At 40.1% G+C, this 72,089-nt stretch overlaps 1 pseudogene; it reads right to left on the bottom strand.

The window, feature by feature from the left end:
- Positions 1 to 22,045: 22,045 nt before the first annotated feature.
- Positions 22,046 to 49,022, bottom strand: LOC148518790 (cytochrome P450 2C23-like; annotated as a pseudogene).
- Between the last annotated feature and the right edge of the window lie 23,067 nt (positions 49,023 to 72,089).

Genomic DNA, 72,089 nt, shown 5'->3' with positions numbered 1-72,089 from the left:
AAAATATTCTTCTTTTTTTTTCTGTCTTTGTGAAATGTGTGGGCTGTAGCCGCACCTGCATCCTTAAAGCAGCAGCGACAAGCGTGCGTCTGTCTGTTAAAGGATTACATCGGTGACAGCATCCAAGTAGGCATGTCACACAGTCCGTACCTGTACTGGCAGGAAAAAGAAGCAAATTGGAGGTCCCTGTACAAACTGGCTCTATTTTACCTGAGTTGCCCCCCCTCCAGTGTGTACTCCGAAAGAGTGTTTAGTGCAGCCAGGAACCTTGTCAGCAAAAGGCGTAGGAGGTTGCTTCCACAAAATGTGGAGAAGATGATGTTCATAAAATGAATTATCAACTCTTCCAGGGAGACCAGCCTCCAGAACGTACAGAGGGACCTGTGGTTGTGGATTCCAGCGGGGACGAATTAATACTCTGTGAGGATGAGGATGTACACAACACTGAAGAGGGTGAGGAATCGGAGGATGAGGACGACATCTTGCCTCCGTAGAGCCAGTTTGTGCAGGGACAGATTAATTGCCAGTTTGTTTTGTGGAGGCCCAAACGAACCAATCATTTCAGCCACAGTCGTGTGGCAGACCCTGGCGCTGAAATGTTTGGTTTGTTAAAGTGTGCATGTCCTGTTTATACAACATAAGGGTGGGTGGGAAGACAATTCCATCTTGCACCTCTTTTTTTTCTTGGAATTATGTACTGTTAGGTGCCTAGTTTTTCAAACTGCCATCCTGTCTGCCACTGCAGTGTCACTCCTAGATGGACCACGTGTTTGTGCCGCCCACTCGTATCTCTTAGCATAGTCATCCAGCTACCTCGGTGCAACCTTTTGGATATAAAAACACTATTGTGAGGTGTGAGGTGTTCAGAATAGACTGGAAATGAGTGGAAATTAAGGTTATTGAGGTTAATAATAGCATAGGAGCAGAAAAACACACAAATTCTGTGATTTTAGCTGTTTTTATGCTTTTTTTAAAAAAAATACAGATCCAAAACACAAAACCCAGAACCCAAAACACGGAAGGGTGGTTTTGGCAAAACCAATCCAGATCCAAAACACGAAGAAAATCCAGATCCAAAACCAAAACACAAAACACGAAAAGTGGCCGGTGCACACCCCTAGTAAACACCATTATCATTAAAGCTAGTCAGAACTACAATAAGCAGTATCTAACAATTGACCACCACAGAATTCCACAATAAATAGTATATATATATATATATATATTTTTTTTTTTTAAAACATATTTTTATTGAAGCACAAGCATCACAAGCCCACATCACAATTACGAAAGACGTCACACAAGACATGTTGAGATAAGTACAGATGTGACCTAATAAATCTTTGCTCCGTACGCCATATAGCGCCCCTTGCTATTCACGCTATGCCGTGGCATATTGAGTCACATTGTAAAGTACTGAAGAGCTGGAAAAGTCAGAGAGTGCAATTCAACTTTATTTCCACCAGATGTCGCTTTTCTTAAACTACATTGTGAATGCATTAAAAAAGACAATGTTTGCAGTACCGCCTGCTGATTGGCTGACTGAACCTGTCATTTGGTACGCTATAGTTGTCATGGATTAGGAAAGCTGTAATTGAATGTGTAATATCGAATGTGCGTGAGTCCTGAGTACACTTTTGAAAAACAATTAATAAATGTAGTCTGTCATCATTAATACAGTTTATTATTCTAGATACATGCATCAGCAAAATAACACCTCCTTTTAGAAAGTCAGTGCCAGTCCGTGCGACATGCATCATTGTTCTGCAGTGATGTGCAGAACTCACACAGTTATAATATGCCTTAGAAATGAACAGTTGGGTTTGAAGGGCACTGTATTCAACCATCACTGAACCAGAAGTCTCAACCCAGAAAGAGATGTCTCTGGATTACAAAGTGACTGCGTGTTTTATGCCGCAATTATGCGGCAATGTCGGCACTTCTGTGCGGCTAGAAGTTTGATGCTAATTGTTACACATCAGTAAGTGTCGGTCACTGCAGCATTGTAGAAAGTGGTGTGCAGTGCTCACACAGTGATGGCATGTCTTAGATCTAGTAGTGGGGTCTGAGTAGTGGTGCATAAAACCATCACTGAACTACAAGTCTCAGCCCAGAAAGAGGTGTCTCTGGATTACAAACTGACTGTGTGTTTTATGCTGCACACTTGTCACAATGTTGGCAATACTGTGCGACTAGGAGTTTGTACAACATGTTGCTAATTGGTACACAGCAGTAAGTGCCTTCACTGCATCCTTTATTATGTTAATGAAATACTTTTGCTTGCTTTGGGGGAAGGAACCCAGAGGGCACACCAAGTTTGTAATGTGATCACAGCACCTGCTCCAAAGATTTCAAAGTGCTGCAGGGACCAAAACTTACTGCTGTGTACCAATTAGCGACATGTTGTACAAGCTCCTAGTGGCACAGCAGTGTCAACAATACCATAAATTTGTGGCATAAAATGCACAGTCAGTTTGTAATCCAGAGACACCTCTTTCTCAGCTGAGATTTACAGTTCAGAGATGGTTTTATACAAAGCTGCCCAGACCCCACTACTAATTTCTATGACATGCCACCACTTTCTACATTGTCAAGGTCACCAACGCTTACTGATGTGTAAGGCAGCTTAGGCAGCTGCCTAGGGTGCCAGGATCTTGGGGGGCACCACTGAGTCACAGCTGTACTGAAATCAGATGGCAGCTGTGGAACTTATAAGACTACCTCCCTGAGGAGTTGAGGAGTTGGTATTGGAGGTGGTGGTGGGGGGGGTAGGCTGAAGTTTTGTCTATGGTGCAGAGAATCCTAGCACCGGTCCTGAGTATAAAGTGTAATGTGACTCTAAGCTTAAGCTATAAGATACATTGCATATGACATGTAATGGAAATCCACAATAAAATCGTACTAATGTATAAAGCATGCAATATAATGTGAAATGTAATGCTAAGCTCTTTCCACTAACATTTTCTAATTTTCCCTACTAAGTAAAAAGGGGAAGCCATGGGTTTCATAGCAGACTGCTCCCTAGTGAAATTATACAGTTCACAATACTGTATATTAAAAAGGGTAATAAGTGATCACAACTCAGAGACAAGGGCCTCAGAGACCAAAACCAGGAGGTTGTGAGAGCAAAAAAACAAAGAACAGGGATAGACAGATACACTTATAATTCATTATTTAAATTATCAGTAGGCTCACTTAAGTAACCTAACATAAGAGATGACATTGGAGCCCATGAAGAACACTTACAGTGCACAAAAAAGAAGATCTGGAAAATTGTCTGCTAGCTAATATAAATGGGAGACTACTAAGCATTTAAAAGTCCTCTAAGTGGACTATAGTGATATCAGATTATTTGGAGGGGGGGGGGGCAACTTAACTAGGTGAATACCCAGGGACAAGGTATATAGGGTAATAATAACCAAGAAAGAGTGCAAATAAGCAAAAATGTACCATGAGAAATCATATTATAGAGGAAAAACAATAAAGGTACCCATTAACATTACCTAATCTAAATAACTCGTAAATCATCTTAAAATAAAGTATATATATTCCCAGTAATACTAAATGTTCAGCCAATAGAAATAGATGAACTTTCAATAGAAAATGTACAATAAAGTGCAGGCACATGACACATTAATTGGAGAAGTATATTTAGTAAGCTTCATAAACTAAGTGGCATATATACAAAGAAATAAGTCAGGATTAAAGTAACGGTGTCTTGGTAGTCAAAATAGTGAGCGTATGTCTAATACCAGCCGGACATTAGAGTATAAGCAATGAATAGTTTATTCACTTGACAGCCTCTGGGGGTCCCTGGTCTAAAGATGGAGCATATAGAGTGCTAGTACCTTCAAGGTCAAAAATGGTATAGGAGGCCAGAGTCAATGAGCTAATATGGTCAAAAAATAAGTTGGCCTAAAGCCAGGAGTATGTATAGCTCCCGAGCCATAAAAGCTTATGTTTGTTACAATTTCAAATTGGGAAGCTTCCAGTGCACTAGCCAAATCCATTCCTAACATATGCTTTCACATGCCAAGATATGACAATGTTTCTTGATGAAGCCATTGCCCAGATTCTACTGCTGCAAATTGATAGATGCATAGAGAAAATCATACTGAAACTAGATGCTACTCTCCCTAAGGAAGAGTCACTAGCAAATTGTGCAATTACAGATGCTGATGATGACCTGCATGGACTGGAAGACTGATTCATTTCTCCTCAACACATTTCTACTTAGCAGATCAAGATCCTTTTTCCACAAGTAAGGTTGATAATCTCCGCTACCAACAAAACCAGAGATCTTTTCAACCCCCAGGTTCCCCTGTAGAGTCAGTATTGCCTCAAATGTTAGGAGTAGATTTGGCTAGTGCACTGGAAGCTACCTGATTTAAAATTGTAAATTACATAAGCTTTGAAAGCTCAGGAGCTACAGATACTCCTGGCTTTAGGCCAACTTATTTTTTGATCAATATTAGCCTATTGACACTGGCCTCCCCTAATAAGCTTTGGTTGCAGCCCCGAGAAGCCCTGTAGGGCTGCCTGATAGGCAGAGCAGTGGCTTCCACTGAAAGCCACTCTCTGCTGATCACAGCCTGGACTGGCAGTCCCAGGGGGGGGAGACTCTCCCTGGGGCTGCCTGTCTTCAGCATGACTGGGAGGTGGCACTTCCAATAGGAAGCCACCTCCAGTCACAGTGAAGCCAGTGCAGTCATGGACTGCACTGGCTCACTAAAGTGGCTGATTTTTCGGGGGGGTAAAATCCACCACTGGTTATAATCCACCACTGGTTATAATGTACTATTACAAACATTAGGGCTGCTTTCATATTTTTCCCGGGCTGGTTTTCCATCCCAATCCGCCCCTGCCTGGAAGTCACATTGCAAAGGGCCATTCTTACTGAGAGAGCAGTTCTTTCTGGTGTTCTTCATGCATACCGGCATTGCTAACACAATGTATTGCATGTGAAGGGTGGCAAGATGCATCGCATGCTGAATGTGAGGTGTCATGCATCCCACCTCTTATATTAAATACAATAATGAAATTGCAATTTCAGAGCTTGCTACAAGGTGGCAGTGTAAGATCTCAAATGGAGATATCTTAGTATATCCAAGTTAATGCACACCAGAAATACTGCAGTCTATAAAAACAAAGTAAGACGTGTGCAGTATATTATGATACAAACACCTGATTAGAGGAGATGAAACAAATGACGCTGAAGTCCTGGAGCAGCTGACACAGCTTCCCAGTCCCCTGTATCTCATGTTGCCTCAGCCAGCCCCTGTCAGAAGCAAGCAATAGACAGTCCCAAGTCACTGATGCAAAGATGGTAGAACAACAGGGCAAAGGAGACAATAGCATGTATATAGCAAGAGTCCAGCCGAAGGAAGAACCAGCAAAACACAGAATGCAGAGATCCCACTCAAGGACAACTCTAGCTCAGAATCAGCATCTTTCCAGATCCACCAGGCGAGAGGAGAGGCACCAGCCAGGACTGATCACAGGTGCAAACCCTCTAGAGCAAGGGAGGCGAAGGGATGAATCACAGGGAACACCTCCAGGGATACCCAGTCAGTTGACCGGGCAGGAGCAGGGAGCAGCCAGCACAAGGCAGCTCAGTAGACAGCTGGATTCAGCACCTCCATGGCACTATGATAGTCCAGGAGCTGGAGTACACTGGCCACTTCAGCAGATAAGCAGGGACCCAATTGTTGCTGTAGCAGCAGGTTCTTCTCTGCACTGGGGCAGGTCAGACAGGCAAAGAAGAAATAAGACAGCTGGCCAAGGAAGCCAGGAGCCTGCCTCAACCCTTGTGCCCACTGGAGTAACGTGCTGCAAGGTCAGGCTCAGTCACATACCAGGGGTAGTAAGTCCCACGGCCGACGATCCTCCATAATACAGAGCCTTAGACTCAAGTAAACTTGCATCCTATCCAGTTGCAGCTCTAGAGGTGGGTTTGCAATGCAGTCCAAAATTCAAATAGGGGAGCCACACCAACTGCAATCCCAAACGCTACCAAACATTACTGGCCGGGACTCACTAGCAGTTTAGCAGTTGGTGTGGCTCCCCTATTTGAGTTTTGGATTGCAGCCCCAACTCTGGAGCCGCCACTGGTCCTATCCCAGGAAAAGTTTCAGGCTGAACCAAGCCAGTCCCTATACCGACTTGTGCCAAAAGCTTGGAGGTCATGTAGGCCACAATATTAGATGGCCAGACTCCAGTGTGAAAATAGCTGCCCAAAAAGATAATGGCACTAAACTACTCCTCACATCCAGGGCTTGCAGGGAGGGTGATTAATGGTTTACTAGAGGGGCCCTGTGGTGAGGATTAAGGCAGATGGTGACAGCCACAGTCAGGAGCATAACTAAAAAGTGGCCATGATTGATGCCACATCCACAAGAAGTAAAACAGTATATTTTAAATGCTGTTTATTTACAAACTACCACAGTGCTGTTTCACATACTACAATAAACAGCATATCATGCAGCCTAGATCACACCACAGAACTATTACAGCATCTACTGCACGCTGATACAAATTACTACAGAATTACTATGTACAATCTACCACATAAGCACAATATCCATTAACCATTATCCATGTCAACCATCTATTTCACACATTAAATTCAGAGTTCCATTGTAGTTCATGCTTCCTCTAGGTGTGTAGAGATCCATCCTTGTTGTTTGGGTGTTGCAGAGTAACTGGCCTAGGTTATCTGTGTGAGTTGATAATATTGAGCTACTGCTCCTCTCTGTCTGTATGACCTGCCTAGAGGGCAGACATAACCTTTTGTTTCAGGTATCCTGAGTGTGTGCCTGGCTCTGAGAAACAACAGCCAGGGAACTCATGGCCACATTTTGAGATGTTAATGAACCTGTTCAACTACTCTGTGTACAAACTATGGATCCTGTGACAAAGCAAAGCTCTCATATTATATGTCCATGATTGAATAAGGGAATATAACTAATATTTATATATAATTATTAATAAGTAGACTAAAATGGTGTTAGAAATAATAACACTTTAATGGTTGCTCTGATTAACTTCCGCATTGTAGCAGCTCTGATCATCTTCCCTCCCACAGCAGCCCTAATCAGCTCCTCTTATAACTGCCCTTATGACTACCCCAAGGTTTTTCCTTATTCAACCCCCAGATGCTGCCCCAAGAATTTTACCCCCACTGCTGACCTTTCCAGTTTCCTCAAACTTCAGTTCCAGTCAGCTCCCTGTGCATCTGCTTAAAAACCTCCCACAAGAAAGGCCATAATCACTTTCCCCCATAGCCAGTGGCGTAACTACCATGGGTGCAGGGGGTGCGGCTGCTATGGGGCCGGACCAACCCGGGACCCGGCCCTTCCTCTACACTTATGGTGCCAGGCCTCTGACCACGGCCCTTCCCTCAGTACCCTCCTCACTCTCCTCTACTCCACTTACCTGCTCCATGGTCGTGGCCCCCCTGCTCTGTGGTTGGGTCTTCCTAGTCAGCTCCGCCTCCGGCTATACCCATTGATTGATACTGGGAGAAGGCATTGTTGCCTCCTCCCCGCATCAGTCAGTGAGATGGAGCTGACAGAGAGAAGGTGTGCCTGCCCAACACAGCACGACCATGGATCAGGTAAGTCGGGGAGTGAGGAGGGAGCGGGGGGGCCTCAGGCCAAGAGGGGTCCAGGGCATGAGAGCGGGGGTGGTAGGTTGAGAGGAGGGGGCTGTGGGCTGAGAGAGGACCTGTAACAATTTTTTGCTATGGGGCCCCCGTATATATAGGTAATCCCCTGCCCATAGCTATCCTGATCATCCCCCAGATGCTGCTTTATTAACAGGGGGATTACTCATGGGAACCACTTGTTGCTATCCAAAATAGCAACAACAACAATTTTTTTGAATCTATTAATTTCTTCTGATACACTAACCCTATCTTTATTATTATGTAGGTTTTCACATTTGTTCCATATAGACTCATCCATTAAAATGTGTTTTTGGAGCACAGGCGTAACATCTTGCATAAAAATGTTAGTCATAGTGTCTCTCGAAACTTTAGAGACTGTCACAAAGGAGATCCCAGTGGATTGAAGCTGTGGGGACTGGAACATAGCTAAAATATTTAGAGGGGGAGAGATTTAAGAGACTTTGTATGAGAGAAGCCAACTGGATTCACATTATGGGTTCTCTATATCCGGATGGTTTAAATGAAACAATAGATTTGGAGTTTCTTTAAAACATTATCCTCGAATTCTTAGCTTACCTCTAGTGGGTGGGGTTTAGACATACTTGCCTACTCTCCGGGACTGTCGGGAGCCTCCCGAAAATCAAGTGTGGCTCCTGGCACCCCGAAAGAGAAGGCAAGTCCCCCCGGATTTTTCACCATCCCCCCCCGCAATCCCCTGCGCCTGCACGTGGAAGTGGGCTGCCATAATGTCGTTAAGTATGGTTTTAGATACACCACTTTAATGCTGTTGCTCTTTCGTCTAAAGTTAATATATATATATATATATATATATATATATATATATATACACACACAGTATGTATATTTATTTGTGCAGTTTTGTGATGTTTATTCTATATGGAATTGTCTCTGCAAATGTAGATACAATATACTGAGTGATGATGCTCTCAAACACAGCAGCTCTCATATATACAGTAGATATATTTATTTATTAACAGTTTCTTATACAGCGCAACATATCCTGTCGTGCTTTGTAATTGTAAACATTAATAGATAAAACTATGTAATAGACAGATATATAGGTAGGAAGGCCCTGCTCACAAGCTTTCAACATATATATATATATATATATATATAGTCAAAAATGTATAGGCAGCACTCCACAAAAAAACAACAAAGTTAGCATTAACAGCAATGCTTCAGATGCTTTACTGCATCTTTCATCACGACATCATGCCTTTATGAATGATGCAGTATTCATCTGAAACGTTGCTGTTAATGCTGACTTTGTTGTTTTTTTTTCTGTGGAGTGCTGCCTATACATTATTGACTATTAGTGGAGTTCTTTTACTTCCTAGGACTATTTGCACCCCGAAAGTTGGATTTTTCTATGGAGTGCCGATCAAACAAATCATATATATATATATATATATATATATATATATATAAAATATATATATTACAATTAGATTTTAATGATATAATGTTTATACATAACATTTTTGTAAAGTTTTTCATTATATAAATATATATTTCTAAAAAAGTGTGAGAAATAGGCGCTCTCTGGTGTAGTATTTAAAGATATAGGAATTCCAAAAGTAAGTAATGTGTGTACCTCAATCAGATACTTTGAAAGCACATCAGGGGGGTCTTTCTATGGAGCCAGTATAATGTTCCCTCATGGTTTTAATACCAGTTCTTGCGGGCAACTTTATTAGGGTGCACCTGGAGTTTTGCAATTATCCACTTGGTCCCCAATTCAGATAGGTAGTTCTGGAAGAGAAAAATGCGTGTAACAACAACACAGCACCTCAACGCATTTCGTCACCTACACCCAGTCCACTGGGCTGGACTTCATCAGGAGGATAACATAATGCTCTGTGGGAACCGTTTATATAGCAAGGAACTTAATTGGGTATGCCATCTATGGTGTTTCTGGCAACAAATGCTGGGCATCGCCATTTTGGACAATACTGCGCATGAGCGAGATCTCTAAATCTCTCGATTACATAGTGGACAAACTATTCTGATTCCGTACTGACCCCTGTGTACTCTTACATGCACGGTGAGAGGGCGCTTCCGCTCAGATGGCCAATAGGGCTAGTTAAATCCACCGATAGCATAATAGAGAGTATTGTATGTGTCTGAATTAACAGACATCTCCTTCTGTCGGCAGCCATTTTCTTGAAGCCCTACCAAACAGAATGGGCCGTGCCATCTTGTTGAAGGGCTTGCATTCTATTATTAGTCTTTCCAGTATGAACAATTCATGATAATGACAATAAAATATGAAATTATTTAGATGCAAATATTTAAATGATTGATATAAACAAGCTAATAAGATATAGAGATAAAAACCAGATAAACTGTATATATCGTTGATAAGAACTAGATTTAAACAGGCAGCCACCTGTGACACGGGGAGTGTATTTGAAGATTCTAGAAAATTGACTCAAAAGGACAATAACAAAGATATTTTTGGTGTAGCGCTATAAACAGTACCTTTGCACTGTAACATTGTAATATATATATATATATATATATATATATATTATATCATCTGAAACGTTGCTCTCACTACTTGATCCTATGTCTATTTATTTAAGTCCGTGGAGTGCTGCCTAGTTACTTGTTCTTATCTAAGCCTACACGTCAGTGTGGGTTCTTTTGGATTCTTTGCACCCCGGCTGCTGGAATTCTCAGAGGAGTGCCGATCAACAAAATTGTATGTATTGGAGTGGCTTATATAGCACATATGATAAGGCACCCTCTTTAACAACTATGTTCCTAACGTTCATGAACTTTCTGGCAGAGTTTATACTTGAGGTATTTTAACAACACCTAGCACTTTTTCATAATTTTTTTTTCTTTTTTTTGGTTTTCATATATTTTTGAGACAATGGGCCTGATTCAGAGCCGCTCGTAAGCAGCCGCTCGTTCGTTCCGAGCGATGTTAGCCCAACTGCGCATGCGTACGGATCGTTATACGCATGCGCTAACCAGTCAGTGCGGCCGAAATTCATGTGCTCGCAAAATAGCGAATGCCTGCTATTTTGAGTGACAGAAAGAGGCGTATGTGGGTGGTAACAGGGGAAGGTGCTTGAAAATGGGGAGTGGAAATCAGAACGCAGGCGTGCTTAAAGGTCAAAACGGGCGTTTTATGGGTGTGCATATTTAAAACAGCAGCGTCATTGACCACGTCACTGGGTTATTTTATAGTCAGAACTGCTCGCAAAATTGTGGTAGCAAACACCAACCCCAAGAATAGCGAGCAGTTCATACCCTTGTCGATGTACTCGATTAATCTAATAAATAGCGGACATGACGTAGGATGCGAGCGGCCAGGGGGCGTAGTTTTCTAAAAAACGAACGCATGTTTTGTTCGCTCATTCAGACATAGAGGCGTGAACAGACCGCAAACAGCGAACGGTTCATTTGAATAGCCACCCCTTGTTTTAGAACGAACGACCACAAAAAGCGAGTGGCTCTGAATGAGGGCCAATATTTGCACTGAAGCACTTTATTTGTGATGGACCACATCATTCCTGCACTTTGGATTTACCTATGCTGCTGCTAGAATTAATAATGGATTTCTTGCTTTTTACATAGAACTTTCCACTGCTGCTATATATATATATATATATATATATATATAAATTGTTTTTCGTATGCAAGACTGCTTGTTATATATTATCTTGAGTATCTATACTGCTGCCAGAAACATCACTGCGTTGTTTGCACTGTACAAGGAACCATTTGCTGCTGTGTTTATTTTAAGTATTTCCTGCGTATTCCATCAAGAGAATTCATAGGCGTTTTGATCACAAGGATGAACTTTATACGTTTTTTTATGGATATATAAAAAAATGTTTTTGCACTTTAGCTTTAGCTGCTTGTGGAATATTATTTTGTTGTCCTATATATATATATATATGGGGTATTCCAGACATATCATAGTTTAGAATCCACACCAATAGCATGTCCGATATGATTCCTTTATAGGAAAATTTCATTCATGATAGTTCACTTTTTTTCTTTATTAGACTGGACCAACTTCAACGTGGATGTTAGTAAATTCCATAGGCTGCAAATTAATTTATCTAAAAAAGACCCACTCACTAAAAATATATATATCCTTTGTCCATCAAGGATGGCAGAGTTTAATGATGGAAGTGGCTTTACTCCCATTATATTGCCCAGAGGAGTGATCTTTAGCTACTCTGATTCTGAGTCAGTGTTGGTTAAAAACACCTTTAAAGATACAGTAGGTGTGGATTCAGCAGAGGAGGTTTTCCCCTCTCTCTTGAAATTGACGAAAAGAGAGACTGATTACCTTCTGCATGGCATCACACTTTCCGATTATCACAGAGATCGTAAGATACCGAGGGGCTTTCGCATCGGGAATGTACCAAGGTGCCGTTACTGTATTCGTTGCCAAAAATCCACAAAAGCATGATAGATCCACCTGGTTGGCTGATTATTGCCGCATGTGGCTCTTTGTTTTCGTCTATCTCTAAATACCTTGATTTTTATTTGCAGCCAGTGATTCAGGCTGAATCTACATATTTGCTTGACACTACTGATCTGCTTTTGAAACTTCAGGGTTTGGATAATTTGCCCGTACAATATGTACATTGTAGTATAGATGTTGTTAGCCTTTACACTAACATTCCTCCTAACCTTGTGCTACAGGATATTGGCTTGCTCTTAGATAATAACCCTCTGTATAGAGGTCCAGCTATACGTTTTTTCTTGGATTTACTAGAGAAAACATTAACTAGAAATTATTTCTACTTTGATGGGGGTTATTATTTACAGTGCCAAGGCTGTGCCATGGGGTCGAATGTGGCCCCGGCGTTTGCTAATGCCTATATGTATGACATCGAGCGTAGACTTTTTTTGGCTAATCCATCTTTTGCTGAAAAATTGATCTTCTACACCTGCTACATAGACAACATTCTTGTCTTGTGGGCAGGTGCATGCGCACAGTAATTATCCGGTGGCGTTAAAGAAGGGCCTTCCATTCTCTCAATTTTTGAGGGTATGGCGCATTACAAGTGATGAGGGCAAGGCCAAGCTTGACATACAGGTTATGTTTAACAAATTTTTAAGTAGGGGTTACTCTACTAGAGATCTTGAGGTGGCTAGACAAAAAGTGTTTTTCATCCCTCGTATCTTTACAAAAAAAGCTTAGGTCAGAGACCTCTGTTTTTCCTTTTGTCAGTACTTACTCTACCATTAGTAGGGTGACTAACAAAACCTCGAAGAGATTTTGGCCCCTTATTAATTCAGACAGTAATATACCATCACTTAAAGATTCTCGATTACTTAATTGTTATAAGCGGGGCAGAAACTTGAGGAACTGGCTAGACAAAAATGATGTTACCAGGGAGTATGCTAGAGCAGCCTCAGCATTTTCTTTCACGACCACCGGGGTGTTATAGGTACATCGGCTGTGTGACATGCCGGCACTTGAATGTTGGGGCTTACATTACGCATCCACGTTCTGGTTTAAAGATACTTATTAAACATGCTCTTATGTGTACCAGCAGATACGTTGTATATGTCATCAAATGCCCTTGTGGGCTCGTATATGTGGGTAAGACGGTTTGCACATTTAGGGAGAGGTCTGCCCAGCACAGGTCTGCCATTCGGCTTTTCCTATAGGGTAAAAGTAGTGAACACCCAGTGGCATCATATTTTGTCTCTGCCAGGCACTCACTTGCTACTCTCAGATACAAGCTAGTTGACCATGTGCCACCGTTAACTAAAGGTGGTGAAGGGGTAGAATGCTATTACAACTCGAGGCCTCTTGGATTCACCGTTTGAGTATGGTGGCTCCAATGGGTCTTCATGAGAGTTTAAGCTTGGCCTGTTTCTAGGGCTTATCTTTAGCCCTCTGATAATGTATTTCTTTTATATATTAGTTTTGCTTGACATTGCTTCATTAGTTTTAGGTTTCATATATGTTCCCATATGGTCTCCTTTATTATTTAGCTTTGTCTTTAATAGAGATATTTTTTGTGCTTTGAGCTACCGTTGCCCTCATGGATTATTTATTCCTATTTTCTGAGGTATATTGTGCTTGCTTATGGTAGGATGTTCGGTTTATGCGGCTTATTTCTATGCTGTCCATTTCTGTGTACTGTTCATGTGTTTAAATTCTTTTTTTTTGTATTCCCTATATATATTTTTAAATTACAGTGTTTTGCAATACATTGACCCTATATGTATTGGGTTTTCTTTGTTTATGTCTGGTTGCTATGGTGATGGTTTCCATGGTGTCTGTGTGCACTCTTGTTGTCCGTTTGGGTGTGAGCCCTGGCGTGGGTCATGTGGGCTAACGGGCATCGCCATTTCCTTAGACGCTTCCCAGTTGTTAATTTGCATCGGGCCACCTGAAGGGTGTTTTGCCCTCTCTGACAGCGCTCCACATCACTACGCCAGGTGTGGATACATGAAGCGCGTGCATGTGAGCTGCGTCACCGCGCATGATGCGGACACGTGGTGCATGCACCCGCACTGGGGGACGCCCGGCAGTCTCTGCTTGTTGGTTCATGGATCACGGGGGCTTCTTCTCTCTATATAAGGTAACATTTTCTGTACTTTGTTAAGCCTTGCAGAAAGATGAATTAAAGCATCTGAAACATTGCTCTCACTACTTGATCTTATGTCTATTTATTTAAGTCTGTGGAGTGCTGCCTGGTTACTTGTTCTTATCTAAGCCTACATGTCAGTGTGGTTTCTCTTGGATCCTTTGCACCCTGGCTGCTGGAATTCTCAGAGGAGTGCCGATCAACAAAATTGTATTGGAGTGGCTTATATAACACACAGCGGAAGCTTGACAGTGCTGGAAATACTGATTGTCAATAGGTAAGTATTGACTAACCTAACCTAACTCCCTAACCCTCCTTAGGGGTGCCTAACCCTAACCTCCCCCCCAAGTGCCTAACCCTAATCCCCCCTCTAAGTGCCTAACCCTAACCCCCCCTTCCCCGCTGCCTAAACCAAAGTCCCCCGGGGGGTTGCCTAACCCTAAGTCCCCCCGGGGGAGCATAACCCTAACCCTCCCTCCCCCTAGCCTAACCCTAACCCTCGCGGGGGGGTGCCTAACCCTAAGTCCCCCCTGGGTGCCCTAAACCTCACCCTCCCCCCGGCGCTGTCCGCTCACGGCGCCCGGCATCCCTTCGATTGGGATGCTGGGCGCCGGTCTCTCGGCATCGGGGAAATGTCAGGCATCTAGTCGCCTGGCATTTCACCCTTGCCAGGATATGACAGTCGGGAACAACAAATATACTATGAACAACAAATATACTATGAGGGCACAAATTACATAAGTATAACTAAAACATCAAAAAAATGGGGGATTCCAGACATATCATAGTTTAGAATCCATACCAATAGGATGTCCGATATGATTCCTTTATAGGAAAATTTCATTCATGATAGTTCACTTTTTTTCTTTATTAGACTGGACCAACTTCAACGTGGATGTTAGTAAATTCCATAGGCTGCAAATTAATTTATCTAAAAAAGACCCACTCACTAAAAAGATACCCAAAACAAGATGGCCCACTGGCCCACTGTTAGATCTCATAAAAAATGAATTTATAAAAAGTTCTTGTCAATTGACAATAAAAAGTTTTCCATATATAAAACTGCTTACACAATTTCTTCAATGTTTTTAACAGAAGAAGACAATATATCCTGTTGTTATCCCCTCTGGGCCAGGATCTCAATAGGCAGGTTTCTCTCTTCTGATAATTGAATTAGTTCACAACCCAAGGTGTTTCATCTGTTAGTACTTCATCAGTGGCATATATATCAAATTTAGAAAATGCACAAGATCCAGAAGGAAACTGGCAAGGTAATGTCCTTAAAAATGGACCAAATTTAGAAAATGCACAAGATCCGGAAAGAAGCTGGCAAAGTACTGTTGTTAAGATGGACTGATCAATTGAATAGGCTTCACAGACTGTGATGTGCTCTGATCCCAGGATCAAGCTATAATTATCTTTGAATAATTGAACCCCATTTGCATCTGTTAATGGCGTCTTCCATGTGCACTCTGGCTCTAATACACAGCCAGGAAGGCAGAATCCTGTGCATTATTCACTTGAGACAGAGTGCACAGGATAGAAGCACTGGAGAAGTCTGGGATGGCAAATATGTGTGTCCCAGATTCATATGATATGTGTTTTAAAAACCCCAGGAAAAGTTTGTTATGCCTAACAGACCAGAAGTGTTGGCTTTTGATAAAAGCCGGATAATGGGTCCTAGGGGTCTGGATGTGAGGAGAGAAGGAAGGGCTCCATCCACAGGCCATTTCAGGTGTTTTGGCGTTCAGTCTGGGAGCAGGCTGATTAGTAGTTGCACCTGCAAGTGGTTCATATAGCTGTGTTAAGGTGTTTGTTCAGTGGCTCACATACCATGGAGAGAACAGACACTGAGGTTTGTTCAGAGACACTGTGATATTTGAAAGTGCTGTGTTTGTATTTGTGGTAAGGCAGTAGACCCTGCCACTTGTAGAGAGGAAATAACCTGTCTAGTTAGTGCCCAGACGGGCTAGGACTTATTTTTATGTTTTGTTTATTTTGTTATTTATGTTGCACAATCAAACTGGTTCCGACCAGCTTGCATGAAAACCCTGGACTGGTGTACTATTTCCTGGCTGCTGTGTGTAAGGAGGTGTCCATCTGCCCCAGGAGAGGGACCCCCACCATATCACAAGTGGTGGAGAAGGCGGGCAGACACACGGAAAACTGCAGCAAGAGGAAAAGTTTTGCATTGAATATTTAAAGAGACAGACACCAAATTGTTGTTTGGATGTCAACCTGTGTTATGTGGAATCCATGAAGGTGGCATTAGTAGATGCTTAGAAAAGCAAGATTCAACTTCCAACCTACACCTAAAGACAACATGGAGGACATTGTTAAGGCCTTGCTCCAAACTACGGCAGCTCAGCAGGAAACTAACAAAATTCAGCAGGTCACCATAGAGGAAACCTACCAGGCCTTAAAAGAGCTGGTGCAACAGCTAGTAGTCTGGTCTGGAGATGCTTCCGCTGCTCTTCCAACTAACACTCACACCATGCAGGTCAGTCACTTTCTGCAAAAGATGACCCAGAATGATGATGTGGAAGCGTATCTTATGGCCTTTGAAAGAACCATGGAAAGAGAGAATTGGCCTAATGAGCAGTGGGCAAGTCATGTAGCACCCTTCCTGTCTGGAGAACCACAGAAAGCATACTACGACTTTTGCCTGGCTGATGCGAAAGACGATGTTAAATTGAAAGAGGAAATCTTAACTTGATTGGGAGCCACAGTATGTGTTTGCACCCACTGCTGGGAGTTCCATACAGAAAATCCTCCATGCTCGCAAATGCATGACTTCATCCATCTTACCACAAAATGGCTGCAGGCAGAGACTCTAACAGGACCACAGATCGTGGAAAGGGTCATTATGGATCGATATCTGCGGTCTCTACCTGCAACTCTGTGCAAGTGGGTGAGCCATGCATACCCTAAAACAGCAGACCAATTGGTTGAATTGGTGGAGAGATATGTGGCGGCTGATGAACTGTTGAGTGTGCCCAACCGAGCCCCGATTCTGCAATGGTGATCTCTCGTGATCACTGCTAAGACTGTTCCAGGGGAGAAGGGTGCTTGGCGGTGGAATGTACTTAAGACTGAGGGTTTGGAACCTGGAGATAGGCCAGCCAGGCCAGGAAGGTTCCTACCCCATAATAGACTTCATAATAGTATGATTCAATGTTTCCAATGTGGTGGTTTGGGCCATATTTCTTCTAATTGTTCACTTACCTCTGAACCTATGCAATGTGATACTGCTTATGTCAATCGCAGCATGTCTTTGCACAACCAGCATGTGCTGTTGATGGACAGGCTGGGACAGATAAGCAAATGTGTATAGTTACTGTAGAAGGCAACCGAGTAGAGGTTCTGTTAGATTCTGGTAGCCTGGTTACACTTGTGAAAGCTGAACTGGTGAACCTCTTGAAGCGTAAGGGAAAAACTGTTGGTGTGATCAGCATACATGAGGATACTCGCTATTATGTTACTGCAGAGGTGAACATAGAAGCACAATTTGATTCCGCAATATTCTCTGTGGGTTTGGTGCATGGCTTGATGTATGATGCAATATTGGGGAGAGACTTTGCTCACTTCTGGAAGTTGTGGGATAACCGATTTGTTATAGAAGTAAATTACTCCGACCCATTTGAGAGGGTTACTGATGCAGTAGCAGAGGAAGTTTCTTCAGTGTCTGAGAATTATGGGGGCTCACCAAGTGATGTGCCTCCTACTGAGATGGGAAACGTTATTGACTGAGAATGCCAAAGAAAATACAGCCTTTTCTGTACCAGAAGGGTTGTTCCAATACAAGATGTTGCCCTTTGAGTTACATGGGGCACTGGCTACCTTTCAAAGGGTGATGGACAGAATTCTAAAGCCCCATAGACAGTATGCTGCTGTGGTCATTCATAGTCCTGATTGGCAGTCTCACTTGCCCAGAATGCAAGCAGTGTTGGACTCCATGTATAGGGCAGGATTGACAGCCAACCCAAAAAAATGTTGGCTAGGGATGGAAGAAGTAAAGTATCTTGGATACACCATTGGCAGAGGTTTGATAAAGCCACAGCCTAATAAATTGAGGCAATACAAAACTGGCCACGATCCCTGAATAAGAAGCAGGTGCGAGCCTTCTTAGGGATTACTGGGTATTATAGGAGATTTATACCCAATTTTGCCACCATTTCAGTCCCACTAACTGACCTTACCAAAGGCAAACAGGAAGTCATGGTTAAATAAAATCCTGAAGCAGAGAAGGCTTTTCAGGGGATAAAAATTGCATTGTGTGCCCAAACAGTTCTGATGACCCCTGATTTTGACAGGGAGTTTGTTGTGCAAACTCATGCATCAGATGTAGGTGTAGGAGCAATCCTGTCCCAGAGTAAAGAAGGTGAAGAACACCCTATTTGTTACTTAAGCAGGAAGTTGAATGTACATGAGAGAAACTATGCTACAGTCAAGAAAGAAGCATAGGCCATAAAGTGGGCATCAGAAATTCTCAGGTACTACTTGATGGGAAGAAAGTTCAGGCTGATCACTGACCATGCCCCTTTGGAATGGATGTCAGAGAACAAAGTGAGCAATGGGAGAATAAAAGGTGGTTCTTGGCATTGCAGAACTTTAAGTTTACAGTCGAACACAGGCCAGGAAGCCAGCTGGCCAATGCAGGTGCTTTGTCACATGTTTATTGTTTGGGGGCAGCAGTTGTTCTATCCCACAGCTCGAAACAAAGGGGGGGATATGTGATAGAAACACTGAAGAAGTCTGGGATGGCATATATGTGTGTCCCCAGATTCATATCATATGTGTTTTAAAAACCACAGGAAAAGTCTGATATGTCAAACAGACCAGAAGTGTGGGCTTTTGTTAAAGGCTCGATAATGGGTCCTAGGGGTCTGGATGTGAGAAGAGAAGGGAGGGCTCCATCCATAGGCCATTTCAGGTGTTTTGCCTTTTAGTCTGGGAGCAGGCTTATTAGTAGTTGCACCTGCAAGTGGTTCATATAGCTGTGTTAAGGTTTTTGTTCAGTGGCTCACATACCCTGGGGAGAACAGACACTGAGGTTTGATCAGAGACACTGTGATATTTGAAAGTGCTGTGTTTGTGGTAAGGCAGTAGGCCCTGCCACTTGTAGAGAGGGAATAACCTATCTAGTTAGTGCCCAGATGGGCTAGGAGTTATTTTTATGTTTTGTTTATTTTGTTGTTTATGTTGCACAATAAAACTGGATCCGACCAGCTTGCACAAAAACCCTGGACTGGTGTGCTGTTTCCTGACTGCTGTGTGTAAGGAGGTGTCCATCTACACAAGGAGAGGGACCCCTACCCCAACTATATCACAATATATATATATATATATATATATATATATACAGTCAGGTCCATAAATATTGGGACATTGACAGAATTTTCATATTTTGGCCTCTATTCACCACCACAATGGCTTTGAAATGAAACAAACAAGATGTGATTTAATTGCAGACTTTCAGATTTAATTTGAGGGTAATTACATCCAAATCAGGTGAACGGTGTAGGAATTACATTGGTTTCTATATGTGCCTCCCACTTTTTAAGGGGCCAAAAGTAATGGGACAAACTAAACAATCCTAAATCTAACTTTCACTTTTTAATACTTTGTTGCAAATCCTTTGCAGGCAATTATAGCCTGAAGTCTGGAATGCATAGACATCACCAGACGCTGGGTTTCATCCCTGGTGATGCTCTGCCAGGCCTCTACTGCAAATTTCTTCAGCATGCTCAATCGCATTCAGGTCAGGGGATTGACTTGGATAACATTCCACTTTTTAGCCTTAAAAAACTCTTTGGTTAATTTTGCAGTATGCTTCGGGTCATTGTCCATCTGCACTGTGAAGCGCCGTCCAATGAGTTCTGAAGCATATGACTGAATATGAGCATATAATATTGCCCGAAACACTTCAAAATTCATTCTGCTGCTTTTGTCAGCAGTCACATCATCAATAAATACAAGGGAACCAGTTCCATTGGCAGCCATACATGCCCACGCCATGACAGAACCACCACCATGCTTCACTGATGAGGTGGTATGTTTTGGATCATGAGCAGTTCCTTTCCTTCTCTTCTCTTCCCATCACTCTGGTACAAGTTGATCTTTGTCTCATCTGTCCATAGTATGTTGTTCCAGAACTCTAATCTGGTCTTCCTGTTTTTGTGGCTCACCAATGGTTTACATCTTGTGGTGAACCCTCTATATTCACTTTTGTGAAGTCTTCTCTTGATTGTTGACTTTGACACATATACACCTACCTCCTGGAGAGTGTTCTTGCTTTGGCCAACTGTTGTGAAGTGGTTTTTCTTCACCAGGGAAATAATTCTTCTGTCATCCACCACAGTTGTTTTCCGTGGTCTTCTGGGTTTTTTGGTGTTGCTGAGCTCTCCGGTGCATTCTTTCTTTTTAAGAATGTTCCAAACAGTTGATTTGGCAACACCTTGGGCCTGATTCAGAGCCGCTCATAAGCGGCCGCTTGTTCGTTCAGAAAAAGGGGGTGGCTATTCAAATGAACCGTTCGCTCTTTGCGGTCTTTTCACGCCTCCATGTCTGAACGAGCAAACAAAACTTGCTGTCGTTTTTTGGATAACTACGCCCCGTGGCCGCTCGCATCCTACGTCATGTCCGCTATTTATTAGATTAATCGAGTACATCGACTAGCGTATGAACTGCTCGCTATTCTTGTGGTTGGTGTTTACTACCACAATTTTGCGAGCAGTTCTGGCTATAAAATAACCCAGTGACGTGGTCAATGACGCTGCTGTATTAATTATGCACACCCATAAAACGCCCGTTTTGACCTTTAAGCACGCCTGCGTTCCGGATCTCCACTCCCCGTTTTCAAGCACCTTCCCCTGTTACCACCCATATACGCCTCTTTCTGTCACTCAAAATAGCAGGCATTCGCTATTTAGCGAACAAATGATTTTCGGCCGCAATGACTGGTTCGCGCATGCGTATTATGACTTGTACGCATGCACAGTTGGGCAAACATCGCTCGGAACGAACGAGCGGCCGCTTACGAGCGGCTCTGAATCAGGCCCTTAATGTTTTTGCTAACTCTCTGATGGGTTTGTTTTGATTTTTCGTCCTAATGATGGCTTGCTTCACTGATAGTGACAGCTCTTTGGATCTCATATTGAGAGTGGACAGCAACTGATTCCAAATGCAAATGTCACACCTAGAATCAACTCCAAACCTTTTACCTGCTTAATTGATAATGAAATAATGAGGTAATAGCCCACAATTGTCCATGAAATAGCTTTTGAGTTGATAGTCCCATTACTTTTGGCCCCTTAAAAAGTGGGAGGCACATATTGAAACTGTTGTAATTCCTACACCGTTCACCAGATTTGGATGTAATTACCCTCAAATTAAATCTGAAAGTCTGCAGTTAAAGCACATCTTGTTTGTTTCATTTCAAGGCCATTGTGGTGGTGAATAGGGGCCAAAATCTGAAAATTCTGTCAATGTTCCAATATTTATGGACCTGACTGTATATAGGTCAAATTGTCTAAAATGTATTCAGTGCAAAACAAAACAACACCACAATAATCTAATTGTGTTGTATATCTTTATTTTATCAAGTTATTCTGCTTTAGAAGTAATTTGTGTTCATTGAATTTGGAACAGGAAATTTATTTTGTCTTTAAATTCTTAAAAACATAGGGGATGGCAGAGTGGTACAAAGTCTTTAAGCATTCATATTTTGTTGTGGTGTGATGTTTGTATCCTTTGTGTCAGTGGATGTAATATAAGTACTTGATCAGCGAGGGACAACAAACATCTCATAGGGCCTTGGTCGAGAACCATTAGTCTTTGGTTCTGGTGTTATGTTTAAGTCTTTCTTATCCACTGTGGGCTTCAATGTAAACTTTTGTAGTATAGTGGTGAGGAAGAGGAAGAGCTCCATCCGAGCCAGACCCTCCCCCATACACATGCATTTTCCTGGAGAGACAGAATGAAATATAAGTTGTACAGATTCAGATGAGGAAAATGGTGCATACCTGTAACAATTTAAAAGTAGACTTTTAGTATTATTTCTATGAAACTTAATAAAAATGGGCTGTTCTGTACAAATGTCTATATTTTTTGCATATCAGTTACTTTTCTAAGGTAAGGTAAACAGTAGACAATGTATAAAAATAAAATAATGTCCTATGGAACACTAATTATACATTAAATAAAGTGTACTCTATATTTTACTTAATTAAGTGTTAAACCTTTGAAAAAGCATCTACGATACCAAGAGCCCCAAGTGGGTAAGGGGTTGTTCAGAATACACAAGCCTGCCAGGGATAGTCAGCCACACCCACAAGATGGTGTGACTAAGCCACCTTCAGTTATATAGTATGGACCACTTTGCACTTGTGCAAAATGGGCCCCTCTATTTAAAAAAGGATGTGGCCACTTCCCCTCATTCTTTGGCTCACACTATAAGTGGCAACACCTGAAATTCCTATTGGTGGGTCTGTATGACATATAGGAATGATTTTACTTTATTCAGGCCATTTACAAAGATAGCATCATAAATACTTGTAAAACTACTGTGTATATCTATCAAAATATACTAACCTGACCTTATCATTTGTATGGGTGTCACCGCATTGCTCTAAAATGCATATCTATCACCTGATACTTCCATTCCATATGCATACCCAGGACTGACATCAGATGGTTAGGGGTATATTTACTAATGTGAGAGTTTTTAGAGGTGGAGATGTTGCCCATAGCATAGTACAATCAGATTCTAGCTATTATCTTCTAGAAGGTTCTAGTTAAATGTTAATTATTATCTGATTAGTCACTATGGGCAACATCTGCATTTTTAAAAACCCACACTTTAGTAAATATACCCCTTACAGTCAGTACTGGGATTAGACTGACATGTGGACCTTTCATTGCTGATGATCCAAGCCACAAACTGCTTGTTATCCTCAGGAAGCCATGTGTATTTGATTAAGAAGCAGTTCACAGGCAGGGTTATTGATGCAGGATGCTCCATGATAGATTATTATCAGCATTACTAGCATAGCCAGATTGATATGGAAGCATGGGATTTGCATGACCTGCAACCTCCGTCTCTCAGGTGGCTTTAGTCTAACACACATACTGAATACTACCTCTTTTCTCTATCTGTTCCCACCCCCAGATCTCCTACTCTATTTTGCTTCTCCCTTTGCTTCCATTTGACTGTAATATTTACATAGTAATAGAGACACTCAGAAGTAACCCAGCTGTGCTTCAGTCATTCCCAACTCAGTTGTACCTTTGCCTCCTTGTCAGTTGTACCTTTGCTCCCTTCCCAATCTGGACTATTACCCCCTTCATCATCTGTCCCTCTAAATTATTTACAAATCTCATGCATGGTAAGCCAAATAATTTGTTTTTTTGTTTTTTTCTTTTTTTTCCCATATTTAATTTTGGCTTGATATAGTATAAAATGTAAAATAATATATATGAACTGTCAGGAGACATCAAAATCAGTATTGCCATAATGCACTCACATTTTCACTATATAGCTATTTATAACTCAATAGTTTAAATTATAATGTTCGTACCTGCAGAAAATGGCATGAATGAATGAATGGTGGCTTCTTAAAGCCACCATTCTCATCAAGAAAGTGTCCAGGAACAAACTTGTCTGGGGTCTTGAACTGTTTGGGGTCTTTCAGGACAGAGGTCAGGATTGGAAAAACCATGGTTCCCTGAAAATCATTTTTTATTTATTATGTTTTTCCACTATGATCATAAACAAAGCATCTAAGAAATGTGGACTTGTCAGGGCTTAGAGGGTGCAAGATTTGGTCGTGACCAAAAGCAAAAATCAAAGGAAAATATGGAAAAGGTGAGACTTGTGCAAAGAAAATAGAGAGAGGAAAATAATTCATTATAAAGCCATAAAACTACAATTATTATTCATTTGAATATATTTTTTATAACACATTTTTCCAGTAGGACTCTAGACACTTAACAGATAATATTAACATACTATGGAAGTTTAGATTTAAACTATTATTATTATCCTTTATTTATACAAGGGTTCTGCAGCACCTTACAAAGTACATAAAACTAATAAGTGAAAAAGAAACAAGTAACATACAGTACATTACAGTGAAGGATATGGTTTATATACATTGCTGCAAAAGCGATTAAAACACTCACAGTAAGCGGCAGGGAATTGGGAGTCACGTGTTAGGTGCCCTTATACGGAGTACGGAGTAGAAGAAAGTGTAGGGAGAAGCACATGAGGGAAGAGGTCCCTGCTCGTGAGAGCTTAAATTCTAAAGGGAAATGGCAGAAAGACAGGTGTGACACATAAGGGGAAAATAAGGAGGAAAGAGCATTATGTGGGTTAGGATGAGAGCTGGAAGGCCTTGATGAAGTAGTGGGTCTTGAGAGTCCATTTGAAGATTTGTAGTGAGGTGAAGAGTCTGATAGGGAGAGCATTCCAAAGGTAGGGAGCAGCACAGGCAAAATCTTGGAGGCAGTAGAGGGAGGAAGTAATCACTTGGCAAGAGAGGCAGCATGCATTTGTTGAGTGAGGTGAATGGGTGGGAGTTTGAAGGGAGAGAAGGACAGAAATGTATGTGGGGGAGGATTTTGTGAGGGCTTTGTAGGCGAGTGTGAGAACCTTGAATTGGCATCTGAACGGGAAGGGGAGCCAGTGTAGGGCTTGAAGGAGAGGGGAAGCAGATATAGAACGGCTAGAGAGGAAGATGAGCTGAGCAGCAGCATTGAGGACCAACAGTAGTGGAGACAGGTGGTAGACTGGGAGGCGAGCTAGGAGAAGAGGATTTTAGTGGCATCCTGGGTGAGGAATGGTCTAATCCTGGAAATATTTTTTAGGTGAAATACAAAGGTTTATATTTCATGACTTATAGAAACTATAAAAATAATACAGAAGTATGGCTGCTACTTTGGGTCATTAGATGCAAGAGGTTTCATCCTACCCATGAAGGATCTAGGTGAAGCAACCATTTTAGCTGCATTGCATAAAATTACACTGGGCAGAATATACAATGTCTGGGATACATGATACACAATAGGAGAGATACAAACTCTATGCAAGATCCTTACAAATTCATCAGACCCATGCATTGTTTAATCTACACAATAGAGTACCAGGTGAGGCAGCCATGTTGAGCGCACTACCTTGCTTCCAATGTGTGATAAGCAATACATGGAAATAAGACCTACTGTACAATGATACAATTAATACTAACTATCAACATACCCATTGTTCATCCTCCCCTTGAAAGTACTACTAGATGGTGCACTACATATGTTACACTGGGCAGGATTAGCAATATTTAGAAATGGAACATGCAGTGGGAAATTAAAGACAAAATAAAAATAACAGTAGGTGGATGTGTGTGGAGATACTAGGTAAATGGGATTGGGAAGAAGAGGGACAGTGGAGGGATGGTAGAGTAGGGAGTACATGATGCTGCAAAGCAGTCAATATACTGCACATAGAAGTACAAGTTAGAATGGATTAATAAAAGCAATGTCATTTAATTATCCAACCATTTCTTCACATTGTCTCTGGCATAATTACCTTAGGAATATGATATCCCCTGAAGGTTGTGTCTTTGCTGGCCGCATGAGCCACTCCTGCAGGGACAATATCAGAAAATCTCTGTATCTCATGTATAACAGCGTCGGTATATGGCATCTTACTCCTGTCCTCAACTGATGGGCAGCGATCTCTGCCTATTACATTGTCTATTTCCTCATGGATCTTCTCTGAAACATACATTCACATTTATGGAAAAGTGAGAAGTAAGACTTTTTTTTTCTATTTACTTCTTGATTTTTTTATACTTTAATCATTAATAAAGTGCGAATATTACAAACTTATACTGTCAGTAGATTACAGAGGGCCATGTTTACACTTTTGTATTTTAGTAAAATTGACAAAATTAAACACATTTTCTGAAATGTCATCCTTTGGAGAGTGAACAAATATGGAATTCAAAATAAGGTATAGAACGTTGGATGTGACTTTAGACATAATTGTACAGCACATATAGAGAAAGAGATAAAGTTATCCTGGGAGTGTACATACAATCTATTCAAAGATAAAAAAAATTGTACAGACACTAGTAATTCAATTATTTAATCTAAAATATTGGAAAGAGGCATCCCAATTTGTCCCACATCAAACAAAAAAAAAATTAGTAACTGTAAACATGAGAGTCAGGTAAACTGTTTCAATTAATCAAAATTTCAGAATTTTTTTTAAACAAAACTAATCCATATAAACATAAGCACATAACAAAAATATCACAAATAGTGCACAGTAGCACATAAAAAAATGCTTCAATTCTAAGTGTCACACCTCATTAAAACCCACAGGTTAACAGTAGCAATGTAACATAATTTTAGAACTGAAAACAGCTAGTATAGTGAAGTATTAAACATTCATGTAGACCAATAAGAGCAAAGTCTAGCACAATTACTGCTATGGACAGTAGCTGCCTCACCTTTTGATGTATTAGGCTTTTATACAATTAGAAGATAGGAAATTCTATAAAAAATATTCTTCAATCCAATGGACAAGTACAGCGTCAGGTTCTCCAGACTAATAGACAAAGCATTCTATGATGGCACATGGAACAGGAACATGAACACCGTAGGATTTAAAATGCCAAAGCACCTACATTCTACCTACAGTATGACTCAAGGTGAACAAGATTACTACAAAACCCCCAAGAATACCAATAATCTCAAGAATAGGATTACTAGCACAAGCAGCACTTTCCTGGACCTATAGCTACGTCATCACATTCTAGGCCTACCATCCTACCTAAAAGAAAACTCATTTATTCTATGTAAAGTTCATAACATAAATTACAGGCAAACCATCTCCTTCAATGTAGATTTACTATAGATGAGCATTGATCATAGAATCGGCATTGAAGCAACCAAATATTTTCTAGATATGGAAGGAAGCAGCGACTTCCGCAAATTCCAAATTGGTCTACTAGAATTTGATCTCAGTTAGAACTATTCAACCATCTGTGACCATTTCTACCTGCAAACAAGAGGATCAGCTTGTGTGCCCACATATGCCAATCTCTGGTGGGAATGGGGATGAGTTTTCAGTAGGAAGAGTAAAAGAGTCACAAAACATATTGTAACATGGTTATAATGTATAGATTATATAATAAACATCTAGGAAGAAGATATGGATCTCCTTCTGACATTTATTTAACTGAACATCAATGAAGTTAAGCTAAAGCTTAAGAATATAAGTAACAATTTCATACCTTTCCTGGACTTTAACATCTATAAAGCCACTGATAGTATGTTACCACTGAATTACATAGCAAGTAGACAGCCACAAATAGTCCATTACACCAAAACAGGTCATATTTCCCCCTAACAATTGAAATATTCGCAAAGGTGAATTTTTAAGCCTGAAGAGAAATTGCTCAGATGATGCATTCTATGAACTGGCATTGAGACTTGAAGAGCAAGGTTATAGTAAAATATCAATTAAAAGGGCCAAACAAGCTAAACTGCAGATAAAAGGGGAACCCTTCATCTTTTCCATCAAACCTAATAGAAATGAACAGAATAAAATTAGATTTGTAGGCAATTTCTACAAAGTATTAAGAGAACTCCAACAATACCTAAAAAATGTTGGACAATTGTCCTACTAGATGAGGATCACCTCAAGAACCTGGATCAAAATGTATCCATCAGTTGGGGAAGGAACAAAAACCTAAGAGACCACTTAGTCAGAAGTCACTCCATGAAGAACCTACATAGAACAAATAAACTCACTAGCTCCTTCCCATTCTGTACATATGACACCTGTTCCTTCATGACAAAAGCCCAATACTGTAAACAGATTTGGGCAGGAGATTAAACTAAAAAAATCCATCAACTGCACTTGCAACATGAAATATGTCAGGGTGACATAAAGAATCTTTAAACACAACTATTGGAAAAGTCGGAACAATAAGGAATGCAGTATCTGGCTTAACCAAACTCAAAAATTAGTGGCACCCCATTTCATTATAGTCATTTAAATATCTTCAATGACATGAAGGTGTTTGTTTTAGAATAGTTAGACTTGGCATCAGTGGCGTGAAAGTGAATGGACCTTCAAACTAGGAGCCATGAGATCATATAGCTTAATCAGCTACAGTGTATTTATTTATCCAAGCTCTACTTCCCTTAATATGTTGGCTTTACTTCCCCTTCTCTATATCTTTGATACCGAACTTCTTTTATAATATTATATCCCTTTTTTTGGGATACTTACAGATTTGCTCTACATATCACGTAAATGCCACTACTGTAACTTTCACTCACACTTCCCCACATTAGGTGCTAATATATTACCAGAACTTTCATTCACCTTTCTTAACCTTAAATATTACATAATATTATTCATGCAATGCAATCTATTAACTATCTTGTGCTCAGGTCATGCTAACAACCCTTACCCACACTCTCACTGCTAGCTAAACATCATGTTTTAGGCATTTTTGATTTGCATATTGCCTTGACATCTCCATCACTCTCTCTCTCTCCCTCTCTCCCTTCCTCCCCCCATGGTGGGATTCAAGACGCATTCGGTATGATTTAGTGCTGGCCGTCGCCCGACAGAGAAGGAAATCACGATCGTCCTAAAGGTAAGCACAAACTAACCTAATTCTACCCCCTAACACTCCTTTACGGTGCCTAACCCTAACCTCCTCCCTGTGCCTAACCCTAATCCCTCCTCTAAGTGCATAAACCTAACCCCCCATTCCCCGCCGCCTAAATCTAAGTCCCACATGGGAGTGCCTAGCCCTAACCTACCCCCAGGGGTGCCAAACCCTAACACCCCCTTCTCCTGGCCTGTCCCTAATCTCCCCGGGGGGTGCCTAACCCTAAATCCCCCCAGGAGCCCTAAACCTAACCCTCCCCCCCACGGCAGTCCGTGCCCGGCGCCCGGCATCCCTTCGATCGGGATGCCGGGTGCCAGTCTCCCGGCGTTGGTAAAATGACAGGCGTCTAGATTTAGATAAGAGTATAGAATTGTTTTACTGCGCTATGCACTGTTGGATATACAAATTTAGAAAACTCTATATAAGGTTTGCTGTCTGTTTAATTAAACAGGAGGCTTGAATAAAATTAAATAAATCTACTTTAATACAATGGTCCACAGATAGACACTAATAATCAAATGTACATATATAAAATCAAACAGAATGAATCAATCATATAGTAGCAAGGATCAAATGGCTCTCTAGCTTAAGTGCATTGCTAGGAGAAAGTAACTGTATCACTGAGATTCTACAGCATAACGTTTTAATGTTCAGCTCCTACACCAATGGCTACAAATGTAGCAATTAGTTTCCAATGGTGAGGCAGCTCACTTGCACTGCTTAGATTGCAATCACTACTGGTGTCCCAGTGTGAAATGCAGTCACGCTGGAGGATAAACGGGTAAGTAATGACAGTTGGAGTATCTCACCCCTGGAAATCCGTGATCACAATAATATCCGTCCCAGCTCAGCCCGTCTGGACGTTATAATTCCGTGGCTGGATGAAGCCGGATGCCGTTCAGCCAGGGACAGATGCTGCTAATAAAGCGGTGGCTGTGTGTCAGCTGGCGGTGAGCCCGGCTGGAGACAGGAGCTGCTGGTGAAGCCGTGGCTGTGTGTGAGCTGGCGGTGAGCTCAGCCGAAGACAGGTGCTGCTGGTGGAGCGGTAGCTGTGTGTCAGCTGGTGGTATGCTCAAAAAAAACCTCCAAATAGGCGTGCGGCAAGTAGTTGATATGCTGTGGAAAAATCTCAGATGCCTGGGTGATGACGTCAACGCGTTTCATCCCGTGGAAACCGGGACTTTCTCAAGACTGTGTACCCTATCCATTGGCACTTCCTTATATCCCTCCAGGCATTAGCCATAATTGCTTAATTGCTTATACACACCAGATAATCATATATCCTTTCATCAGTATCTTGCTTCAGAGAAAAAACCTCATGGTAATATATGTATGAAAAGTCATGGTTAATACATGTATAAAGGGCCAGAGGTTTACATTTAATACTCAGCATCATATATAGATAAATAAATAAAAATAAATAATAATAATTATTATTACATATTTAAATAATAAAAATAAAAATATATTTAAAAATAACAATATTCTTTATTTAAAGTTTTTTTTTTTTTTAAATTGATAAGCCTCCTGTTTACATTGATTTAAATCCCTTACTGGTCTTGATCACATGTGACCACATAGCCTGCATTTTAGTCTTGACGACCAATATTTTGAATCATAAAAATATTATTTATTAACAATAGTCTGAACCATCTATTATCTATATACTAACCCAATTTCTATATTATGATAGACCTCACAAATATATATACACAAACTCCTCCTCAGGGTGACATCTCAATAGATCACTCGTATATATCACACGGCTAATAGGGATGCAGATGCACCCTCTGCGCGTACATAAATAGAAATACAAATGTAAATGTATACATAAACATAAGAATACATATATACCTATGCACATGCATAAATACATGTTCCCAGTAGACAAAATAGCTGGATACTAATAAGAATAGAGATCTATACTACCCAGAGTGGAAATGGAAGGGAACCATAATTGTACCTGAACTGTATATAACCAGCATATACATATAATATATTGTACAAACTAATCGATGTTTATTTCTGAACTATAAAGTCCAGATGTCTCCTTCCTCAAAATAAATCACTCACTATATGGAAACAATAGATGATGATATGATATGATAACCCGAGAGATAGGTAAGATGCTGATGTCCTATTTCTAACTTACTAACTATAGGAGACGGTATCGATGGAGGCGGCGACAGACGTCCCTCGCCACATCAATCCTACCCCTAACTGTAGTGTGGTGGCTGTACATTCCTAATCTACCTCAATTTATTGGATAATTGTCCAAATCAGTCAAAAGAGACATGATCTAGTGCTTCATTTAATCCTGCAGGATAGAGAGTATCTAGTTTGAAGATCCAAGCTGATTCTTTCATACATAATTGGTGGAATCTATTCCCCCCTCTTGTTGTAACTTTAATGTGTTCTACTCCTACAACTGTCAGGCTCGATGGATCACTTGAATGATGGTTTAAAAAATGACGTGATACACTGTGCGTAGATAATTTATTTATAATATTGCGTCTATGTTCTCTAAATCTACATTTAATTGACCTTGTAGTCCTACCTACATATTGCAGGGAACATGAACACTGTAAAACATATACGCAGTATGTAGAATCACAATTGATGTATTGTTTAATCGGGAAAGTATCACCATTCACATGTGATGTGATACTCGTCGCACGATTAATTGTATGTTTACACGTCAAACATATTCTTTTATTACATCTATAATTGCCTGATGTTAACCATGTACTACTCCTCTGATTACCCTTAAATGATCTCAGTTCGCTTGGTGCCAACATATTCTTCAAATTAGAGTTCTTCTTAAAAATGACTCTAGGTTTATTTATTAAGCAGGTTCTCAGAACATAGTCTTCATTTAATATTGACAGGTTCCTATTGATAATTTTCTTGATATTCCCTGTCATTTTTAAGAAGAACTCTAATTTGAAGAATATGTTGGCACCAAGCGAACTGAGATCATTTAAGGGTAATCAGAGGAGTAGTACATGGTTAACATCAGGCAATTATAGATGTAATAAAAGAATATGTTTGACGTGTAAACATACAATTAATCGTGCGACGAGTATCACATCACATGTGAATGGTGATACTTTCCCGATTAAACAATACATCAATTGTGATTCTACATACTGCGTATATGTTTTACAGTGTTCATGTTCCCTGCAATATGTATGTAGGACTACAAGGTCAATTAAATGTAGATTTAGAGAACATAGACGCAATATTATAAATAAATTATCTACGCACAGTGTATCACGTCATTTTTTAAACCATCATTCAAGTGATCCATCGAGCCTGAAAGTTGTAGGAGTAGAACACATTAAAGTTACAACAAGAGGGGGGAATAGATTCCACCAATTATGTATGAAAGAATCAGCTTGGATATTCAAACTAGATACTCTCTATCCTGCAGGATTAAATGAAGCACTAGATCATGTCTCTTTTGACTGGTTTGGACAATTATCCAATAAATTGAGGTAGATTAGGAATGTACAGCCACCACAGTACAGTTAGGGGTAGGATTGATGTGGCGAGGGACGTCTGCCGCCGCCTCCATCGATTCCGTCTCCTATAGTTAGTAAGTTAGAAATAGGACATCAGCATCTTACCTATCTCTCGGGTTATCATATCATATCATCATCTATTGTTTCCATATAGTGAGTGATTTATTTTGAGGAAGGAGACATCTGGACTTTATAGTTCAGAAATAAACATCGATTAGTTTGTACAATATATTATATGTATATGCTGGTTATATACAGTTCAGGTACAATTATGGTTCCCTTCCATTTCCACTCTGGGTAGTATAGATCTCTATTCTTATTAGTATCCAGCTATTTTGTCTACTGGGAACATGTATTTATGCATGTGCATAGGTATATATGTATTCTTATGTTTATGTATACATTTACATTTGTATTTCTATTTATGTACGCGCAGAGGGTGCATCTGCATCCCTATTAGCCGTGTGATATATACGAGTGATCTATTGAGATGTCACCCTGAGGGGGAGTTTGTGTATATATAGTTGTGAGGTCTATCATAATATAGAAATTGGGTTAGTATATAGATAATAGATGGTTCAGACTATTGTTAATAAATAATATTTTTATGATTCAAAATATTGGTCGTCAAGACTAAAATGCAGGCTATGTGGTCACATGTGATCAAGACCAGTAAGGGATTTAAATCAATGTAAACAGGAGGCTTATCAATTTAAAAAAAAAAAAAAAAACTTTAAATAAAGAATATTGTTATTTTTAAATATATTTTTATTTTTATTATTTAAATATGTAATAATTATTATTATTATTTATTTTTATTTATTTATCTATATATGATGCTGAGTATTAAATGTAAACCTCTGGCCCTTTATACATGTATTAACCATGACTTTTCATACATATATTACCATGAGGTTTTTTCTCTGAAGCAAGATACTGATCAAAGGATATATGATTATCTGGTGTGTATAAGCAATTAAACAATTATGGCTAATGCCTGGAGGGATATAAGGAAGTGCCAATGGATAGGGCACACAGTCTTGAGAAATCCCGGTTTCCACGGGACGAAACGCGTTGACGTCATCACCCAGGCATCTGAGATTTTTCCACAGCATATCAACTACTTGCCGCACGCCTATTTGGAGGTTTTTTTTGAGCATACCGCCAGCTGACACACAGCTACCGCTCCACCAGCAGCACCTGTCTTCGGCTGAGCTCACCGCCAGCTGACACACAGCCACGGCTTCACCAGCAGCTCCTGTCTCCAGCCGGGCTCACCGCCAGCTGACACACAGCCACCGCTTTATTAGCAGCATCTGTCCCTGGCTGTACGGCATCCGGCTTCATCCAGCCGCGGAATTACAACGTCCAGACGGGCTGAGCTGGGACGGATATTATTGTGATCACGGATTTCCAAGGGTGAGATACTCCAACTGTCATTACTTACCCGTTTATCCTCCAGCATGACTGCATTTCACACTGGGACGCCAGTAGTGATTGCAATCTAAGCAGTGCAAGTGAGCTGCCTCACCATTGGAAACTAATTGCTACATTTGTAGCCATTGGTGTAGGAGCTGAACATTAGAACGTTATGCTGTAGAATCTCAGTGATACAGTTACTTTCTCCTAGCAATGCACTTAATCTAGAGAGCCATTTGATCCTTGCTACTATATGATTGATTCATTCTGTTTGCTTTTATATATGTACATTTGATTATTAGTGTCTATCTGTGGACCATTGTATTAAAGTAGATTTATTTAATTTTATTCAAGCCTCCTGTTTAATTAAACAGACAGCAAACCTTATATAGAGTTTTCAAAATTTGTATATCCAACAGTGCCTAGCGCAGTAAAACAATTCTATACTCTTTTCTGATTTTGTGGAGACTTCTGTCTCCAGGTTTTTGACCAAACCTGTATTACTTGCAGCTGGCACTGATTACAACCAAACAATTTTTGTATTGAGCGCCGGGGTATTTGCAGCTTTGACTGTAAATAGTCTAGATTTAGATACCTGTCATTTAACCCTCACCGGGATTAAGCAGTCGGTAAACCGGCATTGCGTCCGCCGGGTTCCCGAACGTATACCTTCAAGACATCCATGCTGTGAGACACACATCATACACAATATTTCCATTTGTAATAAAAAGTATTATCATTTCTCATATTTCATTGCAATTACAATTTTATAGCACAGATCCCTGTGCTTGTCACAACTTCGCTAATTTATGTGTCATGTTTAGTTTATCCTTTCACATGGATAATCTGATATTATATTATCTATTTATTAGAGAAATTGTGACATTTATATTGGACTAAGTATGATAGACACATATGGGTGTATCCAACACTACACTCCATATATATATTCTCATATGTCATAAACTCTACATACTGTATCACATTATAAATGCTACTAACTATACCATGAACTCATCCCCTTTGCACTTTTTATAGTTACGCAACTATACATTATTATTACAACAATATGTTCCAATAGATATGTATTAGATCCAATCAAATTTGTTTACACTTCTTTGAGATATGATGAAATATACATATATCCTGCATTAAAACTGCACAGCATATGTCATATGTCACATACTATATATTATTCTGTTCTACTGCATTTGCGTCTCTCCTAATATGGATTCATATGTTAGTCCATTAATTGTCTTCTGAATCCCTGTGTTTGACCTGACAACTATTAACCTTGATAGGCTCTTTAAACTGCCATATCCTTTTGGCCCCTGCTACTGTTCATCAAGGAAAACCAACCCATCAGCTTGTTTATTCTTCCTTGAACCCCAGTATCTTAATCAATAACCAAGCAATCATTAGTGATTAGGTCTGTGGACCACTATTGCTGCAGTCATGCCAAACAGCCCTTGTCAGTACACCAGGCCCCATGTGACTTTGGGCTGGCGCTGAGCATATTTTTTGAGTCTTTGCACCGAAAAATAATTTTTAATCGCTAATGTAATGCAACAAAACCTCTTCATGACACTGTACAGATTAATTTCATATGTGACACTTGTATGTCTCTGTACGACTGAGTTTTGTTGTATTGCATTCTGACAAAGATGCATTTATGGGCAAAAAAGTTGTGAAAAATATGCTACACCAATTCACGTGGCTCACTCGTTCTGCATGGTGTATTGAGGCTAGGCGTATGAGGACTCATTACACAGGAATTGGATAGTAAATGATTTGAAAAGAGAAATGTGGTCTGGAAAATCACCTTATCAATTACACCATGGATATGGTAGGGTGAGGAAATGGAGAAAGCGGAATTAAATTATGGATCTTTCTTGCATCATCATGATTCTTCAGGCTGGCAGAGGCAAAGTTGTGGAGATGCAGTTCATCTTATTTCGAGTAGTATTCTCCACAAAATATAGTGATCATTTGTAGAATTCATGTCCATAAGAATTCAAGCTGAATTAAGGGTAAAAGTTGGCCCAACAAATTTCTAACCTTGTGGTCGTAATAAATAGAGAAGTGCAGTTCAGTTTTCCTCAAAACCAAAATATACCTGAACTTTGGGCTTCCAAGTCAAATCAAGTCTCCGGCTCGGATCCTTTTTGGGGTCCCAAGTAGAACCGAGTCACAGCTCGGGTCTGCTGTAAATTCGTAACTCGGATTTAAAAACTGAATCTCGGTTTTGGATTGCATGTAAATAGGTCCAAATTACATGGTTAAGGCTGTTTTTATTCATTTTAAAGTAATCCAAAACCAAAACAGAAAAGAACAAAACACTTGAGGGTGGTTTTACAGAAACCAAAACACATTGTTTTGCGCATATGTCTAATAATAAATTGGTCACTCAGCGTAGGATGTATTTAGAGCTTATCTAACTTCTTATGATTTTCTACAATGCTGTACAAAGTTATTTGCTTACATAAAATCTCTTTCACAGTTGTCATTTTGTGCTTTTTTGACTTATCACCTTTTGCAAAAGAACAATTTTGTTTGATCAGTTATTGTTCTATTTGTATTTTGTTCAAGTCTTATATTTTACATATAGTAATTATGGGGATGCTGACTACACAATACATAATACTCTACATACAGTAATACATAATACACTACAGCAATAAACCTAAATAAATAAACACATAAATATATATCAGTTAAATGTTTTCAGGCTCTGTTTCTCTGCTCCAACCCAATAGAATGACAAAGACTAGGATTAGGAGACCTTCAAGAATAAGGACCAGTACAGATATTTTTTATACAGTAGCAAGAACATTTATAGTAGAGTATTACCCACATTGGCTAATTTAATTAGTTGTGTTTCCTTTTTTTTGCCCATAACCAGTCAACATGTCTAGAGAATATCTCACTGTTTCTGGAAACAAGAAGCAATGTTACATTGTTACCTTGTATGTCAGGGTATTTGAGCAGAATCAGGAAGCCATATCTCAATGTCAAACTTGTAGTTTCTGTCCCAGCAAAAAAAGGTCATTTACTGCCGTCTTCAAGTTCTTATCATGAAATTCTGTGTTTGGGGTATTTTTTTCCTATAAGATATATTCATTATTTTATTAGCAGTTAAATAAAAACATGACATCTTTCCGCTCTTTGAAGAAGCAGTGTGTTATTATACTTTGGGCCAAATGTTTTAGGGTGAGAGTTTAGAAAGCGTGAGAGTTTAACAGTAAGCTCTCACACTTTTTAACAATGTAATGGAGTCCGAGAACAGGCAAACTTACATGTTTTTAGAGTTTACTGATAAACTCTCATAAACTCTCACCCTGTTATATTTGGCCCTTTATCTAGTTATATTCCCAAAATGTTTCCCCAATTCACCTCTTCCATCCTCATGAGGAAGCAGTCTATATAGTCTCGTGGGTAGTTCTTATCCAGAGTGTTTCGGTGAGACCTCACCATATCCATCACAAAGTCCTTCAGTTTTTGAACAGTTGGGAAAATTTTCTGGTGAGGGCCAGGGACATAGCTCATCAAGGTTGGGAAGATATTAAGAAGCTAAAAAAAGTAACATTGAGAAAATAAAGTCAAAAATGTATATTTTTCTAAGGACCTAACTTTATAAAGTCCCTTACTAAACGTTCCCAAAAGCTCATTGGTTATCTAATTACTGTAGTCATGAATGATTTTTAACTCAACATCATAGTGTACTAGCTTTATATGGCACAATTTGATATATTGAGATTATTTTGTGACTATATTAGTTATGTTTTTTATAGGGATAATTTTAATAAATTTAGGGCCTGATGCTGCATTAAAAAAATAAAAAACAAATGTAAAAATAGCATATATTTATGTCTATAAGCTTTTTGAGATTACCTCTTTGGCTTACGCAGCCTTGCCGACCGATGGTCACGATAGTGAGCCGAAGCAGCATCTACAGATGTTGTACTTGGATTGCAAATGCATGCAGAAGGCGTCTTATTTCCCACAGACACCTCCTGATGCATTTGTATTTAAATTGGACTGTATTGTAGTGTCACTTCCTTGCGGCTCTGTAATACCGTCCACATCGAAATCAGGACCAATATGCTTCCATTAGGTTCTCAATTGTTTCTTAATATTTACCTGACCCGAGGCAGAGTTTATTAGCTGGACAACATCTGTAACGTATGACAAGAGGGTCAGGAATTTCTTGTCCTCATAGTCAAATCTCTCGCCAAATACAATGGAGCAAATGACATTGGAAACAGCCAATCTCAGTAGATATGATGGGTCAAATGGAGTGCCTGTTATTTTGTAAAAAAGACCAGTCTTTAAATTCACTATACAAATTAATAGCAAAATAGAAATAACATAAAGAGATACATGTACATACAAAACATCTTCCACATAGTGTTTTTTTCAGACAACCACCACTTATTAGCTATGCCCAATGTCTTCATTTTAATTACTTAGTATAGATTATAAATATTTACTCCTCCAGCACTGTGTGTAATTCTTCTTTTATGTCTTTTCAGACAACAAATCCATAAAACTAAAAAGAATACATACAATAGTTTATTACCTTTAAACATATAGGGGCATATTTATTAAAATATGCCGTGTGTCCCCCAAAATTAAGAATCTTGTTCCGCTTGAATGTATTCATTGTAATAGCTAATAGACAAGGGTTCCAATAAGAGCCAGTCCCAGAAATTAGAAAGAAGTAAAATGATAATGTTCTTGATCACTTTACTTCTAACTAAGGACCCCCTTGCAACTTCTGCATGGGTATGGCTTTCCAGCTGCGCAGGTAGCAAAAGCTGCAAGCACTTCTAGAAATCCTGCAGACCACAGGACAGGGTCTGAGGGTAATCCAAGATCCCACCAGTGCCGATAAAAATCCCTAAAATGTCACTTTAGTAATGTAGCTTGGATGGTGAATCCTATACATTGGAAATCCTCATCCCTCCCACTCCTAATTAATGGTACTCCCAGATTGATTATTTTATGACTATATAAGATCTTATTATTTTAAGTGCAGACAAATTCATAGAATATTGTGCAACCTGGTTGGGATGGTTAGAGTTTAAGGATTCAGATTGCTACAAAAAAGTATGTTATACACTCTTCTCCACATGATGATTGTTCTTAATTGATGGTATTTCTTTGTATGAGCCTAGAGTTTCTTCCTCATCATTCAATTATATGACTATTTTAGATCCCTCTCATACCCTGTCATGTATTCCACTCCCTGTCCTTTCCTTCCCTACCCCCTATCTGTCATTTACCTGGTTTCTTTGTTCCCCAATGTTTAAAACTTTATTTTGCAATACGTTTGTTGGATATTTATTTGTCCTTCAGTTAATTGGTCTTGTTCCATTAACTTTGATGTTCTCATGAGCTGTTGATGATGTATGTTTTTTTTCTAATTCATGTATTGCATCTCCTATTCAATAAAAATAGTTAACTTAAAAAACAAATACACCCCATATTGAGAAACACCATTGTGTAAAACAAAAAGAGAGGAAAAATTGTGAAGACTTTTTTTTATGTAGAGTTACAGTATAAAGAAACAGGTGCTCATATATGGATTGAATACTCTTACTACAGGTTATAAAACTAGGAGCCTTTCAACATGTCTTTATACGGTAGATTATCTTTATCTTCAATGGTGAGAATCATGAGGTTACTAAAGTTCATTCTTACCATTGTTAGTCAATGGGTGGAACTGCTCATTGCCTAAGAGGTGGAGGCTCACCTCTATCAGTCATGACATCATTTGTGCTGCACTACTGAGAAACGGAGACTGACGGAGATGAGCCACAACCAAAAGTAGAGCATCAGAAATATGCTGAGTACCGTAAGCAAGGCTTCAGAGGCTACTGAAGTGCTGGGTTGGCACAAACAAGACCCTGAAACAGGAACAAGTTGTGAGTGGAGCTGGGGGGAGGGGTTACAGGATCAGATACAGTATATCTAGTTAGTTTGGCTGCCAACTTCCTCCTTCCACCAGTGCTGAATTCAGAACTATAACTAGACCTTGTCATCTCATTTCTGCCCCTGTCACCTCTGTCCTGGCCCTGTTACCTCTGTCTTGTCCCTGTCAACCCTCTCTCCTGTCCCCTATGTTCTGTATTGGTCCGGTCCTTTTCCTGTCCCCTCTGATCTGGTCCTGTCACCTCTATTCTGTCCCTGTCATCTCTGTCCTGGCCCTGTCAATGCTGTCCTGGACCTATCTCCTTTGTCCTGCACCCCAGTCCTGCCCCCACCACACATCCCCTCTATCCTGGTCCTGTCACTTCTGTCTTGGCTCTGGTTCTGTCACCTCTATCCAGTCCTGTCACCTCTTTACTGCACTGTCAATGCTGTCCTTGGACAGTCACCTCTGTTATGACACCACTGTCATGTCCCTGTCACCTCTCTCCTGATCCTGACACCTCTGTCCTGTCCCTACTGTTCTGTCCCTGTCACCTCTGTCCCGATCATATCACCTCTGTCCTGTCCTTACTGTCATGTCCTTTTTCCCACTATCCTGTCCCTTTCATCTCTGTGCTGTCCCTGTCCCCACTCTTCATCCCTGTCACCTCTGTACTGTAGGTTGGAAAGTTAGGAGGTATCTAGAGAGCTTTCTACAAAACAGGGGCATGTCCCGCTGGCAGCTGGAACATCCAGGCCATGCTGATTAACCATAGAGTTACTCATATTGCTGATGTTCATGCAAGTGATCTTATGCTGCATTCTCAAATGATACAGTAGATCACAGAAGCATGCATCTGTTAACACAAGACGCCTCCTGCTGTATTTGCATAATTTAGCAGTAGCAGCTGCAGAATTGAAAGGTGAAGTTGAAAAATAGAGAGGAGTCTATTTATTATAGATCATCTATATTCAAGTACAATTTTAATATAGAAGGGTTGTGAGCTCTCCCTCCCAGAAGCTGGCGGATGTCACATCACTTCCTTCGTACCCACTGGCTCTCACATGTCACTGCTCTAATGCAGCTGTCAGGGGACTGGTATTCTGCACATGGTAACTTAAGGGGTTATGCTGGTTTACTTACTCACAAATTATATTATCCTGATCAGTGCCCTTTGTGCAAAGCAAGTGTGAAAACATTCTTAGTTCACATATTTAGAAGGGATCTGAGGAGACACAAGAAGGCTGGAGCTGGGCAAACACTGAGTGGCTTAAGAGACACAAGTGAGAAGGAGAGAGACACAATGGCTAAAGCTGGGGAGACACAATGAGGCTGGAGCCGGGGATACAACAGGATGTTGGAGAGACATAAGGAGGCTAGTGCTGGGGAGACACTGAGGAGCTGAGGAGACACAAGTGAGAAAAATAGACAAAAGGAGGCTGGAGCTGGGGGGACACAGGGGCTGAAGACACACAATGAGGCTGGAGCTGGGGAGACACTGGGGTGTTGGAGAGCCACAAGGAGGCTGGAGCTGGAGATACCTAGGGATAGGATAAGGCTGGAGAGACACAGGGAGGTGACACTGTAGAGACACAAGGGGTATGGAGCAACAGAGATATGGGGAATAACGCTGAAGAGACATAAGGGGCTGGATAGACAAGGGAGAATGAGGCTGAAGAAAACTGGGGTGGAAATGCTGGGGATTATCAACAATTTGCAGGATTAGAAGGAAAAGGATCTGGAACAGTAAACTTAATTTAGGCACCTATTCAAAAAAAATATTACTGATACAAATGCTACCAAATCAGCATATACTGTTTAATCATATCAAATTATATGATCAGGTAAGTTCACATTTTGCCATGCAACAACCTTCTGTTGCTATTTATTATCTGACTGAACCTCCGTTATATGATTATGACATTGCTTCCACAAACAGATATCTGTCGGACCATGTAATCTCCTACATGAATAGTGAATACAGACTAAAGTCACCATCTGCCTAGAGAGGATCACTTTATTCAGTGGTTCCCCATTGCAGAGAAATCACCGTACAGGTAAGGAAGACTTTCAATTAGGATAAATTGCATGAATATCAGAAAAGTTAAAAACTGGCATATCAGGGAAAAAAAGTCTGATAGTAGAAAGCAAGTCCAGAGGATATCGGAAGCTGATTCCATGTTGCGCATTTTATTAACAGGTTTGTTTGACTCACAATGCAACTGCAGCAAAAGACACAAGGAAGGCAGCGACTGCCTCAAACTCTGAATTAGGCCCCTTCAACAGACCCCACCCCCTCAACAGACCCACTCCCATTAGGGCTGCTTTGAGATATTATCTGGGCTGGTTTTCCATCCCAATCTGCAGCCGTCCGAAGGGTTCAGGTGTCTCTACTGCTCCTCCATGTACGTGACACACTCAAAGGATATTCCAGCTGACAACTTCCTGTAACTACTCTCCATATGACAGCTGATCAGATGGCTGCTCCCCTGCCAGCCTGCCAAAGCCATTTATCAGTACACTGCTCTGAGCCATTTCCTATACTGCTGTTGCAACTGTAGAGGACACATTCAGCCACCTGCACTCTAATGCCAGATGACCTAGATACACAGAGCCGCCTCCAGTCAGTTTACCGCCGAGTGTCTGGGACTCCAAAACCACTGCAGCTGATACCCACCATACTGGGAAACAAGTACAGCTGACAGCCACAGCTGCTCTCAAAGTTCCCACTGTGATAGGCTCCCTCTACAGCTCCACCCCCTACGCCCGGTATCACTCTCTGCCACTCGAGACACAGAGGGGTGAGCACCTTCTCCAGAGTAAATATCAGACTGCTGGTAGCTCATTTTATACCTCTCTTTGCTCCTGCCCTTCTTTCGCTGACAGGAACCCAATCACTCTCAGCTATATCACTCTGCCCCTTCTTCTATAGTGTGTGTGTATCCCATACACTAGGGCACATCCTCACCATATAGCAAAAGTACCACACATATCTATATGCAATTAAACGAAATATACAAGCATACACACATATATTACTGTACCACATACATAAGACAAATACATGAAATGTATATATATATATATATATACTGTATATATATGGTATATATATATATATATATATGTACACAATATAGATAAACAGTGGCACTCACGGGTCTTGTAGATAAATAATTAAATTGATTCTTTCTCCACAAGACCCGTGAGTGCCGCCATTTATCTATATTGTGCAATTGGCTGTTTCTTTGTGAGCACCTAGGAAGGCACCAGGGTGAATATTTGCAGTTTGAATGTGGAGTGCCGGCATACTTTGTCATATATAATGAGTTACAATACACACTTTTAACAACATTTACCACATGAGTTTTGTTCACAGGTTCATACATATATTTTTACCTCATAAATTGTACATTCATGTATCTGTATACATAAAACACTTCAATACACTCTGCCAATATAGAACCAAACATATTCCACCTTAGTGAAATATACATCTATGAATTATACATACATTGTTTATGGCTTTTTAAATATATGTATTTAAATCTCACCTCATATATAATCTTAATAATTCAGTATTTCCATTAACTCTTAACCTGGGTTACACAGCAAAAAGTAGCATATACTGTGATTGTTCCTATACAAACCCATTTCTCAAAATATATAAATGTAAATGTCTGATATATGGTCTAGCAGTTTTATTCACCTTGTAGTCAGTGGGGTAAAATGAGTTATGACATATCCATAGACAACATAGGGCCTGATTCAGACCCACTCGCGAGCGGCTGTCCGCTCGCAAGTGGGTCGATGGTCTGCACTGAGCATGCGCACGACGGAGGGAGCTCCGTTGTGCGCATGCGCCAGACACGACGAGCGAAGGACTTTCCTTCGCTCGTTGTGTCCGATCAAAGAGGGCGTGCTGTCAATGTTGATTGACAGCACGTCCCCTTTGGTGGGCGTGCCGGGGGCGTGCCTCCCTGACGGGGGCGTTCCCACGGGAACGCCTCCCGTCAGAAGCCGGCCCACTGACATCACTAGTGATGTCAGTGGGAGTGATTTTGGCTCTGATAGAGCCAAAATCACTCCGGAGCTTGCGGTTGAAAACCTCAACCACAGGCTCCGGCTCGCAATTTCGATGGTCGCGATGGTCACGACCATCGCAGCCATCAAAATGCACGCTCGTATAGCCTGTGGGTGGTGACCCACAGCTATATGAGCGTCCAGGAGGACGCTCCATGAAAATGGAGCCCGGCCCTCATTCAGAGCGTGCGCTCTGCTCAGAGCGTACGGCTCTGAATGAGGGCCATAGTCTTTTGGAATTTTTTTTTTAAACTAGAGTAAAAATAATATATTAAATCATGCCCTTAGGAGATTTATTATATCCACTGTCAAAGAACAAGCCAATCGAACGTGGTTTGGGGGAGGTATGAGAACTTATGTAAGATCGAAGGGTTGAATACATTTGTGTCATCATTAAGTATCTACCCACCTTTGTTCTTCATAAATGTCTCCTGAAGACATCGAGCCTCCTCCTGGATCCTCTCCTCAATGCTTCTCTTTCCCATTCCGAAATTCTTCATAGTCATGAGAGAGAAGCGACGCATTGTCTTCCACCTTTCCCCATTGCTCATGATGACCCCTAAAAATTGTGTTCTGTTACTTCCAATGATAGTATTTGCCAAGATTAATTGTATATCATAAGATAATAAAAAAAACTTTCAAGTCACTCCTTTAGATGTGCATGAAAAGCAGTGGTGGGTGTCTGTGCGTCTTTATGTATACTTATATCTATTTTAAGATAAAAATGCTTTTTATACTGTCATGTCCCAATGATGAAACAAATTAGGGGACTACCATCCACTGCCAGGGTTTTACAATCATGGCTAATAGTGAAAAATTTATACCATGACAAATAACACATTTATGCTGACCAGCACACCATCTGGGAGCTATGATCATCATGCAGGAACCCTGCTTAATCAATGACTTTTTAATATACATGAAGTGGTAACTATACTCAAGTCAGCTTATATTGTTTAGCTAAACTCCAATTAAGTAGTGGATATACTTGAAATTCTAGACTTTGGCTACGCTAATCCAGTGTGTTCACCTGTTTGAACATATGTTCCCACTAAATATGAAAAATGGGTGCTATATCTGGTAATTGGAGCCTAATCAGCCTGAACTAATGCCCTGAGATCCCGTTAGAGCCATTTGTTACTGTCTGCTGGAGTATAATTTTAAATGTGTTTTTAAGCGTTATAATATACTATAAAGCTATTGTGTTCACATGGTACCTTTTTTTAATCTTAAAACAGATATTAGTATATTTAAAGACATACAAGCAACCAGTGCTGATTTTATATACACATTTGGTACTTTATTGTTTGTTTTTTTTGGGGGGGCTGACCGGCAACCGCTGCTGATTGGCTGCTGGTCTGTGAGCTCCAATTGGCTCTCGACCAGCACCTATTTGACATTGGCGCTTTTAGCTACAGTATGTGTGCAGGGTGACTGGGTCGTGTACCCGGAGAAGCGCTGTACCGTGGCCATTCCTGACAGCCTGACAGAGATTGACAGTGGCACAGTGCGTCCCCGGGGACCTGGCTCTTTTACAAAAGTTAGTCCCCAGTCCTAGAAACTGGGTAAAATACGCGCTATAGCGCGTATTTGCGAACACTGTATACTATAAAGCTATTGTGTTCACATGGTACCTTTTTTAATCTTAAAATAGATATTTGTATATTTAAAGACATACAAGCAACCAGTGCTGATTTTATACACCTCTTTGGTACTTTATTGTTTTTTTTTGTTTGACTGACAGCACCCTTAGCAGCTGCAGAGTGCTTACATACTGCATACAGCTCTTTTTGTTCTATAAAGGTTTGCTGAATAATTTGGTACACTACTCAACTTGCCATATTCAAAGAGTGCTCACTAGTTCCTTAGGTTTTTCTTAGTTATTTGCATTTTGTGTTGTTTAATCTCTTTTCATATTGCCCTTATGAAAACTGTGAAACATGATTTATTTCACAAGTAATCTACAATAAGTGGACCTTTAAGTCCAGAAAACATATACACATTGAGACTAACCACTTAACTGAAGATTTTTTTTTTCTAAAAACTGCTTGGAAATTGTCATTTATTTATGAGTGAATAAGGTTAGAAACATCAAGTTCAACTTATCCAAAATGATTTCATTAAAATATATATATATGTATATATATATATATATATATATATATATATATATATTTTTTTTTTCTAAGATTTGTAAAAGAAAATAATTTTTTCAAACATCAGAACCATCATTAAATATGACACCGGTTTCAGGCACGAGGTACACTAAGGTGGTGAGGGGGGAGATTAATTTACTTTTTCCAAGCAGCTGCTAATCTTTGCAGCCACTGGGTGGGGGGTCCTGGTTTGCTAACCGATCAGCAGTGATTCTCTTCCTGAAGCCACCCTCAAATTTATCAGACTGGTTGAAATTTTGTGACCAGAGTAGATAAAGAACTGCCCGGTGTGGTCGGAAATTTGCGACCATGCCAGGCAAGTGGTTAACAGTACTTTGAAGCTCACAGAAACAGTCAGATATGAAAACAAAGTTATTATGATGAGCTAAACATGAAAACAACATCCACTAACATTTCTACATAAAGGCTGGATTTCAACTTTCTTCTAATGCAGAAAAAATCATACTTTCGTTAAACTTCCAGATACCCAGGAGACCCTTGTATTTTGGGGAATAGTTCCCAAAAGTCATGGGGTAGCTGTATGTAAAGGTAATGGTAGGTGGCATCACTGTACTCTGAAGTCTTGGAAAAGCCCAGACCTGCATAAATTCTAATATGACATCTCATGAATCAGTTTAAATGCCGGCTAGGCTGCTCAAGGCAAGGTGACATGAATTATCAGAGTTCGAACGGGGCATGATACTAGATGCCCAATGGATGGGACATTCAATTTCCAAAGTTGAGAGGACATTCAACATTCCTTGATGTACAGTGCCACGTGTATACTGAGAATACCACATGGAATGCATTACCACCCACCTTGGACAGTGCAGTGGCTGACCATGGGTGCTTAATGATAGTAACCAGCAGCATCTGGCCAGAATTGTCCTTGGTAACAGGCAAGCATCACTGGTTCTTTTGCTTCTATTGGATATGGTGAAGAAGATACACTAGAGTGTCTCTGTTAACACTACTACACCAGACACAGTGCCTCACCTGAGCTCATGACATCGCTACTTGGACCCTGAATGACTGGCATCATGTGGCATGGTCTGATGAGTCACAGGTCTAGATGTTTTGAGCTTATGGTAGGTTTTGGGTGTGGCACAGACCCCACAAGGCCATGGACCCCAGTTGTCAACAAGGCGCCATGCATGCCAGTAGTTGTTTCATAATGGTGTGGAAAGTGTTCACGTGGCATGGGTTGGGTCCGCTAGTCCACCTGAACACATCATTGGCTTGCAACTGCTACTTTGCATTGCTTGATGACCATTTTCAACTCATCATGTACTCTATGTACCCCCACAATGATGAAATATTCTAGCAGGATAATGCCAAGTTGTCCAGAATTGGTTTGAGGAGCATTCATGTTCACCCAACAGAGTCCAATCAAGCATTAATTGGTGGAGAGCTCCATTTGTACCCAAGATCCTACATGTACAAATATCAGTGAGCTGTGGGAAGCTATCCTAATGGCATGGGTCAACATCTTCCAGAGGTCTTCCATCCAGTTGTGACATTCATGCCATGTCAAGTTGCTGCACTTTGCCAGGCTAGAGGTGGTCCTATATGATACTAGGCATCTATCCCATGACTTGTGGCACTTCAGTGTACTGTATTATTATATTTAAATTATTTCGATATACAGTGTTGACTTGAAACAACACAATTCATGAAACTTCATTAAATTATATTTTCATGTGAAAAAAAATAACCTTAAAACTGTATTACTCATTTTGAATGACTTGGTTTTTACCTTTGCAAGGGCTCTGGTGGCAGCTCTGTGCATCATACAATCAGAGCCTCAATTGCATATATTGCAGCTTCTCAGTGGTCCAACCATTCACACAACTCTCTGTAGCATTTAAATCTTTTTAATTAATGTTTAGCTACTTAGGTGGTAGCTGAGCTTTAAGTACTATTATTATCTGTTTAACTATCATACCATAATCCTTACAGAACAGGTCTGCGAATTCCAATTCCGCTCTGGCACTAAACACATCACTGCGGTCAACAAGCACCTCCTTCACAGCATCATAGCCAATTAGCATGACTGCAGGTTTATTAGCGATGAAGATGGTGTACACAGGTCCATACTTCTCACTCAGCTTTAGAGAGACATATACATTACATTACAGCGGTTGTACTGTATGTTGCTTATACCCCTTTTCCACCTAAATTCCGGGTCTGCACCGGAGTTGGAACAAAGTTCCTATCCGGATCTAACCCGGAATTTTGCCTACGCCGACTCGGGATATTCCCGAGTAAAAGGGGTATAAGATACAATTTTATAGCTAAACATTTGGAATAAATATCACACTCCAGCACTTGTCTTTGGTAGTTATGTGCTTAAGCATCAACCATTTCTCTCTGTCTATCGATGTCCTTAAATCCCATTGCACATACTTATAGAACATACAAAGGGGAATCCAATTAGCCAATTCAATGAGCAGAGTTTACCCCGCACGTTAAACCACAGCGGTGGACTTTTCCTTGCAAGTTCAGGAGGTGCGAGGAAAAGTCAGCAAGAAAAGGCACCAGGTTTAATATGTTGGGAGTAACCATTGATTCCGCACTTTAAGTGGAATAGTGCATATTAAAACCATTAAACCCTGGTTTACCATGCGGGAAAATGCTTTTCCATGAATATCTTTTTTCCGAGCAGTACAAACAATTAGCTGTGTGGAATGTCCTATGGCCAACTGGATAGTATTAGATAATTGAGAGAGATAACAAATTACACCATTCCAGTTATCTGTTGTATTATAATAATGAAGGTGTAAATGACCCAACTTACCTTAAACAAAGATTGTGGAAATTCTGTGGTGCTGATCTGCATGATATTCCCCAGCAGGGGCAGAGGTGTGGGCCCCGGGGGCAGGTTCTTCTGCATAATCTTATTCCACCATTTAAGAAGGTAAATAAGAAGAGTGACACCGGTGACCAGGAGAAGGGTCCCTGCTATATTTAGTGCCATTCTAAGCACAACTCAATTACTGCAATGTCCCTGAGATGTGTCCCTCTGTGTTTGTGATAAGAAAAAACTTTTTCACTGAATTTCAGAACATTCCAAACAGCAAGTAATCATTAATGACAGGTTGGGCGTGTTTGTTATTAGTGCAGAGTTACAGTCATACTACAGAAGGAATTGTAAATGGTGAGCAATCATAGAATGATTGATAAATGCCTTATGAGGTATAAAGTGTATTGTCAGTTTTCCAAATACAAGTACAAGAAGAAATGCTCTATAGAATTAGCTTTCAAAGCATTATGGGAGAAATGGCAGAAATGTTATCGTGCAGGGCTCAGGACAGTCTTCAATGTTTCCCTTTGGGGCACAATAAATTCCATGCTATGACTCTGAGTGGCAGATACATACAGATAACCCTAAATTATGCTCAACCATTGTCTCTGTTTTAGGTTAGATAGTTTACATTAATGTAGCTCAAAGTGTTGTTATTGTTAGATGTCTATTACAGCAACACATTGTGTGCCTTATGCAGGCCACACACGGTGCAATGTTCTACCATTCAGATGTGTTGCACGATTTCCCTTAAGATTCTTCCCTTGAAATTCTCTGTACGATTTGTCAAATAGTGTACGATTGTACATACAAGCATACAATACAGATACGTCATTTCCGATGTCCCAAAATGGAGTAGGGGAGTGGCAAGAGCTCACACATTGCTCATCAGATCTTTCGCCTGCAAAACAGCGTACGATGTGTGTCACATCGTACACGATAGGTTGAAATCCTACCGCTTTTCCATAAGATCTATGATGCAGAATTACGATGGTGGGGACGTGCATCGTCATCGTAATCGTACAAATACCGCACACAATTTACACGATGGTCGATACAATTGATCTAAATCGGCAATATCATTAAAAAAATTGCACCATGTATGGCCTGCTTAAAACACACAGATAATATGACTGAAGTTAAAATTCAATAAAAAGATGTTGATTGCATCCTTACCATCACTTATGATCCCACATGGAGTTACAGAGGGGAAATTGACAGTAATATTTAATTTGGCATTGATAAGTGATATATCAACATGGAACCAGGTGCATTTCTTAAACAAGAATTACCAAAATACCCATCATGTACACTTTGCCCAAAATACAAAAAAATCTTATACACCCAGCAGGCAGACCAATAACCCTAGTCATAGGCTCACTTTGTCAACCCTAATCCCAATATGTTGATGTTTATCTACAACTAATGGTACAGATAAGTTATAGTTTCATCATAGATACTTTATGTAACTAAATTTCTTGGAGAATATTAGGGAAAATTTCAAATTGGTCAAGCTTGATGTGTCAAAATTGTAAACAAGCATACCTAACAAACTAAGGGCCTGATTCAGGCAAGGAACACACGTTAGCAGATGCAAGCACCCAGCCACTGCGAGAATATGCTAATCAATGCATACGCACGGAGACCTCAGCACAGGATGCAGACGACCAGCAGTATATGATGCCACCCACTTCCCTTTAGTCAAAGCTTGAGTAGTCCGCAAGATAACGTAAACATTGGTAACATCGAGAAATATCTGACCCATATGCAGAATAGTGGTTGCCATGACCTTGTGCAGGTATTGCTTCACTTCCTGCACGCAGTGAGGGCTTTAGCTGTGTAGGGCCTCACACTGCCTTAATTATGCATGCCCCAATGCACAGGCACGTCTGCATTTGCCCAAACACCCCCCATCACCACCCACAAACGGCACTTCCTGTCAATCAATATTGGAAATGTCTGTGTGCACACTGCATGTAGCCTGCGTACGCTTACCCACTAGCTAGTTCACACACACGCAGTGCGATGTATATGCATGTGTAGTGCAAAGACATTTTCCAAGTGCGTGCGTTCTCTCACTTGTGTTCCTTGCTGAATCAGGCCCTAAGAATTAATAATTTCTCACCCGCTGATTGGGATGGAAAACCAGCCTGGGAAATTTCTGGGAGCAGCCCTAATGGAGGCAGATCTAATGAGGGAATGGAGTCTGAGAATTGGCGGGTCTTTGGAGGGGGCAGGATACTCCCTCCACATATGTCCTGATTCCGAGTTTGAGGCAGTCTAGGCCGTCCTTGCATCTTTTGATGCAGTTGGGTCTGTGACTTTATGCTAATGCCATTACAGAGCCCTCCCCATCCATGCGTCCCAATGTGCAAGGACTGAAACTCTCACTGTCAGTGTCTACAGATGCTGAAATCATGCTTTAGATGCTACCATCGAGAACAAAAACTGGATTTTTATCAGTTATTTCAACAATATTCCCAGTACCATCAGATTTAGTGCCACTTTCAGTTGAAAGACCATCAATTTCTTCAATGTCTAATTTTCAATAACTGATAATAAATTGTCAACTAAGATATTTACAAAAGCAACTGACAAGAACACGCTTCTGCACACCTCCAGCTTCTACCCGTTTACTCTTAAAAAAGGACTGCCTTATTCTCAACACTTCAGACTGGTCTGCACAACCTCAAAGACAATAAAGTATCAAAGGGTAAAAATTTCTTAGAAGGGGGCAAGGTAAGCCAGAAGTCTTAAATGCATTCCAGAGGGTGAGTTTATTGATTCGTGAATCCTTATTTTTACAGACCACTGAAACTGATGTAAAAGATTTGTATAAATATAACCAGTGACGGCTCCAGAGGCAGCGCTGCAGTGCAGTCCAAAATTCAAATAGGGGAGCCACACCAACTGCCATTTCAAACATGGATTGCTGGGACTCACTGGAAGTTGGTGTGGCTCCCCTATTTGAATTTTGGACTGCATTGAAGCCCCACCCCTGGAGCACCACTGAATATAACCTCTGTAGTATCTTCACAGTGGCCTTGAAGTTTATAAAAGAGATAGTTCTCTGCCACAGCCATCTTATCACTATGGAACGTAGTACATATCCTACTTTGCATATATGATAGGTGAGGTCCTAATCTTAGAAACCTCCTGGTAAAAACTGACTCTAGTCCAGTGGTTCCCAAACTTTTTTACTTCATGACACCCTTAATGTCTCAGCAGTTTTTTGTTGCACCCCAAGGCCAAAAGCTTTATATCCTAACAACTGAGTTCTAACAACTAAGTAGCTGTTACAAAGAATTACATAAATAAATTGAACAAATAAAGAATGAGGTAATCCTGCCGATACATGAAAAAACAATAAGCCACAAAATTATGCTTTCTGTTTTTCTAATAACATCTGAATGATTTTCCGTCGTCATACTATAGTATGGCAATTTATGTCAACTTCATTAGATGTTTGCAGATAACATAGAGATGTGATTTTTCACTATGTTAACTGCTTTCATACATAGTAATGTTGATGGTAAGTGTCAAATTGTTCTGGTTATAGTGCACTTGGCACTTACCACCTCTCTTGCCTCTCCCCCAATCTTATGAACTATATTTAGCACTGGTGTGGGGTGGAAGGTAGTATGGAGGACCATGGTAATGATATTATTGAATTGGTATAGATATTTTAACTAAAGATAAAGTCCATAAGAATAAAGGGGGTCATTCAGACCCGCTCAAGAGCGGCAGGATATTCCCCACTGCGCATGCGCATGACAGAGGGAGCTCCGTCATGTGCATGCGCGAGACCCGACGAGCGACGGGCTTTCCATCGCTCCGGGTCTCGCACGAAAGGGGGCGTGCTGTCGATGTTGATTGACAGCATGCCCCCTTTGGTGGGCGTGCCGGGGGCGTGCCTGCCAGATGGAGGCATTCCCATGGGAACGCCTACCGTCTGAAGCCGGCCCCACTGACATCACTAGTGATGTCAGTGGGAGTGATTTTGGCTCTGATAGAGCCAAAATCACTCCAGGGCTTGCGGCAGGGAGACCCTACCGCAGGGTCTCCGTCGCAAGTCCAATGGTAGCAATGGTTTTGACCATCGCGACCATCTTTTTGGACACTCGCATATGCTGTGGGTGGTCACCCACAGCTATGCGAGCAGCCAGGAGGCCGCTCCATTTTCATGGAGGAGGGCCCTGATTCAGAGCGAGCGCTGTGGCCAGAGCGTTCAGCTCTGAATCAGGCCCAAAGTGTATAAGTTTATTCACTTTATCTCTATTTAAAATATCTATAACCATGTAATAACAACTTTACCATCACCTGCAATACACCCTTCCACCCCACACCAACTTATTTTTAAATGAGCTGTATTGTTAGCACTAACAATACAGCTTAATAAAACAATAAAAAAATTAATGTTAAAGAAAAGGGGTAAAATACATATTAAATTCAATATTTTCAATTGTAATTAATAATTACAACTAAACTACCTCAAAACTTCAGACAATGTCACCATAGTCATCATTGGGTTTGGTGACACCCAGTGCGCACTCTCACTGTCACACTGCAGCACCCAGCTCCTGTCACTGCAGAGGAGCTGGCATTTTGGTGTCATCTCCTCTGATGGTGACACCTGGGTGCGGCCCACACCCCCATCATGATGCCACTGACTGTCACAGACTGTCACTGACCTAACGAGAGGAGAGTTCAGGATTCCCACTCTGAGGTGCAACAGTAGAAGAAAGACAGGAAGAGTAAAAGAAAGACAGGAAGTGTAAAAGAAATCCAGGTAACTCGGCTCTTACAATCAGTGAGCCCAGCATCATGGCATGGAGCCGGCTGTACTGTGTAAATTACCAAGGGTCTCTAAGGAGGCAGCAGCTGACTTGCTAATGGACCAAGGATCATCCACCCACAGCACCTTTGTCTCAGCCCTGTGGAACCACAGGGAGCCGCAGCACACAATTTGGTAAACCCTGCTCTAGATAAACCAAAAGCTCCATACCAAACTGACTTACTTTTGGACTAGGTGTCTACTGTTGTCTCTTGCGCAACTTAGGTCTTCTATAAGAAAAGCTTTATCGCCACTTCAGATTACCCTGAATTTACAAACTTTACCTGTGGCCAAACTCTTTGCAGAAGTGAAAAACACATTACAACATTCAAATTGCTTCAATATTACTCACAGATTGTATACTCAGTGCTGCTTTAAATTTTCAGATGAATAAATAGGCTTGACGTAATTTGTTCACATAAGACTTCATAAATATATAAATATGAAATATAGGACAAGCAAGGATTGCAGAGTGAAAATACCAATGTGTTGAAATCACATTGGTATTGTGATTTCACTGCGGGGGATCAGCCTCAGTGAATCAGGGACAGAGGTGTAAAAAAAGTATTAGTTACCACGTATTAGTTACCAGCTACCCATCTCTCACTGACGACTGCACAGCGGTCTCCTGGGGAACATATGCTATAGGCCAAGAGCATAAATCATATGGAGAGCTAATCCCTGAAGGAGAAGCTGACCTCCCGCAGTGAATCATGGACAGAGACAAAATATTTAGATTCACAAACACTCCTTTGAGAACTATACAGCTACCCTTTGTGGGGAACGTACGCTGGATGCCTGAGAGCAGACACCATATGGAGAAGATTTTAAGAATAAATACTGATATTTTAAATTCATGGATTAAGGTCATTATTACCATCACCATTAACAGTACTGTAGAAAACATATACCAATAAGGTTGATCAGTTGAGTGCATTTCCCCCTATAGAGTGTTGTTTACAAAAGAGGTTGGACCCCTTTTTATCTCTTGAAGTGCATCCATAGATCAATTTACCCATACATTCAGATCGCAGTATATCCAACCTAGATTATTGAACCTTATTGAACTGTTTATATTTTACTGTTTTATTGTCTTAATTAGAGCATAAGGAGGGGTTTAGGGTGGCATTATGGGTATAGAAGGGTTTCCTGTTTTAGTAGACATACACAGATTTGAAAAATAACAAATTACTCGAAATGCGTTAAGTGGAATTATATGACCTGGGACTCTCTGCTGGATTCAGAACTGTTGTTAATGCTATTCTTACCATAATATGGTACAGGACCATTGTATTAAGTTAGAGAAACTGCCACAAAAAATAGGGGAACTCCTGATGTATAAAATAAAATGCATCTATTACACTAGAATAACATTATTCTAAAGGTAAATACTGTTTTATTTGGCCATTTACTACATTGTCAGACCCTAGTCTGACAAGGTTTATGTTATAAATATTTTTTTTTTTATCACAAATGAAATAGTAGAGAATTCTTGTGTCATCTGTGTTCCTAATATACAGGTGAATACATAACAAGCTATTTGATGTGTAAACACCTAAGTTACCAAGGAGAGAGGAAGTAAGTTACCAGTAATACAGCCCTAGATCAGAGTTCCATCCCCAGAACTTATGTGAACTCTAAAGTGAACTAAACTAAAAGTAAAGTAAAAACTAAAAGTCATGGACGCTCACACAAACAGGAAATAAAAAAATGTGAACCATTATATTCCTTTGAATTTTGTCATTATTATGAATCATATACTCACATAGCATATGTAAACTACTCATGTATGTGATGTGTAACACTAAACTGATATTTTATATTTAAGGATTTTAAAGCAATTAAAAAAAATATTTTTTGTTAAAATTGTATGTAAAAATGCTAATGCTAGTTATTACAAGTGAAAAAATACAAAGATTATTGATTTATTTATTGAATTTTAATTTGTGTCTAACCAAAATCTACCTCTTTCCTTTTACCTTTAATAAGTACACCCAACAAAGATCACCCTTAAATACAGTATAGGTTCCCTGTACAAGTGAGAATAAAACAAAAATGCACCAGCCCAGTATGATGAGTTCTATCTGTCAAAATATGTCTTACTAATACATATAAATGACCAGAAAAATAAATGTGAAATCACAATGTGGATTGTTACTTAAAACAATATATAAGGTGAAAAGGTAGTTTCACATCTGATTACAGAATGTATAGCAAAGACAATTGTTGTTAGACAATAGACACAAGCATATAAAGACAAAAGTACGTATATAGAATGTACTCTATGTGGAGTATTATAGGCTTTGGTAAAGTATATCAGGGACCATACAGGAAGGGAATAATTTTAAGAATTGTTTGAGGTGTCAGATACTTTTAGTTCTAGACCATCCATTTTAAATCTAGCTTCTTCTTTTGGGCGATGAGTGTGTGCACACTATCATAAGTGGCTGTCTATTGGCTGTTCACTGAATTTATAATGGAAATGGTCACCATTAGGAACAATAATTTGGATGGCAAGGTGGGGTCTTCATATTAAAGTCAGTTCAGTATATTTACGTGATAATTTGCAGTCCAATTGGTGTTTCCAATTGTTTATCAGATCATACTGTATATAAAATCCAATTTACTGTGTGAATATTGAATTTACCCCTCTTTAAGTACTGTTAACACCTACTAATATTATTTATTCAAAGTAATTTGATACATATTGTATTTTCATTTGTTTGCAATAAAGTCATTCTGTATCAAACTTTAGTAGTAGATCATCCTTGTGTTCTATTAATATCACAATGCGGATTGCTACTTAGAACAGTAGCGATACACATTATTATTATATCCAATCCTAATGCCATGTGTATCAGATTAAGCATAATCAAATACATTTCAAAGACTCTATAATTAAGTAGCTCTTGTCATCTATATTATCACAATTCAAATGTTAGCTAATAGATTAGTTTTAGTCAAACTAAGTGGGCAGATTGCTAGCAAGCAGAAAATATAATTTGACTATGCAGGTTATCAGTTGTGTAATATCAGAATTATATCCTTGCATGGGGATTAAAGATTTATCTAACAATAACCCATATATCATGTTATTATTATATATTTTGGAGGAAGATTTCTTTAAGTGTATATATTAAACCAGGATATCTGACATTTGAAATGCTAAGTTTGGCATCCAACATCCGGGGACCAGTAAGTGCACCTGTAAAAAACATACTGTAAAATAAACACATATATTTAAAACAATAAAATACTGTATTAAATATAGAAACCTACAAACTAGCACAATTTTTACACTGCAGCAGTCCATGTATGTATTCAAGGATATATTATCAATTTGTTTCTGACATTATGCATTATAATCTTATGTTAGTCCTTGTTAACTGTTATGACTCAGACATGAAGACATGCTTTCACATTGAAACACCAAGTGTCTAGTCATAGATCATATTTATAATGTTCTAAGTCCACTTGGAAATAGACAGAAATAGCTATGCATTATCTTTTGTTGTACTTGTCAAGCAATTACTGTATGTCATTTATTAGAACACACAGTTCAATATTTATACTTGGATTAGGTACTACTGCTATCTACTGTCCAAAGTTGGTACTGTATTCATTGTGAGGCTTAACATTTAACAATTTGAAAATACATATTACTAGCTGGAGTACCCGGCATTGCCCGGGATTTTCAGAATGTTTGTTTATACATCATCCGCCAACCAACCTCTCCTTAGGCAGGCCTCACAAAAAGATTGACAAACATCCCCATCAACAGTCCTAAGGTCTTCTAAGGAAGTAGGAACTGTAACAGTGTAAAGCAAACTTCGGAAATAGAAGCATTCAAAGTTTATAGGATGTACAGTGTAAACATGACCAAGAGCTTGGTCCTTGCAAATTCATCATTTTGACACAATTGGAAGAAAGAAGTAAATGTTGTTGCGTAATTTGGTATAGTCAGAGAGCTGAGAATGCTGGCCAACCCTGCTAAAGCTCTATTCGATAATAAACATTAAGATCATGAGAAAACATGACAACACAAAACACTTGCTCCCAGGCCCTACCTATATGCCGTGAGGCCCCACACTGAACGTCCAGCAAAAATGTGGTTTTAAATTAATTAAAAATGAACAGTAATTGATTTCGATTTAAACATTTTTTAGTTGCCTTCGCCGTGTTTTAATACGCTTGTATGTAAGATGTCACGATCTTCGCTTGTAAACTGTGGATTTGTATAGAAAGACAAAAGTACAGAAGGACAAATTTCACTTTGATATAATACAGAAGATAGAAAAGAAAAAATAGTCGATAAGCTAAATCCTTTTCTAATTCCTTACCTGACCTGTAGAGGGCAAATGCTATGCAAAAATAGTGTTTTTTAATTAATTAAAAATTAGCAGTAATTAAATTCAATTTAGTAGAGAAGATAAGAAAAAATAGTAGATAACCTAAATCCTTTTGTAATTCCGTACCTGACCTGTAGAGGGCGAATGCTATGCAAAAATTGTGGATTTTCATTAATTAAAAATGAACAGTAATTCATTTTTATTTCACATTTTTTTAGTTGCCTTCACCATGTTTTAATACGCTCATATGTAAAATTTCATGATCTTGGCTTGTAAACTGAAAAGAAAATATTAACAATATTCCTCAAGATATCTAAAACTCAATAAAAAACAAGAGAAATACCATAGTGTAATACATTTGAAATATTTCCCTCAATGTGTTTCACAATATGTGACCCCCCTCTTATTCAGACTTGTACCATTAGAGATGGTCTACTATAAAAAAGGAAAGAAAAAACAGCATAGATAAATCAGACTTGTGGCTCTCCTTCAGGGGTAAGGTTTATTTTCCTTTTAGAAACACAGTGTCCACCATTGTATATGTAATGGAGAAAACAGTTCCAAATAGTGTAATACTGTTTTTAATTCCAAACACAGGTTATATAAAACAAAACATATACGAGTGGGGGATAGATGGACTCTCACCAGATAGATTGGTCTACCAAATCTAGTAGACAACAACGTATAAGTCCAAACATCAGGTGTCCCCAGTAGTTATAAAAAGGGCTTCCTGGGAAGTGTCCAAAGGATCCCCACTGAGCTCCTCCACCAACGCGTTTTGATACTATTGTATCTTTTTCAAGGCATGTAAACTGTGCTTTTGTATTGAAAGACAGAAGGACATATTTTTGCTTTAATATAGTAGACAATTCCAGTAAGTTATTATCATTATATTTTTCTATGTACAAACAAAAAATTATGTACACTGTGTCTGTATGTCTAAAGGTGCCCATTCACAGGGCAAATGTTCACACTATTTGACAGTTTTTGACTGATTGTAATGACCAATCATGTGAAAATTACTGTTTTCATACATGATTACGATGTGATGCGCATCCCCGGCATTGTGGATCGGCATCGTAGATAAGATTGTTTTGCAGAAAGATTGCAAGCCATCGTGTATGATTTTACACAAATCTACGCACTTTTGCTGCAGTAATATGCAATCTACGATGTACGATGTCCCTGGACACTTCCCTCCTCCATTTTGTGGCAGACAACGAGAGAAGAGAGAAGCAGCAGCATCGTCTATAGTGGAGTGTGCCTTTAAAAAAGTGAGTATATCACCTATACACCTTGAACCACCAATGCATTGCCCTGCCCTACCAATGTGAATTTTAACCCCTGACCCACCAATGCATACCCCTGACCCACCAATGAGTTTTAACCTCTGTGCCACCAATGCATACCCCTGGCACCCCAAAGTGTATTAACCCCTGACCCACCACTGCATACCCAAGGTTGAAATTACCATTTCAGCAAAATATTACTCACCAAATAAACAATCAGCATTTATTGTGTCAAACGGCAATAAAATTTATTTTTTACAAATGATCAACTTTAAAACCTACAACAATTTAACTTTTTCAATATATTTCCCCAACAGGAATGACAATTGCAAGAGAGAGACAGTTTGTGATGGGGATCATTGAAATGTTCCATGGCCAGGAGTGTTTGTGGCGAGTCAAAAGTCAAAACTACCACAACAAAATCAAGCGCAATGCGGCAATCCAGAAGCTAATTGCATATAGCAAGACCTTTCATCCCGATGATGATATCACAGTCGTGTGAGTCAAAAACAAATACAGAATCTCCACACTGTATAAGTGAAGGAGAAAAGAAATCAGGGAAAGTCCCAGGCATCCAGAGCAGGGGCAGCTGACACCTATACAAGTACGTTATGGTACTTTGACCTGCTGAAATTCCTACTTGAGTAGGAGCTGCAGCGACCTTCACAGGCCCTAATGGTGGTGACTACAGAGGACCCTGGAGTGGAGAACCCAGACAAAGTACAAGAGTCCGCTTGTGAAGTCATAAGTATACCAATGCTGGGGGGCACCGCACCACAAAATCATCCCCAATACTGATAACTATATCCAATTTGGGTCATATAATTGGCCAATATAAGGCCACATGATAATGGCACATACAAATATACCTGAATTGGGGATGAGTTTGGGGTGCGGTGCCCCCAGGTTTGGTGTGGCTGGGGTGCTCTGGGGTGGCACACTTTAACACTTTATGTAGCACTTTAACACCTTTAAATAATTTTTTTATCTTATTGTATATATATTTACTGTATATTTATTTATTTATTTATTTTTATTAGCATTTTTATTACACCTTTCACCTTATTAAAACATACTAACACTTTAGTTTCTCACTGGTGTGTTTCCCTGGGTGGGTGGCCGTCGCCAGCTTTTTTGGGGTTCTGCACCCCAGACTCTGACCAAGTGATAGGGACCTCCGGTATCAGATACGCTGTGACGTGGCCTGGAGGCTTAGTCATATTTTTGCAAATATATGCAACTGAGATCTCTGAATTATCTACTGCCATGTAGTTTTTCAAATCTTATTGCTGATTTCATTCTGAGTGCTCGGGGACTACTTTTGTTGCATATGGTAAATTCATGCACCTGAGTGATATTACTGAAGTGATTGAGCAGCTACCAACATATATTGAAAGTATGGAGAACACAGCAGGTGTTTCTCTTTTGTAAGGCCTCGTTGCGCATACGGCTTCAGCAAATGCTCATGTAGAGCAAACGCATCATCAGCCACAAAAACATAGTTTAGGCCGTGCTTCATTTCCGTTGCATATGGTAAATTCAGGCGGTTGGAGCTGAGGCTCTCATAGAAAAGGGTTTTCTTAAAAAAAACCCCATCCGAAGCACGGCCATTTTTGCCCACATCCACAAAAATAAATTCATAATTGGCGTTAACCACCACCATGAGCACTATGCTGTGAAATCCTTTATAATTATAATAAAAGGACCCGCTGTGGGCAGGTGGGGTAATCCGACATGTTTGCCATCTGTTTCTCCACCGCAGTTTGGGAAGTTCCATCTCCGTTTAAACTCCTCAGCAATGGTCTGCCACTCCTCCACCGTTGTTGGGAACTAGAATAAAAAAATGGAAATTAAACCTTTGAAAAACATGTTATTAACATTATACAATTATCTCTCTCCTCCAACAGCCTTCAACACCAAACCTGGATTTAGCGGTCAGCCCACAAATTGCCTCTCAAACCCAGCCTGAAGCACCACAACCTATGCCTAAACACTGGAGATACCAGCACCGTACACAAGAACAACCAGATGAACTTTTGAAGGCAGGCGTTGAGCACACCAGCCGACATGTTCGACCACCTGGGCATGCACATAGCCAGTCCGGTCCAGGAAATGGAGGAAAGCCAGCAGATACATGCCCAATGCCTCATGTATGTATGTATGTATGTATGTATGATGGGGCTGAATGAAAAAGCTGCCAACCAATACTAGGCTCACAGATGACCCTGTCCCCCGGTCCCCCAGACAACACTACAGCCATTTAATTATGGCCCGTCTACATCCTACCATGCCAAACCACCCTATCCCAGTTATCCTACTCCACAATCAACCAATACCTCCACATCCTCTGAAGTGGTGTATAGTGCCATTTTGGCAGAGGATGAGCACCCACCTCCATTTTCAAATTTGTAATTTTACATTATGTTCAATTATTACCATTTTATGTCTCCCAATAAGTGCTGCGTGGTATACAGCGTTGATGACGCAGGTTGGAAAGAGTCCCGAAGCGCATTGCACAAGGCAAGACTGTTGCATGCAGGTGCCTCAATCTGGATTTGTGCCATGTGCCTCGTGGCCTATTCAATCCAGCATTTGATATGCTGTATACTAAGCAGCTGATTAACTATTGGGAGACATAAAACTGGAGGAGATAGCAGTTTGTTTTCAGTGCATTTTGATGCATAGAGTTGCTGAAGGTTTTACCATTTTAACTATAAGCCATTTTTTTTACTTGTTGACATACAACTTTTTATATGGTAAACACAAAATAAATCAGCCATGTTGGTTTGGAATTATGTACCACAAACATTATTAATATATATACAGCCATGTTGGATTTTTAACTAAACCCCATTGTGTTTAAAAAAAATAAAAAATATTTCACAAGAAACAAATTTGTAATGTTTTACTTACTTTGAAGTAGTGGAACTTCAGGACATTGACAATGGCATCACAGGTCTCCAGGATGATGTGCCCCAATGCCTGGGGGGAAATGAGGGTCCCAAACTTCAGGTCTTCAAATGACCTCCCTGTAGCCAGGTACCTCAGTGTCACAATCAGCCTCTTCTCAGCTGGAATGGCCATCCTCATGTTGTTGTCCTGCCTCTGGATATAGGGGGTCACCAGATGCAGCAACTACTGGAATGTGGCATCATCCATATGCAGGTAGTTGCGATAATTGTCCGGGTTGTTCTCCTTAATTTCCATCAGTAGGGGAACAGGGGAGCAGCTCTCCCTCCTCGTCAGCCACTCCTTGGTCCAGCAAGAGCGCATTCTACTCTTCTCCTCAGGCCCTACACCTTTTAGCCTCAGATAACCATAGACTAGCAGACGCTTATGGCAATATGAATCCACCAGAAAGTAGAGAAATAGGACACTTTGTAAAAGGCAAGCCTTAACAAAGCAAAACACACTAGCAAAGTACAGCGTTCAGCAGGGTATAAAACCAAGCCTCACTAGTCACTGAGCAGAGTGTGCACAGATCTAAAATGGATGCTGCCTTTTACACCCCCTAGATAAGCCATCCCCTTTTGACATTCCAACAGATGCCTTGTGTGTGTATTTGAATGTTCGGAAACGATTTACAATCATTTAAGATACATCGAATCATATGTTCATTTGTAGAATCGCACCATTTCTATATACAAATGTACAGAATATCAAGGGAAGAATTTTCAAGGGAATCGTATGAGAGACCAGATCGGATACAAATCGCCCCATGCATGGGGGCCTATACATTCTTATGTGTTAGTAGTTATGATGTAGTTTGTTGAGTACTTCCTCAACAAGGACAGCAAACATTTTAAAGGTCCAAGTTCGAGAACCATTGTTCTTGGGTCCTGGTGTGATGTCTAGGTTATTCTTTTTAATGTGGGCTTCAAAGGAAATATTTGTAGTATAGTGATGAGGAATAGGAAGATGTCCATGTTTGCCAAAACCTCCCCCATACACATGATTTTCTCTGGGAAATAGAAGAAAAGAATAAACAATCCCATACATTTGGATGAATTGCAATAAATGCATTATGTTGAAAATTTGCAAAGCTTCTTCATTTTGATGTATTTTCTCTTGTCTTTATCAAAATTGCTTTTTCAAATGTCATATTGTTATTTTGACCCATAAGCTGATGATCTACAGTTTGTTGCCTGCTGTCACAACGGTATGCAGTCACAATGGAGTTAATCCAATTGTGTGTAATGTACTCACGGGTGTTAGTTATCGCGACAATGGCAGTCTTGACAGCAGCACGGATTTGCCTAAAAGTGCTCTAAGCTCCATAGGGCTCCAAGTGAAATTTAGTGAACTCAAGCTTGGAGTGAGCCACAAAGGGTGCAAGGCATGGTGCCGTTTCTGGTGTTTTAACATCATTGCAATGATAACTCACACCTTTACATGGAATAAGATTGACACCTATGTCTCCAGTCACATTGTCAACATTCATTATGTCGAAATGGTTAAAATGTTGACACCTGCAAAATGTCAACATTGAAAGAAAATTGACATAGAAATTTACAACATTGTCATAATGTCAACAATTTGATTAAAGGTCAGCATTAGTGTTAGGGCTAGAGATAAAACTGGCCAAAAAAGACATTGCAGACATTTCAGCAATATCTACATTACATCACTGTTGACATACTGAGTGTCTACATGGTAAATGTGTATATTATAAATATGTTCTGTGTTGATTTTACAATCATGTTGACATGTTGACATTTTCATGTTGACCTAAAAAATGTTGATATAATATTCCACACCCGTCACAAAATGATTACTGTAAATTCAAATATTATTCTTAATGATTTCAGTTTGTACATATCAAAGGGTTTCAACAGTGTTTAGAGTATCATTTAATTTTATTTAAAAAATCATATAATAAATAAAATGTTGCTTTCCTTTCATAATTAAACAAATGTCAAGAAATTGCGTTGATTTTTTAAGAAAGCAAGAGTTAGATAGCTATGGATTTGATCTTGCAAAAATGATATTAAAGAAATAATCACTGTCACTTTTTTTGTATAACAAATTTCAGCAAAGCACGGGATTTCACAGCTATTAAATGGAGAAAAAAATTGCAAAGATTAGGATTTTTTTAAGATGTTGAAATGAAAAAATTACAAGAAACAAGTTACTAAAGAGCAAACAAAGAATAAATATTTTGGTTTAATAATCTCACAATTTTTTTCCTCCCCAGTTTAGGAATTAGTTTTTATTAGTTACTTAGTGTAGATTATATATATATATATTGACTCCATTTGCACTGTATGTAATTCTTCTTTTACTTCTTTTACTTCTTTACAGACAATAAATACATAAAACTAAAAGGAGAAAAAAACTTACAATACTGTATTACCCTTAAACTTCTATAGGTATATTTATTAAAATATGTTGTGTGCCCCAGAATATTAAGAATCATTTCCCTCTTTAATGTATTCATTTTAATTGCTCAGATAAGGGTTCCAAAAGGAGCAATTCCCAACAACAAGAAGAAGTTCATGATCACTTTACATCTATCTATGGTCCCCCTTAAGACTTTTGTGCAACTTATGCTTCCCAGCTGAGCAAGTGACAAAAACTTCCAGCACTTCTGGACATCCTGCAGCCCACCTGAGAAGGTGTGCAGGGCAAACCGACCAGTGCCTTAGTAATGCAAATAGGGCTGTGATTCCTATTCACTGGAAATCCTCAACCCCAAACTCTTAATGAGTGGCACTCCAAAATTGATTATTATATGATTATGGAAGATCTAATTTTTTCTCAAGTGCAGACAAATTTACAGAATATTGTGCAACCTGGTTGGGATGGTTGGAGTTTAAGGAGTCAGATTGCTACAAAAACTCTTCCCCAAGTGCTGATTGTTCTTAATTTAAGGTATTTCTTTGTATGAGCCTAGACTTACTTGCTGATCTCCCTCAAAATTCCTCTACGTTTGACCCTTTTAGATCTCTCTCACACCCTGCCATGAATTCTACTCCCTGTCCTCTCATTCTCTTCCCCCTATCTGTTATTTCCCTGGTATCTTTTTTCCCAATGTTATAAACTTTATTTTGCAATATGTTTGTTGGATATTTTTTGTCTTTCATTTAATTGGTCTTGTTCCTCTTATTTTAATGTTCTCATGACCTCTTGTTGTTGATGATGAGGTACAGTATATTTCTACATTCACGTATTGCATGTACTTTTCAATAAAAACAGTTAACATAAAAAATAAATAAGCCCCATATTGAAAAAAACACTCTTGTGTACAACATAAAAGAGTAATACATTGTGAAGACTCTTCTTTCCAGAGATATACAGTATATCCAAGAAACAGGTGCTCATATTGATGAATACCTTTACTACAGGTTATAAAATTATGAACCCTTTACCATGTCTTTTTTCTCTCTTCATATATTTTTCCACATCATATGTTTATTTTTTAAAGGCTTTTTATAAAGGTACAAGAGTATCGAAATGCATCTGTAGTGGGAATGAATTTGTGATAAAACTAGGGATGGAGGAATTAACAGGCAGGTATGGTAAACACTTAGGGAATCCTGGGAATGAGTCACCCTTTATATTTTATTTGCCTTCTTTTTCCAGCTACTATGGGAATGTTTTTAACTGTGATATGCTAGATTTGCTACGGTTTTTAACTGTGATTTGCTAGATTTGTTTTTAATATGTGAGTACAATTCTGTGAATATTAATATTATGGGATATGCAGTGGGGTATATGCACAAGAGAGAATAGTGTCCGCACAGATCTACAGATTATTTATATATTAAACATATATTAAACATTTATTCATTCCAATCCATATGATATTAAGTTATATAGGACTCATTCCGTCCAATTATCTGACAGGTGGAGATGCACCCAGGAATAAAATCAATCAATACATAAAGAAAAAATAAAAAGTATTCCTATAAGGGGCACGCACTGGATGACTTGAATTTGTCAATGACTTGGTTATAATAGAGGTCCAGATACACAAAATACATAAAATATAACTTTTATTATTATTATCACTAAAATTACTATTTATTGACATTCAGTTATATTATTTTGTTATATTATCATATTATTTTGTATTTTTGTTCATTTTTAAATAAAAAAGCCAGCGAAGTATTGTGATTAAAGTGTTATTTGTGTCGTTATGTAAAATAAAGTAATTAAAAAAAAAAAAAAACACTATTCACTTGTAGATATACTTTTATTCCATAATGTAAAATGTAAATTATCCTATGATGTAAATCCCAATGTATATTGTTATATTGATGTAAATATGTAGACCTATTCATTCAAATGGTCTCATATAATGGAAGGTATGATATTAGAGTAAATGATAATCACTCTGGTTTATATGTTTATAGGGAGCCTATCTTAATTGGCCAATCTATGACAGCTCTGTAATATTAATCCAGTAGTTGGATCTGTATAATCTTATATTCATGAGAGTTATTTCATATACTTGAAAATATATGATAATAATACCAGGGTACTCCATATATATATATATGTATATGAATTATAGTCTATAAAGCTGTATAAATGTTAATATATCCACCAAAAATGCATTACACTCTGTCTCTGCTTGTTTCAAATAATAACTAATGTATGTAACAAGTTACTATGACTCAGCAATAAATTATTCGCAGTGTAACAGATAAACTGTCACTCACATGTTTTCCTTCACACAGGGGAGCTGTTACTATTTATAATAATCTCTCAGACAATCTTTGCACTAGAAATTCACTCAAATAATCAAGTCCAAAGGTTGTACTACATACAGCAATACTATATAATAAGTTAGATAGCAGGGTATGGCCCCTATTTAGTGGAGAGATGTTCGTAATGTATAATGCCTATACCAGCTGAAAGTATGCTACACCACATTAGAAATCTTTATGGTTTTCATTGATAAGGGCAGGGGTTCTCAAATACACATGTAAACCCTAGCAATTGATTGAATGTCAGCTGTATAGTTTGCAAGTACACAATTCCCTAAGTAACTGACTTAGGGCCTGATTCAGACCCGGTCGCAACCGGGTCAATGGTGGGCCAGTGCGCATGTGCATGACGGAGCCGGCTCCGTCATGCGCATGCGCGAGACATGGATAGCGACGGGCACACCGTCACTCCGGGTCTCGCAACAAAGGGGGCGAGCTGTCACTCAACATCGACATAACTCAATTGATCCCTTAACAGTATGAATGACATTGCTTGTAAATCCTCAAAGGTTAAATTACAAATGCATGTTATCCCTTTTTCATGGACTCTTCTCATAAATTAACAGCAACTCTGGCAAAGCCGATATCTCCACAGGGTCTCTGAATCGTCAGCACGGTGTTCATCTAATCAGTTGACAGCCTATACAGTAATGCTGATGTCTCCACTGAGACTCTGGATTGTCAGCATTATGCTCTTCTAGTAGTTTAATATGCGGCAGTGCCGATATCTCTATATTATTGATGGGCATATTATATTTATAAATTATCAGTGTCATGATGGAGGCAGCAGCAGCACAGTTTTTAACACACATCACAGACAGTCAGTGGCGGCTGGGCCGGGGGGCAGGGTGTCATGTGGGCCGCTGGCCGCTGGCAGTCTGTGTCTCTGTGACACAGGCTGCACCGCGTGTGTAGCGCTGACCGGATGGAGTTCGGTCAGCGCTACACACTGACTAACACACAGCCGCCGGCGTCGGCTCCATCTTCCGGCTCCTGCAGTGGGTAATGGAAGAGACGTCATGACGTCATGACATCTCTCCCATAATGCAGAGCTGTCCGGAGGATGAATGGAGGAGCAGATGGTGGCGGGAGCGGGGATTCAAATAAGTGTTTTTTTTTTTTTACTTGTGACACTTCAAGGGGGAGAGCACTACTGGGGGCACTAAAATGGGGAGCACTACTGGGGGCACTACAAGGGGAGAGCACTACTGGGGGCTCTACAAGGGGGAGAGCACTACTGGGCACTACAAGGGGGAGACCACTACTGGGAGCACAACAAGGGGGGACTACTACTGGGGGCACTACAAGGGGGGGACTACTACTGGGGGCTCTACAAGGCGGGGACTACTGGGGGCACTACAAGGGGGAACACTACTGGGGGCACAACAAGGGGGGCTACTACTGGGGGAACTACAAAGGGGGATAACTACAGGGGGCACTACAAGGGGGGCTACTACTGGGTGCACTACAAGGGGGAGACCAGTACTGGGAGCACAACAAGGGGGGACTACTACTGGGGGCACTACAAGGGGGGGACTACTACTGGGGGCTCTACAAGGCGGGGACTACTGGGGGCACTACAGGGGGGAACACTACTGGGGGCACAACAAGGGGGGCTACTACTGGGGGAACTACAAAGGGGGATAACTACAGGGGGCACTACAAGGGGGGACTACTACTGGGGGCACTACAAGGGGGGGCTACTACTGGGTGCACTACAAGGGGGAGACCAGTACTGGGAGCACTGCAAGGGGGGACTACTACTGGGGGCACTACATAGGGTGTACCACTACTGGGGGCACTATATAAGGGGCTTACTACTGTGGGCACAAGGGGCACTGCACAGGGGGGACCACTACTGTGAGCACTATATAACAGGCTTACTACTGGGGGCACAAGGGGCACTGAACAGGGGGAACCACTACTGGGGACACTGTATAAGGGGCACTGCATAGGAGGATCACTACTGTGGGCACTACTGGAGGCCTGCATAAGGGGGTCCTTTCCTGGGGCACAGGGACACTGCAAATGGGCACCACTACAGGGGGCTGCCCCTAATCTTTATTTTTACTTTACATTAAATTCATATGGACCAACCTCCTCCCTGGAACACTTGAAGGGGAGGGCCCCCATAGCATGCACGTGCTCTGGGCACCCTGGCTACACGATACTCCTCTGCCAGGGCCACCTGCATGCATTTGCCCCCCAGGCTAAAAGTTGCCAGCCAGCCCCTGCAGACAGTCACAGCCTGTGTCTCAAGCTGGGTACACACGTAAAGATTTTCTGTCCAACCATCCAACTAGTTGATTGGTTGGAATGAAAATCTGGTAACGTATGGGAGTAACTGATGATCAGCAATTTGCTCCTAAAGGCCAGAAAACAGATGAAAATGGTCGTCAGACAAGTTTGTTAAATGTTTGATCTAAACAATTTGTTCAAAAAACAGTTTTTTGTCCTTTTTCCGGCGTTTAGGAGCAAATTGCTGATTGTCATTTGCTTTCATACCTTACCAGATTTTCATTCCAACCAATCAACTAGTTGGATGGTTGGACAGAAAATCTTTACGTGTGTACCCAGCCTTACAGAGGCGCTGAAAGATCAGCACAGTATTTCCACTCACATAAATACAATTTAAATGTTACACGTACAGTACTCTGTCTACAACTATGCATTCTGTGACAGCAAAGCCCTCATATTATGTGTTTATGATTGAATAAGGGAATATAACTAATATTTTTATATAATAATTAATAAATAGTCTAAAATGGTGTTATAAAAAAATCACACTTTAACAGTTGCTCTGATTAACTTCCACCTTGTAGCAGCTCTGATCATCTTTCCTCCCACAGCAGCCCTAATCAACACCCCTTATAGCTGCCCTTATGACTTCCCCAAGGTGATCACCCCTCAGATGCTGCTGCCCTTTCCAGTTTCCCCAAACTTCCATTCCAATCAGCTCCCTGTGCAGCTGCTTAATAACCTCCCACAAGTGCTGCCATAATCACCTTCCCCATAGCTGTCCTAATCAGGTCCCAGGTGTTGCCCTATTAACAGCTAGCTAGCCAAACAACAAATAGACTAGCCAAAAAACAACTATTTGTTTTAATTTAATAAATCTCTTCTGATATACTAACCCTATCTTTATTATTGTTATGAAGGTTTTCAAATTTGTTTTATATAGACTAGGTAGAATATTTATATATACATTTCTTTATATTTACTAATAAATTGTATAGGATTATAATTACACTTTATAGCCCCTAACATTGTTCGGGCTCTAATGGATAGCCGTGAGCGGCAAAACTTGGAATTTTCGCTGATTATCCTCATTTTTCACTGATTTTTTTTTCACACTATTCTATTATTTCAATCAAAATAATAATAGTATAGTTCTCCCGAAAACACATAGGACCCACGATAAGCTTGCAGACCTATGTGTTTTTGCCATTTAGGTGGTGAAAAAATGGCACTTATCGTGGATTATTTATCGGTCCTGAAAAATATCCACAATAAGTGCTGGTCATGTCGGGCGGCACTTTGGGGCTGATAGGATAGCCCAGTCGCGATCAATTATCAGCGCTACTTTAGCACTGCAAATTGGATATGCCCTAAATATGTATCAACTCATGATTTTCCTTATATAGTAACACCGAGAATTTGATTATCTTCCTAATCAATTGTTTATCAGGATTTTTCAGTGTAAAATACAATCTGCATGTTAGGAACTGCAGGTGAACAGAATTATTAATTTAAATGCACCAATGTAATTAATTGTTTGCCTTTATAAAAAAAGATTTAAGAAGGACACCCTTTATCCTTCTGATGAAACTTTCAGAAAGAGAAACACATTAAGGTGTCAGGATGGACTTCCACAAGAGAACTAAGGGCCTGATTCTGACCCTTGCGAGCGCCGAGCAATCAGGTTGATAGTGGACCAGTGCGCATGTGCGAGACCCAGATCGCTCCGGGTCTCGTACCACAGGGGGCGTGCTGTCGATGTTGAGTGACAGCATGCCCCCTTTGGTTAGCGGGCTGGGGGAGTGGCTGCCCAAACTGAGGCGTTCCCATGTGAACGCCTCCGTTTGGGGTCGGCCCCACTAACATCACGAGTGGGAGAGATTGTCACTGTTAGAGCCGAAATCTCTCTGGGCTTGAAGCAAAGAGACCCTGCCACAAGGGTTTCGTGCAAGCCCGATGGTCACAATGGTCTTGACCATCACGACCATCTTCCTGGCCGCTCGCTATAGCACAGCTATGCGAGCGGCCAGGAGGCCGTTCTAAAAAATAAAAAAGACCGACCCTGATTCAGAGCGAGCACTCTGTCAGAGCTTCCGGCTCTGAGTCAGGGCCTTAGTGTGTCTATAAAGAACTTTCCTTATACAGCCACTAACAGAACCCCATTTGTCTCTGATAATGGCATCTGCCACGTGTGCTTCAGCTCTAATACACAGCTGGTGAGGCACAATCCTGTGCAATTTTCATTTCAGCCCCAGCTGCTGGTGCAGCATGTAACACAGAGAGGCAAGGCACATCGGGCCTACCTACCAGAGGACAGGAAAAGGTGAATATGAACTGCTGTTGCAGCATGTTATCGGGGAACGAGGAGCTGATGAAGCTGTAGCCAGGTAAAGTATTGGGGGCATTATCAGCAGCACAATTACCATTCTTCTCTGCCTCGGCCCCTAATCATACTTACCAATTACCCACCTATAGACCGCTGGAGTTATCCATATATTTGGAGACTGTTTCACATTTAATTAATGCATTGAATATGAACTTTGGGGCATATGTATCAAAGCTTGATGTGAGATAAAATTGTGAGATACAGTATATATCACCAACCAATCAGCTTCTAACTTACATTTTGCAGGCTGTGTTTAGGAAATGATAGTTTGGAGCTGATTGGTTGGTGATATATATTTCACAATTTTATCTTGCATCAAGCTTTTAATAGTCCCAGAACTTTACTGTGATGTGCAATAAACACTTTTTCTATACAGCTAGTGGAGTTTTTAGAATCATGTGTACTCAAGATACACAGCTTTTATAATGTGTCT

This window comes from Taudactylus pleione, unplaced genomic scaffold (assembly GCF_031769625.1).
Source record: "Taudactylus pleione unplaced genomic scaffold, aTauple2 ptg000199l, whole genome shotgun sequence".
Classification (NCBI taxonomy): domain Eukaryota; kingdom Metazoa; phylum Chordata; class Amphibia; order Anura; family Myobatrachidae; genus Taudactylus; species Taudactylus pleione.
Note: the sequence above shows the minus strand (reverse complement) of the source record. Positions and strands in the feature narration are given on the sequence as shown.